Source organism: Schistocerca gregaria, chromosome 6, assembly GCF_023897955.1.
Source record: "Schistocerca gregaria isolate iqSchGreg1 chromosome 6, iqSchGreg1.2, whole genome shotgun sequence".
Lineage (NCBI taxonomy): Eukaryota > Metazoa > Arthropoda > Insecta > Orthoptera > Acrididae > Schistocerca > Schistocerca gregaria.
In genome coordinates, this window is record NC_064925.1 from 414,127,132 (window position 1) to 414,199,220 (window position 72,089).

A 72,089-nucleotide genomic window follows, 5' to 3' on the forward strand; every position below is an offset into this window, starting at 1 on the left:
GCCTTCACTTCGCATCATTCACTACTCAGTTACCAACTTCACAGAGCTACCTACACTGTGAATGTACTTTTGTACCAAAGTGTGCAGATAATGTAGATACACAGACAGACAATGTAAAGGAGAACGCATGCTCATCCACTTGATCGGAATCTGTGCGACCCCTCAGAGTACCATCCACTGTGGAATGTATAATGAAGTAAAATTTTTAATGGTGTTCACCGCTGACAGATTGGAAACTAGGCATATGCCTTTTGGCGGCAAGGCCCTTTTTAGCTAAATAAATGCCACGCTCTCTTTCTGCAACGAAGTGCCTGTAAGTGTATGAGAGAGAGAGAGAGAGAGATGGGGGGGAGGGGGGGGGGAGAGATACAGACGGACAAATAGAGAGCCAGAAAGCGACGTAATAAAACCGTGGTCAAATGTGGCGGTTTAGCCGGTAGCGCTTCAGTTTGCAGACTAACGAAGAGGGAAGAGTTTGATCAAATACCAGACAACTACATTCCCTCACGTGTGTGCCATCTACACACCATCACCACCCTGCTACAGAGTACTGAATAGGACAATTTTCCTAACAAATTTAATGTAGCTTACTGATTACAGAAATACATTTTTGCTTGAAGCAACTCATTTCTATTTATTTAAGATAAATAAAAAATTCATCTTGAACCCAAATCCCTCTCTTCCCCACCACATCCCATCCCATCTCCCTTTAATACGCTGTAGCGCACATCTCGCCCATCTGGACTTTTAAGTATAATATTCATATCAGTCCCTGCTACCACCTAGCACAAATTTTCAACAATATCAATTTTCACCTCGCTTTTTTTGTCCTCGTCGACTATGAACAATATAAAGAGCCTTGGCAATCTCTAGAACATGTAGGACATAAAAAGCGATACATTATGGTAATATGACGCAGAAGTAGCCGACACGTAGCCCCTAAACACTCTTGATGATGTACATATACACCTTTCAGAATTTGAAGGATATAGAGAGTTCAGCAGGTTACATGAGCTACCGAAATCGTGCCCACGATTTTGCAACACTGCTCTCATAGGCTAAAGCTCAAGTCGGATCACTGGCAACTTCTTTTTCCATTTTTCGTTACAATGTAGCTGGTGTGATTAAACATCCAAATAAAATCAACTACAAGGGATTTCATGTGTGTGCAAAGCGCTCAGCAGCAGTAATTTAGAGTGATATTAACGGCAAAAGATATTAGTCTTGATAAGAGATGAAGAAGAGAAGATATCGATGGTCACTTACGGTTCCGTACTGCGTCACACCCAACGCTGGGTTTGGAAGTTCTTCTGTTGGAAGACTTTTCACGAAAAGCACTTCAGATATTCAGTTAATGAGCTTATCTCACCAAGAAGACGCTCTAGAACAAAACGAATAGCACAACGAAAATCACGCAAGCACAGACAATGTGTTTACGCAATACGATTCGGAATCGCAATGTTGCTACGCAACTGCTCGCCTGATGACCTAGGATACTTCATTGTTGACAAATTCCGCTGGTACCCAAGCTAAAGCGCGACGACCTGTTCTGACAGTACAATAGTATCGTACTAACTACACAAAATAAGTTACTGCAATGTTCATTCTCAGTATTATTGTTTTCCTCTTGAGTAAAATTTATTAATCATCTCTCTTTGAAAATCTAGAAGTGAAGATGATGATGTGATATAAGCTGTTATAAACGAGAACAGCTGCAACCATATTTGCGAAGAATTGGGGTAATAAGTTTTTCTTAATGCCACGTAGGCCGCCCGCGTTGGCCTAGCGCTTCTAGGCGCTTCAGCCCGGAACCGCGCAACTGCTACGGTCGCAATCCTGTCTCGGGCATGGATGTGTGTGATGTCCTTAGGTTTGTTAGGTCTATGTAGTTCTACGTTCTAGAGGACTTATGGCCTTAGATGTTAAGTCCCATAGTGCTAGAGCGTTTTAAACCATTTGCACCAATGGCACGTAGTCCACTATCGCTATAGTTTGATCTGGCACTGTAGATCCCAATGATGACAGTTTCAGGACGATGGAGAAGTTTCTAAGAACAAATTCAAGTAGCCTGTGTAGTTCCGGTTCAAATCAGTTTTAAAATTCTTATGCGGTAGTAAATACTGGGTCCCGAATGCGAATTACCCTCCATAGTAAAGACCATATATACACACACACGATTGAAGGTTTAGAAAGTGAAACATTATGTAGTGGTATGATGTGAGAGCATATGGCGCTGCTGTCGCCACCGTATGGCGGCTGTGTACGTTAACCACTGCTGCCATGTTGGTGGTATTAGGAAGGAGTAGGCTCTGCACCAGTGCTGAGTAGCACTTGCTCATCTCCATACAGTACCAAAAGGACACTTATTTATGTGTTTTTAGTGATTTATCTCGTGTTTTCTCTCGTATTTTACCTAAATACAACAGTGAACCAGATGTTTCACATGTATTGACATGAACATTGCGCGTAATATTTTAACATAATTGCAGATGTGTTAGTGTAACTAATCATTGTCTTATGTAGGTTGGAATAATCTACATTAAATATCTGCATAAAATATTAATTGAAAGTCTGTATGAAATATGAAATTCAGTAAATAGTAAGTTTGAAAATCAAATCTGTTTTCTAACCTTTAGCTTAAAAGCTAACTATTTGTAGTATCGTTCCCAGAACCGATCGCGGTCCGCTGGTTTGGAGCCGAGTGGAAGGCTTAAACCAGAGGCTGAGACGATTCTGCGGAGAGCTGAGGTGCAAATTTCTCGACCTCCGCTATCGGGTGGAGAAATGTAGGGTCCCCCTGAATAGGTCAGGCGTGCACTACACGCCGGAAGCGGCTACGAGGGTAGCAGAGTACGTGTGGAGTGCACATGGGTTTTTTTTAGGTTAGAGAATTCCCTCCCTAGGCCCGACAAGACGCCTCCTGAGACGCGGCAAGGCAGGAGTAGGCAAAATGCAACAAGGAATAACAATATCAGTGTGCTAATAGTAAACTGCAGGAATGTCTATAGAAAGGTCCCAGAACTGCTCTCATTAATAAACGGTCACAAAGCCCATATAGTACTAGGAACAGAAAGTTGGCTGAAACCAGACGTAAACAGTAATGAAATCCTAAACTCTGATTGGAATGTATACCGCAGAGATAGGCTGGACAGTGAACGGGGAGGCGTGTTTATAGCGATAAGAAGTACAATAGTATCGAAGGAAATTGACGGAGATTCGAATTGTGAAATGATTTGGGTGAAGGTCACGGTTAAAGCAGGCTCAGACATGGTAATTGGATGTCTCTATAGGCCACCGGGCTCAACAGCTGTTGTGGCTCAGCACCTGAAGAAAAATTTGGAAAATATTTCGAGTAGATTTCCCCACCATGTTATAGTTCTGGGTGGAGATTTTAATTTGCCGGATATAGACTGGGAGACTCAAACGTTCATAACGGGTGGCAGGGACAAAGAATCCAGTGAAATATTTATAAGTGCTTTATCTGAAACCTACCTTGAGCAGTTAAACATAAAACCGACTCGTGGCGATAACATATTAGATCTTCTGGTGACAAACAGACCCGAACTATTTGAATCAGTTAGTGCAGAACAGGGAATCAGCGATCATAAAACGGTTACTGCATCGATGATTTCAGCCGTAAATAGAAATATTAAAAAAGGTAGGAAGATTTTTGTGTTTAGCAAAAGTGACAAAAAGCAGATTACAGAGTACCTGACGGCTCCACACAAAAGTTTTGTCTCAAGTGCAGATAGTGTTCAGGATCAGTGGACAAAGTTCAAAACCATGGTACAATATGCGTTAGATGAGTATGTGCCAAGCAAGATCGTAAGAGATGGGAAAGAGCCACCGTGGTACAACATCCGAGTTAGAAAACTGCTGCGGAAGCAAAGGGAACTTCACAGCAAACATAAACATAGCCAAAGCCTTGCAGACAAACAAAAATTACGCGAAGCGAAATGCAGTGTGAGGAGGGCTATGCGAGAGGCTTTCAATGAATTTGAAAGTAAAGTTCTATGTACTGACTTGGCAGAAAATCCTAAGAAATTTGGGTCCTATGTCAAAGTGGTAGGAGGATCAAAACAAAATGTCCAGACACTCTGTGACCAAAATAGTACTGAAACAGAGGATGACAGACTAAAGGCCGAATTACTAAATGTCTTCTTCCAAAGCTGTTTCACAGAGGAAGACTGCACTGTGCTTCCCTCTCTAGATTGTCGCACAGTTGACAAAATGGTAGATATCGAAGTAGACGACAGAGGGATAGAGAAACAATTAAAATCGCTCAAAAGAGGAAAGGCAGCTGGTCCTGATGGAATACCAGTTCGATTTTACACAGAGTACGCGAAGGAACTTGCCCCATTCTTGCAGCGGTGTACCGTAGGTCTCTAGAAGAGCGAAGCGTTCCAAAGGATTGGAAAAGGGCACAGGCCATCCCCGTTTTCAAGAAGGGACGTCGAACAGATGTGCAGAACTATAGACCTATATCTCTAACGTCGATCAGTTGTAGAATTTTGGAACACGTATTATGTTCGAGTATAATGTCTTTTCTGGAGACTAGAAATCTACTCTGTAGGAATCAGTTTGGGTTTCGAAAAAGACGGTTGTGTGAAACCCAGCTCGCGCTATTCGTCCACGAGACTCAGAGGGCCTTAGACACGGGTTCACAGGTAGATGCCGTGTTTCTTGACTTCCGCAAGGCGTTTGACACAGTTCCCCACAGTCGTTTAATGAACAAAGTAAGAGCATACGGACTATCAGATCAATTGTGTGATTGGATTGGAGAGTTCCTAGATAACAGAACGCAGCATGTCATTCTCAATGGAGAGAAGTCTTCCGAAGTAACAGTGATTTCAGGTGTGCCGCAGTGGAGTGTCATAGGACCGTTGCTGTTCACAATATACATAAATGACCTGGTGGATGACATCGGAAGTTCACTGAGGCTTTTTGCAGATGATGCTGTGGTGTATCGAGAGGTTGTAACAATGGAAAATTGCACTGAAATGTGGGAGGATCTGCAGCGAATTTACGCATGGTGCTCGGAATGGCAAATGAATCTCAATGTAGACAAGTGTAATGTGATGCGAATACATAGAAAGATAGGTCCCTTATCATTTAGCTACAAAATAGCAGGTCAGCAACTGGAAGCAGTTAATTCCATAAATTATATGGGAGTACGCATTAGGAGTGATTTAAAATGGAATGATCATATAAAGTTGATCGTCGGTAAAGCAGATGCCAGACTGAGATTCATTGGAAGAATGCTAAGGAAATGCAATCCGACAACAAAGGAAGTAGGTTACAGTACGCTTGTTCGCCCAATGCTTGAATACTGCTTAGCAGTGTGGGATCCGCACCAGGTAGGGTTGATAGAAGAGATAGAAAAGATCCAACGGAGAGCAGCGCGCTTCGTTACAGGATCATTTAGTAATTGCGAAAGCGTTACGGAGATGATAGATAAACTCCAGTGGAAGACTCTGCAGGAGAGACGCTCAGTAGCTCGGTACGGGCTTTTGTTAAAGTTTCGAGAACATACCTTCACCGAAGAGCCAAGCAGTATATTGCTCCCTCCTACGTATATCTCGCGAAGAGACCATGAGGATAAAATCAGAGAGATTAGAGCCCACACAGAAGCATACCGACAATCCTTTCCACGTACAATACGAGACTGGAATAGAAGGGAGAACCGATAGAGGTACTCAGGGTACCCTCCGCCACACACCGTCAGGTGGCTTGCGGTGTATGGATGTAGATGTAGATGTAGAAATAGCTCTAAGCACTATGGAACTTAACATCTGAGGTCATAAATCCCTTGGACTTAGAACTACTTAAACCTAACTAATCTAAGGACATCACACATATCCATGCCTGAGGCAGGATTCAAAACTACGACCGTAGCAGCAGCGTGTTTCCGGACTCAAGAGCCTAGAACCGTTCGGCCACAGCTGCCAGCTACCATTTGGCCATTTGCCAAATATATATTAACCGTATATTAGTTTGGAATCCATAGTTACATGCTACTTGCCTTTTGTACTATGCTGCTTTGAGACATCAAAAATTTTGTAATTTGTGATTTTTGACTGCATTACTATACAACAGTACACTTTGCAGCACTATACTACATTAACACAACACTAGATTAGACTACTCTCACCCGTCGCACAACCAAGCTAGATTTTTCATTTGTCTTGATAGTGACCCCTGGCAGACTGAGGCACAGCTCAGGTTACATAGGGACCCTGCTACTGCCACCCAAGTTGTATAGATTGGGAGGTGACTGCCAGGGAATAATCCCCGAGGCCCATCTCCTCCATCCTTGTGAAAAGTTTCTGTAGTTGGATGTTCTGCTATGGTACAACTCGTCGTCTTCATATGTGGCCTTTTCTTTGTTGTCTCTAGCCAGTGTATGCTTGCAGTTCATATGCTAATACATACATCACAAAAAGTTTTGCATCACTCCGGTTCCCAGAAATCCTGAAGACAGACGTTGACTGTGGATTCCATATGACACATATAGTCACTTTGACTGTTCAGATAGGTCACTAAACGGGCCTAAAGGTGTAAACAGCCATGCATGAGCTGCTCCCATTGGACGAAGTGTGTCCGATAGCAAATCATATACAGTCACTCCGCCAGGAAGGAGGTACACGGCTCATGTAGTCTGTAGTTCCATCGTGCCTAGACGGTCAATACCGCGGTTTGATCGCGTCCGCATTCTTACTTTGTGCCAGGAAGTGCTATCAACAAGGGAAGTGTCCAGGTGTGTCGGAGTGAAACAAAACGATGTTGTTCAGACATGCAGGAGATACAAGGAGACAGGAGCTGTCGATGATATGCCTCGCTCAGGCCGAGAAAGGGCTACTAGCGCAGTGCGCGACCGCGACCTACGGATTATGGCACGGGGGCACCCTGACAGCAATGTCACCATGTTAAATAATGCTTTTCGTGTTGCAACAGGACGTCGTGTTACAACTCAAACTGTGCGTAATAGGCTAGATGATGCACAACTTCTCTCACGACGACCAACGCGAGGTTCATGTTTGCAACCACGATACCATGCAGCGCGGTACACATGGACCTGATAACTTGCCGTATAGTTCGCTCCAGACTGGCATCATGTTCTCTTCACTGTTGTGTGTCGCATAAGCCTTCAAACTGAGAATCGCCGGAGTCATGTTTGGAGGCAACCTGGTCAGGCTGAACTCCTTAGACAAATTGTCCACTGACTACAGGAACGTGGAGGTTCCCTGCTGTTTTGATGTGGATTATGTGGGGCCGACGTTTGGCATTCATGGTCATGGAAGGCGATGTAACGGCTGTACGATACGTGAATGCCTTCCTCCGACTAATAGTGCAACCATAATGGGCAGCATGTTTACAAGGCATTCGTCTTCATGGACTACAAGTAGCGCATCCTTCGTGCACATCTTGTGGATGACATCCTTCAGAATAACGAAATCGCTTGATTAGAGTGGACAGCATGTTCTCCAGACACGAACACTACCAAACATGTATGGGTTATAGACTAACAAGGGATGGATGACGTGATCCATCACCACTCTGAGGGATCGACGGCAAATTGCCGTTGAGGAGTGCGACAACCTGAATAAACAGTGCGCTGATGAACTTATGGATAGTATGCCACGACGATTACAGGCATGCATCAATGCAAGAGGGTGTGCTACTTTGTATTAGCGGTACTGGTGTGTACAAAAGTCTGGACCACCACCACTGAACGTCTCGCTATACAGTAGTACAATGTACTAAGCTTGGGTTTCATGAGAAATGAAAAGGATGGAAATAATGTTTATGTTGCTTTCTATTCCAATTTTCTGTATAGTTTCGGAATTCTGGGAACCAAAATGACGCATTTTTTTTCATGATGTGTGCATTTTCACTGTCAGCAAATGCCACTTGTGCCACACTTCTTCTTTCCTTGTTACGTCATCGACTATTCCATAACCAACTATCGTAGTCTGCAACGTTTTGTGTAGTGGAACATTCTCACACGATGTGGTCAAGTGTGACAACTGCTCCATATTCACAAGGGCCTGTAATGTCTGGTTGTATTTTCTGCATTAAAGAAGGATATGGGCCATGTCCCGTTAGGTAGCGTGTAGGTTCCTTGGTCGGGAAGAATTATGACTTGTGGATCTTTCTTATATGCCCCACGTATTTTGCAGCTGTGACTTATTAAACTGGTAGTTTGGTAACTTTCACATCTGTCAACACCTGTTTTCATTGGGATTGAAGGCTGAGGGTATTTCGCTGTCTCACACATCTTGCTCACCAGATGGAGGGTTTTGTAATGACTGGCTCTAACAAGGTCGTCAGTAGTTCTAATGTAATTTTGTGTACTCTCGGGGCCTTGTTTCGGCATAGGTCTTTCAGTGCTTTGGCAAACTCTTCACACAGTATCGTATCTCCCATTACATCTTCATCTACATCCTCTTCCATTTCCATAATATTGTCCTTAAGTACATCGCCCGTGTATAGAGTCTCTTATGTACTCCTTCCACCTTTCTGCTTTCCCTTCTTTGCTTAGAACTGGGATCCATCTGAGCTCATGAAATTCATATAAGTGATCTCTTTTCTCAAAAGGTCTCGCTAATTTTCCTGTAGGCAGTATCTGTCTTACCCCTAGTGTGATAAGCCTCTACATCCTTATAATTTATCTTCTAGCCATCCCTGCTTAGCCATTTTGCTCTTCCTATCGATCTCATTTTTGAGACGTTTCTATTCCTTTTTGCCCGCTTCATTTTCTGAATTTTTATATTTTCTCCTTTCATCAATTAAATTCAATATTTCCTCTGTTACCCAAGTATTTCTTCTAGCCCTCGTCTTTTTACGTACTTTATCCTCTGCTGCCTTCACCACTTCGTCCCTCAAAGCTACCGATTCTTCTTCTACTGTATTTCTTTCCACCATTCCTGTCAATATTTCAGTTATGCTATCCGCGAAACTCTGTACAATTTCTGGTGTAGTCAATTTATCAAGGTCCCATCCACTTAAATTCCCACCTTTTTGCAGTTTCTTCAGTTTTAATCTACAGTTCATAACCGGTAGATTGTTGTCAGAGTCCACATGTGCTCCTGGAAATGTCTTACAATTTAATACCTGGTTCCTAAATCTCTGTCTCACCATTACATAATCTATCTGAAACCTTCTAGTATCTCCAGGATTCTTCCATATATACAACCTTCTTTTATGATTCTTGAACCAAGTGGTAGCAATGATTAAGTTATGCTCTGTGCAAAATTCTACCAGATGGCTTCCTCTTTCATTACTTACCCCCAATCCATATTCACCTACTATGTGATGGGAAAGAAGATAGTAATTCCTTTAGATCAATTACTGTTTTGCCCTATGTGAGTGCTCTCTCCTCGAAGATACGTCATATTCTTGAGAAAAACTGTGTTAAGGCTATCTCAAGAAGATTGCAACTTTACTCGATGTAGATTAGCTAATAATTTAATAAACGGAGATAGTGGTTTCTGTTTGGACAAAGCATAGAACCCTGCTCTTGGGGTAACTAAACTGCAGAGAAGTTGTCATGGTTTCATCTACGCCGAACATATATCAATAAGCGAATCGAATTTCTGTACGCTTTCTTCACAGGCGGCGCTGATATAAGCGCATCTTACTGCTGCTGACCAGCGTCTGTGACCCGCATACGAAACACCGCCGCTGTGGAGCATGTAAGGACGCGCATAGCACATTGTCGTCAGCCTTACCGCACGTTCTCTGGATGGCCGGACAATATTCACCAGAACTATCGGCGGAAGAAATTTTATTTGCGCGGCCGCATATCCGAAAATTAGAGGGCTAACATAAAATCTCTTTTGTATGGTGATTTCGGTTAACTGTTTTCTGTGCACCAATTACTTAGTCTTTCAAGAACTTCACTAAAATCCTCTACTCATTTAGCGCTTGTGCTGCCAGATACTGTAATTAGGAGATCATCTCCGTAGGCTACGCAGCCTCTAGTGTCTGCTGTACTATGAAGCTGGTTTATTAATGACTCTATGCCAACATCTCAGAACTGTGGACGCAAAGAGCATCCTACAAGCAGGCCTTTGGTGATATCTGTCACGATTTTGGTTCCAATGTTTCAAATGGCTCTGAGCACTATGGGACTTAACATGTGAGGTCATCAGTCCCCTAGACCTTAGAACTACTTAAAGCTAACTAACCTAAGGACATCACACACATCCATGCCCGAGGCTGTATTCGAACCTGCGATCGAAGCGGTCGCGCAGTTCCAGACTGTAGAGCCTAGAACCGCTCGGCCACTCCGGCCGGCTGTCCCGATTTCGTTTCAAGTACATTCCAGTTGCATCTGAATGCCTGTGCAAAAATCTCGTAGTCTGTTATAGAGACATATGAGGCAGTCCATCTGCTTCATTCATTTTAACAAGGCCCGCCACCATAAATTACCAGAAGCCATAGCTATACCAGTCATTGTGCCTATAACGTACTTGTCCACTGAGGTGGTCACAACATATGCTGGTTGATTTACCGATCATGGGTGGTTTTCCATTTCCTGACACCATCCTGCAGGGGATTAACGCCTATTATATTTCTGTGATCCTTCAGGTGGCAGCACAGAAGCTCTTCTTCTATTTTGTCTAGAACACACCATATTTTTCCCCTCACCTTACTTTCATTGCGGGGCGGAGCTGAAACTACTCTGATTCCATGGTTACAATTTCTCCCTCTACTAATTTTGAGGCTAATTATACGCTGCATTACCTCCTTCCCTCTCGGTGTGACGTATTGCCTCTCGTCGCATATAAACTTTCCATGCAACGTCCTCATTTATGGTGGCGCTCTTCTAAACTCCCTTCGCACTACAGTTGTCCCGTTCCCTGTTCATACGTGCGAAAGCCACCTCCGAAGTTGCCTTTACTGTTGTGACCCGTACCGCTACCTCGGGAATCTCTCTTCGCACAGCTGCCTCGTTCTTCTCACTGTCCGTCATTAAACTTTTCGGCGGGAGAACGTTATCGCGCCTCTGAGGCTTTGGCCGTTCACAAACTGTTTTTGTGATTTCTCTAGTTCAGACCCCTGTTCTACTCATTAATATCGAGACCCTCCTGTTGTGCTCTCTTTCCAACATCATCATCATCTTCTTCTACTCCTTATTAGCGTAGTCCCATTGGACCTTGGTCTGCTTTTTTGGACAATGTACACCTTTTCGTACGTTCTAACACTAGCTGTGGGTTTATGTTCCTTGATTTTAGATATACGTTTATAGTACCTATCCGATGCGGTTAAGGTCTTCCGCGTTGGTTGTGGTCTTCAACAGTGAGACAATAGGTTAGGCTGATGACTAAAGTAGATGCTATATAATGTGTCCATACCACCGAACGCTCCATTTTTGGATCTTTTCGTTGATTGGAGCCACTCCAGTTAGTTGTCATATCGTTGTCTTGTTACTATGGCCAAGCGGGAAATGGCTAATGGTCTTCTCAGCATCCGAATTTTCATAATGTAGTGAAACCTGAAAACTCGTTGGTGTGAGCTTACGCTCAGTATCACATAATGCAACTGTCTTCACCGTTGTGCCTTATATCTTTTATTTTATGTGGATGTGCATCTTGTTCTCACAAATAATATCAGTGATGTGTCTGAATCGATTCAGATCACTGTGATTCCTGCTTGTTCATCCTCTTACCTGTAGTCGAGAACCTAGATATAGAAATATGTCCATCTTGCTAAGTGTTTCAATAGCCTTCGTTGTATCCACCACGTGCATCATATCTTCACCATATTAGATTTTCATCTATACTATTTTCTATATGGGGCTTGTTATGGTAAACATAACAGTAAAAAGAGCAAGTATGTAGCTGAATTATTTAAGTATCTGAATCACACATGATCACTAAATTCACAAAGGGGATATTGGCTACAGGTATGCTACAGATAGCGCAGACAACACATGCTCCAAAATAACTCACGAAAATTAAATAAATGACCGAAGGAGCGTAAATGAGTAACCATAAAATTTAACTGATACACAGTGTTAACTCTTTCGCGGGCACATTTTTTGTAGCACCTCAGCGAACATAATATTTTGCTATTGTTTTATGAATGTGGTAAACGTACTGTACTTATTTTTAATAACTTTATTTATGAGATAGAGGACCAAAAACTAAGTTCGTACATATATGACCACCCCGTCTTTGTGAGGTATTTAATTTGGTTGTAAATGGATTTACCACTTCCGTTTTGAGTGCTGTTATGTGTCGCCACTCCACGCAAATAAAATCATAAACAGTGTTTTCTGTTTTTATTTTGTTCTGAAAATAATTGTTACTGATATTAATGTTAACTTACCACAACGTGAAAACAATCTTTGAAACTTTGTCACTGGATAAAGCTACGAGCTGATAAGGGATGCAATAAAGGATATTGCAGGAGGGAAGCAATGTAATCTGACAACAGTATTAATACCACGACATGCAGAAACTAATTGTTGTAGTAGTTTTAGTACACCTTGTGCAGTGTACTACCACAACATGTCTGGAATAGACAGAGGTGGTAAGAAATGTTCCTAAATGTTTTAGGATACCCCTTTGTTTGTGCTAAGTACGCTTACCAAGGACCACAAATGACAGATTAATTTTACAGGAAGTATACTTTCCAAGCCACTTCCAGATACTATATTGGTGGTTACCATCATTCAGAATAACCTATTAATACACCGCTTTTTGTCGGGATATATACTTCTCGCAATCCTGAAGGCTGTATTTCACAACAAACTAAAACTACAGCTGGTGCAGCGAACTTCCACTAGATGCCAGGAGGGTTCACAAGCGATAACACAAATTCCCTTACGCACTGTAAATACATACTACAGTGAGAAGTACACAGTAAAAGGTTAAAACAATCGAATAATACATATACATCACATAGGCTCTACACTAAGTGTGAACCTGTACCGAATTTTTAGAAATCACAGAAAGATAAAGTTTCTCTGCACATATTCCAGCAGTGCATTAAGTAACTTGAAATGCAAGCGACGATAATAAAACGGAGTGCATAAGACATTAGACAGAACAATTTAAATACTTTCCTGTAGTCATGTTGCAACATACGAAAAATAATCGATCTCTGAGGCTCTTCAATACCATGTCACTCAAAGCTAGACAGTGCCGGAATTAATCACCACTGCAGGACAGAAAACGAAAACAATTTAAATATGTAAACACCACAATATGTAAGTATCCAACGCATTGTGTATTTCTATGCACTGCAAACAACTGTAGCCGTCTCACCAAATCCCTAACTGAAATTTCATTCTGTGATCAGTTCTGTAATGTGTTCTGAAAAGATTCATTTCGGGATGTTATGAACTCATGCAAAACAAGAGAAAAATATCCTTTATACTCACATAAGGAAAGGAAGCCACTTAACAATGAATATTAAGTTTGTGTGATAATACTGAAGTTAGGTTTTATTAATGCTAACTTCATGGTGAAGACTGCATGCTTGACATTATAGAAATCTAATTCATGAGTACCAATTTTTTAGTTCCACAATAACAATAAAGTCACATATACAACATTGCAACTCAAACAATTATTCGAAAGTAAATATATAAATAGATTTTATTTAATCGTTGCATACAGAAGTGCTAAAAGGTATATTATTAGAATGTAGATACTAAACTTTACGTTAAAAGACTTATTAACTCCCGTAATACCAACACATTTTACATAATGTGCATTACCATGAGGATGGGGGGCGACACATTGAACACTTTGAAAAAGTTTTTTAAAAAATTCGTTAATTGTTGTTGAACTATATTAACAACATGCTTTTTAAAAGCCAACTGATATGCGATCATGGACCAGATATGGAAATACCTTTAGCACAGTCTTAGCAATTACTACACACTTTCGATAAGGTGTAATGCTGGTTTTATGAACACCACAAAAAATATAAAAAAACCATTTCGGTAATTGTTTTTGACGTTTTCTCTCAATATACTTTTTAAAGAGATGCAGATGTGTAACTAAGGCCCTCAACTTGGAAATACTGGAAACGTCCTTCATTGTGAAAGTGACATCTACTACTGAGACTTAAATTTTTCAGTTGAGATTACATGAAAAATATGACATATCCTCGGTATATTAGGAAAGTAATGTGACTGATTTTTGGTCTACCAAGGTTTTTTTTCGAGAATTGGTTCCTACATAGTAGTTTCTTTCGGCAAATTTACGTCGGTATAATCATTATTCACAGGCTTGGCAGCAGCGCCGAAAGGCTTTGAGTCCTACGGCCTTCAGTATGTTTCCAGAGTCCCAAAACGACGTCCTTTGAAGAAATTCTTAGTTTCGCCAACAGAAAATGCATGACAGGGACACAGATCAGGTGACTAGGATTCCTGTGGGACAACAGGAATGCCTTTTAAGGTGACAAGATCGGTGATGGAAATGGTTGTGTTAAATGGAACGGTATCACGATTCAGCGTCCATTCGTCTGCATGTACAGTCGGTGTCACTCGATTTAATCTTCTCCTGAGAGTTTTACGGATATCCTTGCATAACACAAGGTTGATAGTTTGTCCTGAAGGAACAAATTCATTGTGCATGATGTCTCTGCAGTCAAAAAAGTAAATACAAGCTTTTTTTATATTTGATTTTCTCATTCGAGCTTCTTTTGGTGGAGAAGGTGTCTCAGTGTGCCACTGCTCACTTTGCCCCATTTTCTGAGGATCATACTCAATAATCCTCAATTCAACACCGATGATCACACTAATGAAACATTCCCAGTTAATAGCAGTCTTCTCATGAACACCAACACACGTGTTTCGTCAATTGTTGTTCTTCTGAATTGTGAGATTTCTCAGCACGATTTTGGCACAAACCTTCCACATGTGCAAATCTTCAGTCAGATTTTTGATTTAAAGTGAAAGTTGTCAAGTTTGACAGTTCACCCATTATCTTTATTGTTAAATGTCCGTCTGGTCTCGAAAGACCATGCACATGTTCGACGTTCTCGTCGGTTTTTGATTTTGAAGGCCTCCGTGAGCAAGATTCATCTTCATCGGGCTATCAGCCTTCCAAAAATGATTTGTGCCAGCGAAAAATATGTGCTCTTAACAAGGATTTTTTCCTATAGGTCTGTTTCAACTTTTGAATGATCGCACTCATTGATTCCCCAAGTTTAACAATAAACGTGACTGAATAACGTCGTTCTAAATTCCGCTGTTCCATTACTGTAAACACAAAACAAAAACTCAACTTCACTGATGGGGGCTACCAAAAATCACGTGATTCATTAAAGAACTGAAAACTCAGACTGTCAGAAAGCGACGATCACGCCAGTGTACATAGCACTGCTAGATCGTTCAAATGCTGTCTGCGACATTACTTTTCTCACACCACACATATACGGAATCTGGTAGCATAATTCCTTAAAACCAATAATATAGTTTGAAGGTGTCAGCTTGCGAACCTTTCAAAGAAACAGCATTGATATGGGCTTGTGGGGGCGAAGGCCAACTCCTGTACCCTGATGACTGCACTATACAATACTTTACACTCTGACTAGACCAATCAGGACATCATTGGACTGTTGATCACTGGAAAAATTATGCCTGGTCGTCATCAGAGGACTGTTAAAGCTGGTGGAAGCTTGTGTAATGGTGTGGGATGTGTGCATTTACAGTGATATGGAACCTCTTATACGACTCTGACAGATGACAAGTGCATAAGCATTCTGTCTGATCACTTGAATCCATTCATGCCCATTGTGCATTCCGATGGACTTGGGCAATTCCATCAGGACAGTGTGGTACCCCACACGTCTAGATTTGCTACATAGTGCCTTCAGTAGCACTCTTCTGCGTTTAAACACTTCTTTGACCACCAAACTCCCCACGCATGAACATTACTCAACATACTCCATACCACATCGTGTTGCAGCAGTTCTGCGTGCTCGCGGGGCCCTACGCTATATTCCACAGTTGTACTAATTTCTTTGGCTCTTCAGCGCATAATCCACATGTAATCCATTCACATTAAAGTATTTATGAATGGTCTCACAGTGAACATCACCTCAGATGATCAATAAACTTATAGTGTCAACATGTACATCACATAAAAATTTCATCGAAAATTCTGTGCTAGACTTGTGGCTCATAGTAAAATCCTTTTATCAACACTAAGTAGAAAAAGACATCTAGGGGCACCGCAAAAATTAATCGAAAACATGATAACAACCAGGGAAATCATGTCCATAATGCAACAACACACACAAAAGAATTTTGTGTCCCTGGATGCACTGAAAATATTGAAGAATTATGTCACAGTACACTAAATAAATTGCCTTTCAGTAATTTGCCTACCACTTCGGCACAATCACTCCAACTCAATATTTATTGTGAAGTTCAACGACCGCATTGGCAAATGATGAAATAAGACTGCTTGAACACCATACTCAGTCACTACAGGCAACTCTTCCCTCATGCTTTAACATACCATAATTATACTTAAAACTCACTACAACACAGCCAAAGGCCATCACTTCTTGGTATTTCAACAAGAAATCAGCCCCTAAAATCGTATCACTAGCCAAATTCCACACAGTTACTAAATTCGAATGAAGCTATAACCTTGACAAAGAAAATCAATACTGACTTGTGCCTTCATCCCTGCTCCTTTTCTGTTAATCATCCCTTTCACTTGAGTCCACGGTAAAGAAGGAATAATCCATAAAGCTACAACTTCAGATCTGTGAAATGCTGACTCGCTCACCCCAGATGACTGGCTTCGAACACCTTAAACACAAAGTGAAATATATTTGAAACGTTGGACTCTTCAGAGAAATGAGATTTTCCTGTCTATCACTTATCAATATGTAACTCAAACACACAATAGTCAACATATTCAATTTCCCACAGGCATTTTTCAATCTGCTTTCAGCACTCAAATCAGCCACGCACATCAGTTTTCAATTATGTGGCTATGGGGCTATGGGCTACCCACTTGAATATTTTTCTGTGGATGAAATAAGCGTAATTCTACAAAATAGGGACTTGTCAATGTCAGTGACTACCATTCTCTTCAGCATCTTGATTTGACGTAACAGTCTTCTAATCTAATCACTATTACCACTCCTAAAATTGTTGCTTTCATTGCAATCACATAATTCCTCCGATTCCTCCAGTTTCCGTTCCCATATCTATCACAATATGTATCACATTGCTGCTGATCATTATTCCAATTGCTCTGTGGCCTCCGATTAGGATAAATAACTTACTGTTGCTTGTACCACATCCATTCTCTTCGGCATTGTCATATTCTAATTCTTGGAGCAAATTTCAAAACCCACTAACTACCCATTTACCTGACCAGGAATAATAATATGGCTCAACTTGGGAGGAATTTTACCACGTCAATTATAATTCAGTTCAGTAGGATTGTAAGTATTGTTAAAAATTTAATTTTCCACACCATTCATTCAAAGAATGAAGCAGGATTTATAAAATGAGTATTATTAATATTTTTCATAACCAAATATGCCAAAGATTATGTCTTGCGCTGCTCAGACCATTCTTCTAACAGGAATATCTGATAAAACTCGTCATATGGTACACAGTTTCATGTACTAAGGTCACCCACGAAACAGCCACATACAAAATCAGTTCTGTGATCGGCTAGCAATGTGGAAGGAAATACAAAATCAAACTAGTCTAATCAAGCATGAGGATAAGTACTATTTAATGTAATTATGAAAACTTGAAATTTTAGAACAGGCAACAAATGGTTATATTGAAAACCATGCTTCATATCATAGTTTCCAGCATCATGATTAAAATGACCATGTTGGTGAAGAATTCTCCTCCTTTCATAACGAGCTTCAGGATCTCATTCATCTTCTTGAACAGAATATAAATCACTATTATCTGGCACACGACCTTTGCTGTAACAATGACCTCAACATTTTTTTCACTTTTAGAAACTCTCTCATTCAAGTACTGTCATAATTCTTTATTCTCCTGTTACACTCCATTTTACTTTCTCCAAATCTCCAAACGTCTGGAGAGTTTCTAGGACTATAGATTGATTCCAAACGAAATTGGCAACTTCACATTAATCATGCCTTAGAAAGATATTAAAGCCGTCCTACCTCATACAGAGATTAGTTGATCCAGGTGGAAATAAATATATTTGCACAGCTTAATTTGGCTTTTTTAGCTTCACACACACATGGGCTGTTGTTATGTGGTCACTCATGTCATGTCTGTGATGTAGTACTGATTCTGAAATAGCTGCTACAAATAATTATGAAGTTAGCCCAAGGGTAAAAATAGTGATGATGATAAAACTTTATCTCTTTTTGTCATTTATATTCACTGAAAACAGCACAGAAGATTTTGACACCACAGAGAACATACTCTATCATGATGCCAGAAACACAAACGATATTGACATTGTTGTTGTTGTTGTGGTCGTCAGTGCTGAGACTGGTTTGATGCAGCGCTTCATGCTATACTATCCTGTGCAAGCTTCTTCATCGCCCAGTACCTACTGCAACTACATCGTTCTGAATCTGTTTAGTGTATTCATCTCTTGGTCTCTCTCTACGATTTTTGCCCTCCACGCTGCCATCCAATTATAAACTGGTGATCCCTTGATGCCTCAGAACATGTCCTACCAACCGATCCCTTCTTCTAGTCAAGCTGTGCCACAACCTTCTCTTCTCTCAGCATTCATCTGTAGCACCACTTTTCGAAAGCTTCTATTCTCTTCTTGTCCAAACTAGTTTTAGTCCATTTTTCACTTCCATACATGGCTACGCTCCATATGAATACTTTCAGAAACGACTTCCTGACACTTAAGTCTATACTCGATGTTAACAAATTTCTCTTCTTCAGAAATGCTTTCCTTGCCATTGTCAGTCTACATTTTATTTGTTCTCTAATTCGACCATCATCAGTTATTTTGCTCCCCAGATTGGAAAACTCCTTTACTACTTTAAGTGTCTCATTTCCTAATCTAATTCCCTCAGCATCACCCGACCTAATTCGACTACATTCCATTATCCTCGAATTGCTTTTGTTGATGTTCATCTTATTCCCTCCTTTCATCACAGTGTCCATTCCGTTCAACTGCTCTTCCAAATCCTTTGCTGTCTCTGACAGAATTACAATGTCATCGGCAAACCTCAAAGTTTCCATTACATCTCCATGGATATTAATACCTACTCAGAATTTTTCATTTGTTTCTTTCACCGCTTGCTCAATATACAGATTGAATAACATCTTGGATAGGCTACAATCCTGTCTCACTCCCTTCCCAACCACTGCTTCCGTTTCATGCCCCATGGCTCTTATAACTGCCATCTGGTTTCTGTACAAATTGTGAATAGCTTTTCGCTCCCTGTATTTTACCCCCGCCAACATCAGAATTTGAACGAGAGTATTCCAGTCAAGATTGTTAAAAGCTTTCTCTAAGTCACAAATGCTACAATCATAGGTTTGCCTTTCCTTAATTTTCTTCTAAGATAAGGTGTAGGGTCAGTATTGCTTCACGTATTCCAATATTTTTTACGGAATCCAAACTGATCTTCCCTGAAGTCGGCTTCTACCAGTTTTTACATTCGTCTGTAAAGAATTCGCGGTAGTATTTAGCAGCTGTGACTTATTAAACTGATTGTTCGCTAATTTCACATCTGTCAACACCTGCTCTCTTTGGTATTGGAATTATTACATTCTTCTTTATGTCCGAGGGTATTTCGCCTGTCTCATACATCTTGCTCACCAGATGGCCGTCAGTAGTTCTAGTGGAATGTTGTCTACTCCCGCTGCCTTGTTTCGACTCGGATCTTTCAGTGCTCCATCAAACTCTTCACGTAGTATCATCTCCATCCTCTTCCATTTCCGTAATATTTTCCTCAAGTACATTTCGCTTGTGTAGACCCTCTATATACTCATTCCACCTTTATGCTTTCCCTTCTTTGCTTAGAACTGGGTTAGCATCTGAGCTCTTAAGATTCATAATAGTGGTTTCACTTTTCTCCAAAGGTCTCTTTAATTTTCCTGTAGGCAGTGTCTATCTTACCCCTAGTGAGATAACCCTGTACATCCTTACATTTGACCTCTAGCCATCCCTGCTTAGCCATTTAGCACTTCCTGTCGTTCTTATTTTTGACACGTTTGTATTCCATTTTGCCTGCTTCATTAACTGCGTTTTTATATTTTCTCCTTTTATCAATTAAATTCAATTTTTCTTCTGTTACCCAAGGATTTCTACTAACCCTCGTCTTTTTACCTACTTCATCCTCTGCTGCATTCACCACTTTATCCCTCAGAGCGACCCATTCTTCTTCTACTGTATTTCTTTCCCCCATTCCTGTCTATTGTTCCCTTATGCTCTCCCTGAAACTCTGTACAACCTCTGGTTTATCAGTTTATCCAGGTCCCATCTCCTTAAATTCCCACCATTTTGCAGTTTCTTCAGGTTTAATTTACAGTTCATAAACAATAGATAGTGGTTGGTGTGCACATCTGCCCCTGGAAATGTCTTATAATTTAAAACCTGCTTGCTAAATCTCTGTCTTACCATTACATAACCTACCTGAAACTTGTCAGTATCTCTAGGCTTCTTCCATGTATACAATCTTCTTTTATGATTCTTGAACCAAGTGTTAGCTATGAGATTCCTAGATTAGACTCAAAAAAATAGGTAACTTTCGCAAAGTAAACTGTTTGAACTTTTTGAATAAACTGACATATTGTCCAATCAATACCGCATTCAGCAATTTTAGGAGTAAGTTGTATAAGTTAGTTCTATAAGTTGTTAATAATCAATCCACTCTACAGTTCAAGAGAGTTCTTCGAGAGTAGTAGAGTAGAAACTCAGTTTTAGGATTATGATTACAGTTCTGTACAACTGGTTTATATATGATAAATAATTTGTATCTGCAAAGTGAACAGTAATTTTGTCATGATAACTACTGGACTCTCATCTACAGAAACCACTCTTATTTTTTTCACAGTAGAGAGCCTCTCTGCAGCTCTTACCTTAACCAAGTGGTAAGTGCACTAAATTTTCTTGAAATTTCTTCCACAGTGAATTCAAACTTCTGCACTAAATTCTGAATTCGACTCTGTAGTAGAATAGGACTGCCTCGTTGTTGACTGGGAACATCTAGCAAGTTACCATTAAACCAATTCGTACTAGTTTGTAATTTCACTCTACGTTCCTTTCCACTAGTTCTAGGGCTAACATTTAATTAGGCCCCTTCACATTAGACTCCAATCCCATAATTCTTGGAACATTAGCATATTATTCATTTTTTAATTGTGTTTTGAAACTTCATTACGTCTCTATAGACCATCAACAGGAGCTATAGTATCATTTTGCAGAATACCACAAGTAGTACTATTATCGCTCCACAAACATTAATTATTCATTGTAAAAACTGCGTTGATGATCACAGAAGCACAATCAGCCCTAGCTGACAGCCTCTTTCCACAATCCACCGCATGACCACTCCAGATTCATACTAATAGTAATGAAACAAATAATTTTAATATAAATTGTTCTATATTCCATTATACTCGACATGCTCTCTCAATGCACAAACGACTCAAGTGTCTAACGTCTTCACAATCTCGCCCTGTTCAAACAAAGGTGAGTGTAGAGGTGGTAGTTAGAAGGAAACTTTAATTTTCAAACACTACTTTATTAACCAAACTCATGTCCTTTTCACACTACAATATCATCATGTTTGTAGGGTACTATTCCTACTCCAGATATGACTCCATGTAATGGCATCTGAACTATTGACTCCTATGTAGGAGGTAGAAAAACCACAACTCTAATCTACATTGCAAATCCAGTTCCCTGCTGAGGTCATCAGTCCATAACTTTACACTCTACTTAAGCTAAATTATCCTAAGGACAAACACATACACCCATGCCCGAGGGAGGACTCTAACCTCAGCCGCGAACAGCCGCACAGCCCAAGACTGCAGCGCCTTACACCACTCAGCTAATCATGCGCCGCCGGTGACCAAAGACGTCTAGGTTTCTAGGAGAGCGCGAGTGAGCATCTCTCGCAGCCAGACTGTACACATCTGGTAGTCCATCGACCAAAGTAGCTCAGGGGGTGGAGATTGGCTGGGCCCAAACTCCCCACATCATCAAACTTCGCGCAAATCCCGCAGCCATCACGCCACAGACATGGTGTGCCTCGTTGCCAGGTTTGCCAGCGGATTTCCATCACCAAGGCTGGGTCATGATTTCTCTGTAACTCAGATGACAGCATTCTCTCCAGTTTAATAAGCAGACAGAATGGAGGCATTACTTCATGCTTTGAGTTCCTACGCTCGATCACTTATAACCATACAACTACGAGTCCGACTTAGTACTATTATAGGGGGACGAGTATGTTTATTTCATGTTACTTGGCTTTCAGCTTTTACTAGCTTGCTGTGCCCCGAGTACGGACTCCTACATCCAGTGAAATTTGCAACGCGTTAGTTTCTCGGTAGTGCGCAAGTGTCTCTTATGAAACATCATCTCACTCTTGGTCATACTATGATTCAGCATTGAAGTTCAACGTGGCTCGCCCGTCCAAGTCCAAAGTCTTACTCTGTTAGCACTTCGGACAGGCTTGCCTCTACTACGTAGCCGCGAGTGGGAATAACACGTTTAAGATAATCTCAACTCGCGCATCTAAATTTTTGGTGTGCAACACACATCCCCTCTTTCGAAAGATTCGTCCAGAATCTTCCAGGACCGAGCCTTCCATTTCTGAGATGTACCACATGGGTCCTTCCTTATCCATTTACAGCATGAGCTGACTCTTAATTGAAGGTCACCAGGACCTTACTACAATACAATCCTGAATGTAAAGTTTATACCACATAATACAGAACTTCTACGACCCATCAATCGTTCCCACGGCCATTGCCTGCTAAAAACTCGTCTGGCAACTGGTGTCTCGGCTGATCTGTAGGTTGTGCCCTTCTGCGATTACTGCATAAAAGGAATATGCGAATACCTAGTAAAGACACGACATCTTGGTTGCTGAAAATCATCTATGTAATCATGATTTGACGATTTTATTGAATGTTGTGGATATAATGTAACATCCGCTCCACTGAAATTTCCACCTGCTGTGAATCGATAAGTATGTGTAATGAATGTGTAAGTACCGGGGTGAGGGTGGCCTCAAGGTGCTCTCAATTCTGGAAGTGTAACACGCTTAATGTCCCCTCCGGCCAATGCAGTGAATTCCGTGTTAGTGTATTGACAGTCACACAAGTGAGTGTACACCTAAGACAAAAACACTTCCCAGGATGAAAGCCAAAGCACCTCACTCTTCATAGCAATACCGCTTTTTCAAAATGACCAAGTACATCATTTAATTTAGGAACTTCTCCTACTCTGCTATCGCGGACAACGTTTTTATTAATTTTTCTCCCGCATTTAACCAAGTTCACTTCCTACAAACACCGAGCCAGGTGGCGCAGTGGTTAGCACACTGGACTCGCATCCGGAAGGACGACGGTTCAATCCCGTCTCCGGCCATCCTGATTTAGGTTTTCCATGATTTCCCTAAATCGCTTCAGGCAAATGCCGGGATGGTTCCTTTGAAGGGGCACGGCCGATTTCCTTCCCCATCCTTCCCTCACCCGAGCTTGCGCTCCGTCTGTAATAACCCCATAGTCGACCGGACGTTAAACACTAATCTCCTACTCCTCCTCCTCTACTTCCTGCAAACAACAGGTTGTGGCCAACATATAGAAGCTGTGATAGGTGTGTTCTTAATTTATTGTGATTATGATACTCTTGAGCACCTCCCTAAAATTCGTTACTTCCCTGTGAATCTGTATATCAATCCGAAACAAAATCTAGCAGTCTCGAAATTTCATTTCTCTGATGTGATGATTTCAATGACCACTGATGTCTCATAAGGAAGGCATCCGACTGCCTTGTGATATATATATCTTAAACAAACATATGAACGACAGCTAAACATTCTGCTCGACTCCCGATGAAGTATGTCAAATCCAGGACCATTCCCATCATCCAGGATGTCATAACAAGTTCGCCAACTGAGGAAAGGAACCATCTATCACTCCTGTCCTCCTTCCGAAACGAGTAACTAACGACAGATAGCAACAAGAACGACATTAACAAGTACCTGACAATGAAACTACAATAATAAAAAACACATGTGGCAAAGACATGAAAACAATAAATACCCTGAAATCAACACAATGCAAAAAATACCCATAACACAAATATGAAGAATAAATCCAACACCAACATAATATTTCAAATATTTATTTATTTTTTATTTATTTATTTATGCATTTATTTTACCTGGCATGATTAGGGCCTTCAGGCCCTCTCTTACACCTAACCAGGCATACTCAGATTGAACGAGTTACAGTTTCTAAATAACATTAAGGACATTTAACGTATTATGCAGTATTGATGTTAAACAAAAAAATTGAGATTATAACAGTAGTACAATGATAATTATAACAATAAAAATAATTATAACAATCAATAATAATAATAATAATAATAATAATAGTGACTATGTATATGAAAGTAAACGTACTTTTCTCTTGTGAATGTCAGTCCCATTGTTAGTTGGGAATTTTCTCGTTATATTCTTGCAGCTTGTGAGTTATTCTCATCGAGCACAGACATAAGACGATAGAATGGGGTGAAAGAGATATATAAGAGGTAGATAGGTTAGAGGAAGAGAAAAAGAATGGTAAAATTCGAAGCTGTGATGGAGAGGAGAAAGAAATAGATGGGAGGGGCACAACAATGGTGGCTATACCGTCCCTAATATGTAAGTTTTGAGTTCCCTCTTGAATGTTGAGTAGTTCTGGATAAGACGCAGATCACAGGGGAGTGCGTTCCATAGTTGTATGGCTGAGATGGAGAATGACACGGAGAAAGATTTTGTGTTATGTAAAGGTACAGCCAAGATGATAGACGTATCCGATCTGGTACTGCGATTGTGGAATGATGATAGGTGTTTAATGTGAGAAGATAAGTATTGGGGGCACCAGTGGCTAAGAAATCGATGAAGTAAGCACATCGTGTGGAGATCGCGTGCCTTATGTGGGCGTATCCAACCTAGCTGGGAGTATGAAGGGCTGATATCATACAACCGAATATTGCACATGTATGTAACGCAAGCATTCATCACTAGCTCGAGACATCTAGAATTTTCACTATTTGTGCCGTGTTGAACTACATCGCAGTAGTAAAGATTAGGCAAGACTAGTGTTTGGACTAATTTTTGTTTAACATGGGTTGGAAATATTTTTCTAAATTTTTGAATTGCATGTAGGGAGGAGAGCGATTTCCGGCAAGCTGTGACTGTTTGTTCTTCCCAGTTTAGGTGTTCATCCAAGAGTGTTCCAAGGTCTTTTACTGTTTTTTGGTATGGTAGTTGGGTACCATTGAGGAGTATTTTAGGGACCGTTTCGCGAAAGTACCGGCTGATTAACTTTGGATGAGATATAAGTGTGACCTGGGATTTCTTGGGGTTTAGTTTCGGACCTAGGTTCTGTGCCCAGCGAGAAACAGAGCAAAGATCTGTGTCCATACTCGCTACTGCGCCAGCCATGTTTTTGGGGCTTACACTTATGTACAGTTGGATGTCGTCAGCATATAGATGGTAGCTGCAGGAGTGAATCACTGAAGAAATATCATTAATGTACAGTGAGAAGAGTAGTGGACCAAGGACAGAGCCTTGGGGAACTCCAGAATACAAGCTTTTCCATGATGACTTTTCCGACCCACAAACGACTTGTTGACTTCTGTTTTTGAGGTAGCTGTCGAACCAGTGTATTGCGCTGATTGAGAAATTCAGCTGTTTCATTTTAATTAGTAATATATCGAAGTCAACTGTGTCAATAACCTTGCTAAATTCAAGCAGTGTTAGGATAGTAGCTTCACGTCTGTCCATAGCAAGTTTAATGTCATCAGTTACTTTGATTAATGCAGTTGCTGTACTATGGTGCTTTCGAAAGTCTGACTGATATTCGTCATGGATGTTATGAGTTTTGAGGTAATCCGTCAGCTGTTCATGGACGATGTATTCTAGGGCTTTAGATATTGCAGGTAGTATGCTGATCGGCCTGTATTCACCTGGTGACATAGAGTTGCCAGTCTTGGGTATAGGCTGGATTAAACTTTGCTTCCACTCAGTAGGATATATACTACTGACAAGAGACAGGTTGACTGGAATAATAGTGTCTACGACGTTTTTAATCATGCCCATGCTCACTCCATCATTTCCTACTGCCTCGGAAGAGATTCTCATAATAGCCTTGTGTACTATGCCGGTAGTGACATGTTTTAGGAAAAACTTGTCTCTCGAGAGATTGATATCTTGGGGCTGGTAATTTGTCGCTGCGTGGCAGATTACAGATGTTGAGAAGAAATCGTTTAATTCTTCTGCAGACGCTTGATAACTATAGTCAGTGATACAATATCTACCAGCTGTGATAACTATGCTCATAATTTGCCGTAGATAAACTGTGACTAACACAGCTCACTTGTAAGTCCCGAAATAACCGTCACTTCCCTGTATCTCTTTAAACAATTCCGAAAGAAAATCTTTCAATCTACCAATTTCATTTCTCATTTCAATATCCGCTGATGCCTCATAAGGAAGACATACGATTGCCTAAAGAACAGCACAAATCATACCAGTTGTTGACCGACAACCAAGCGTTCTGCTCCACTCCCGATAATGTATGACAAACCCAGGACCATTCCATCATTCAGGATGACATCACAAAATCGTCACCTGAGGAAAGAAACAGTCTATCAACGCTCTCCTTCCAAAGGTAGGAACTAACGGCAAGCAGAAAGAAGAAACAATAGTACAAGAACCTGGTATTAATAGTATAGTAACAAAAGAAAAATATGTCTTGCAATGATACGGAAACACTAAATCCACCCGAAGACAAGACAATGCAAAATGTATACACAAGAGAAATATCAAGTATAAATTTAACACTAACATACCACACTAAATAATCCAACAACATTATTAATTACGTGACGTCAAGGAATTAGGCATCCTAGTGCCTCTAATTGTCTAACGGACGAGGTTCCTACATTCTACCTTCTCCAGACTATCCCACCAAGGACACAGGTAACTGTGGCACAGCATCCAAAATACTCTTAAATAGTTTCACCAGCCTGATGTGCACGACATACATTTTGGTAGGAACCTGTACCTTTCCGTTAACCGGCGTGTTCATCCCCACGACCAGATATGGTCTGTGATATTTGATCAAGATTTTCTTCGTCTTTCCTTCTGGCCTATTGGGATTAGCGACCAATACCCACTGCCGTACACGGTACTGTGGTAGTCTGCCCATTAGCCTATTCGGCGGTCCATGGCATTCGTGTTCGCCTTTTGTACGTTTTTCCACACCTCCCGATTTCTTCTCACAAACTTCTTCACTGCTTCGCTGTTGGCGCATAATTTAGGACTTAAAGCGTCAAAGTGGGACGGCATTTTCGGCCCGTATACTGGCTCAGGTAGAGACATAACTGTAATAAGCTTGTCTGTTGTCCGTCGGCAATCAACAACTGATAACAGCTGGTCATGAGCCTGTTGTATCAGTTCCTTTTGAAGAACTCTCGGGACCGCGATACGTGGCCCCAATTTCAGAAGTCTGTAAAACAAATCTTCAAGTATTAAAGCGTACGGCTGTGACTTAAAGGCTTGATAATCGTTATCGTCTGCCTATGCACCCTGCTGTTCCAATAAACTCTTGTCCAATACATTAAACAAGGCTGTTTTGCGACTTAATGTAACATCGTTTGTGTGTCTTATGCCCGACAACCTCGTAATTAAACGTATTAGCTTGAGGGCCCAATGTGGCAAACGAGAAGAGGGATCATTTAGACTAAACAATGAGTTCAATGACGCATGATCAGTCACAACTTTAAATTTTCTACCATTCATAAAACATCAGAAATGTGTAATATCACATATGACCTTTAACATTTCCTTTTCATTTGTTGAGCCATTACTTTACGCCTTATTAAACCGTCACGGTTCATAAACTCCTAGGTGCCCCTGTCCAAAAAGCATCCGACCCAAAATACAGCCGACTGCCTTATTTGAGGAATCATAAGACGGGATGAACTCTTTGTCAAAATCTGGAATAGCAATACTACATCGGAAATCATTCTTTCCCCCAATTCCTCCATTGATACCTGATACTCCTGCGTCCACTGAAACATTACACTCTTTGTGAATTACCTAGTTAAGAAAATTACACATTCTCTAAAACATAAATCTTATCTGGTTTTGATGGTGTTCCCGATAGAGTAATAAATGTTAACTCCCCAAATCTTAGAAGCATTAAATGATAAATAGCACCATTTGGCATTTTCTGCGACCTGCCTGAGGCGTTTGACAGTGTGAATCACAGTACAGTCCTAGATAAATTGCAGATTTATGAGACTGGAGACACAGAAAATCAAACGATAATGTCATATGTAACCAAATCAATAAGAAAAGTTGTACTAAATAAGTCAACCCGTAGAGTCCAAGGACATGATTCCCCAAGGTTCAGTATTAGGCCTATTATTGTTCCCTATATACATGTAAGCTATCTGTGGTCTGATACGCCACAAGCAGAAATAATTCTTTTTGGACATAACAATAGTAGCGTAACCAGTCCAAGCATACGCAAGAAACAGAACAAATGATAAACGATGTTTCTAAAAGTAGCATTGGTTATCTGCGAATGATCTCACACTCAATTTTAAAAAGGCACAATATATTCAGTTCTTCATATCTATGAGTACTACATCAGTGTTAAGGTAACAATTAGTAAGGAAATAGCGAACAGGTTGAAACTTCAAAATTGTCATGTGTCAGTATTGACGAGCATTTACACTGGAATAAGTGCATTTTGGAACTCTTAAAACAACATAGCTCAGACCCTTTTGGAATTAGAAACATTGCAAATCTCGGGGAGAGGCAAATCAGTAACATGCTATATACCCCATATTTTCATTCAGTGACGACAAATGGGATAATGTTCTGGGGCAATTCATCTTTAAAAAAGAAACACTTCATTGTTCAAAAACCTACTGTACGAATGATATGTGGCGGTCACCCATGATCATCTTACAGTCATCTGTTTAAGGAGTTGAGCATTCTGAGCATTGCGACAGTACAGTAAAGTATAATTCAAAAACAATCTGAAAAAGTTTCTTCTTGACACTTCTGTTCAGTAAAAGAATTTATATTTAATGGGTAAAAGTTGATGGACAGGAGCTACTAGCTTAAATCTGTAAATTTTACAGTTATAAATGATTAGCATGTAGCCATCTTTAGAAATTAATTGGCGATGTGTATGTGAAATGGCTGATTACACATCATTACTATTTGTTGTACAGAATTATCTGTGGAACATAAATCTAACTTACTAACTAATGTGTTCAAATGTTCAGTTGTATTCAAGAATCCCTTATGAATTTACGATAGCTCAAAGCGACAAACGACTGCATGTGCTTGTTAGATGTGCAGACTTAACCTACTAAAAGCATCCTCCAATCGTCTCACATGTTCTGGTTTCACCGAAGATTACACTATTAAGTCATTCAAATAGATCATGTACGGGCCTTAGGATTTAACCCTCTTAAAACTCCGTCCAATAACCCCTGAAAAGTAGCAGGAGCGATTTCCAAACCGACTGACATTCGCTTCTATTGATAGCGTCCGCATGATGTGGTAAACACTGTCTTTGGCCTATGCTCAAGTGCTACTTCCAACTGATGACTACTTTTGAGTGACATGCAGTAAAATAACAGCACTCAACACTTATCCAAAATTACAGTAAGGTTAGCGATTGGATAATCATCTACTATCTCAGAAAAAACATCTATTCCTTGGTTCCATCCAATGATTTCTTAGGGATGATTACGACATGTGTACTTCAGAGCCTGCTACTTCATTCTTGATCCAATCTCGTAGTTTCTGTTCCATGAACTTCTCTACTAATGTCTGTAAATGTCTCGCTGTACGAACTGTTTGCTGTAAATTGGTGTAAAATCCCAATTTTATACAGTGCTGAGTTACTAGAGTAGCTGGTAACACCCCATCTGTACAAAACAAGTTGATAAATTTCTATAATACACTTTCCTTATTTGTGCGATCACTGGCCTACAAGTGACACAGCTTCTTGCGTAATGTTTGCTTATGACTCGTGTCCAAACTCAACGTATCGACGTTTTAATATTTAGTAGTGTCATTATACCTTTTGACAGATTAACTCCTCCTCTCCCAAAATTATTTACGCTAACTGAAACCCTTATATTATCCATTAACATTACTCAGTGAGCCACGCTTCTGCATACAAAACAATGTGAAACATCCAACTCTTCATTACACGAGTGAGATTTAACTAGGTTCTGGTCTTTCGGATTTAGTGGAAGATCTGATGTGACCATCAGACTACAATTCTTGGAGTCGCCTGTTCTATTGGGAAAAAGACTGATAGGTGCGGTTACTGCTGGATCAAAAGGAGAAGAATCTACCTCCAACTCTACCTATTTTCCCCCGACAGGCTGTGACTGAACCTCAAAGCTTTCCAAAACCACAAATCTACGAAGAAGGTCCTCATGCTCGTACTTTTGGTAAAACGTATCTTCTGTTAACATCCGCAATTGCTCTGTTATAGCAGCAACAGATTCTGTTGTAATACCAGCACTTGATTTCACCACTACCAGTACCAGAAACACAAGTAACTCACTACTGAAGAAAAACCTTATAAGTTACCTTTTCTCATGTGTCGTCACCCATCTATAGTCTGCACTATGGAGAGCCAAATGATCAACACGTGTACATGTAAAAAATTTGCCTGCTACACCTGTAGTGCATGGCAATTCGTGTCCTGCAAAATTGCAAAACAAACAATGATAACTTCAGGGATTCACATGAATTCGCAAACGTAACCTTACCATATTCCACCCAGTACTCGACGTTGTGGGTCTCTTAACTGAGAAAAAATACTGAATCAAACATAAACAACGTGTGGTTCAACGCACCCCATTGTAATGAGCCAATGCTAGTGAAATGGAGATACGACGAGTACCACTGCTCGGATGTAATTTACTAAATTACCCAGTCTTACTGCCCGACTCCAAGAAACGTTCTTTGGGCTTAAGTGTTACCGAACAATCACCTCTCTCGGCTAACTCTACGGTTTGTATGCTGGAAGAACATTTCCCCAGACAACCCGCGTCGTGAAGCGGAACGACTAATTCATTACACCAACCTGACCGAGCGAGGTGACGCAGTGGTTAGCACACTGGACACGCATTCGGGAGGACGACTGTTCTATCCCGTGTCCATCCATCCTGATTTAGGTTTTCCGTGATTTCCCTAAATCGTTTCTAGCAAATGCCGGGATGGTTCCTTTGAAAGCGCACGGCCGATTTCCTTTCCCATCCTTCCCTAACCCGAGCTTGCGCTCCGTCTCTAATGACCTCGCTGTCGACGGGACGTTAAACCGTAACCACCACCACCGCCTATTCCTGACCTCTGCCCCTCATGATGGGTGAGATGGTGAGGGAGTGGACAGATTACCGCGGGGTCATATACTCAAACGATTGTAGTATTGACAGATCTTTATGAAAGCTGCCTTATACTGCATTCCAGCTGCCTTCACGGACGCGCTTTGTGCTTGAAAACACGGCCGATCGAGTAATACGTCGACGCCCATTCCCGTTGGTGACGTCTGTTGACCTGAGTCATGAGTGGCAGCTACCGTGATGCTGAGTTGCCCACGAGAAGTGAAGAACGAGGGTATGAGTCAGTCATTGGGCAGCTAGTCAACAGATCTTCATCAAGAAGCGTGTATTGTGGTTACTCTGAAATTCAAAAGCACATCATTCTGTTTGGTTCAAACTCAGGCAGAACGGCGGCACTACTCAATGCTTTGAGCAACGAAGTTCGATTATTTACAAGCTTATAGCTATGCTTCTGATGTAGACTTATCGGAGCGTCATGAGTAGGTTTTCTTTATATTACTTGTTCCGTTAGCTTTTTCTAGCTGGCTCTCTACTGAGCACGGGTTGCTATACCCAGTTAAATTTGCGAAGTATGAGTTTCTTGATAGCACGTACGTTCCTGAGTAATAAAATATTACTTCACTCTTGGTCACACTGTTCCATGCACTCGGCCGTTGACAGGTGGTGTTAACGCCACTCTGCCTGGACTGTTTTATCATAGTGGTAACAATACCGTCGAGTGGCTTACTTAGTTATCACATAGACTGGGCAGGCCTCTACTGCCTGCAGGCGGTAAGAATAAAATTCTAACAGTTCACTTATCCCAAGCCGAACATTTAAGGAGCGCAACAGCACAAAGTGTACTACACATTTTCAAAAAAATGGGGCAGAAAAGAGAATGTAAGTGTCGGACCCAAGAAAACTGATGTAGCACCATTTATGAAGAAGAAAATTCATCACACAGATCGTATACTTGAATGTCAAGGTTAATGAAGAAACTCTACGAGTAGAGGGGTGCGAAACTATCATGGGTCCCTCACGTAAAGAATCAACATTTTTGGGCAAAATGCACTCTTTGCAGCACTAAAATGGTCAGTTGTAAAAACTAGCTTCTAACTGATGGGGCTACAGTATGGAGGAATAAAGTAGAGGGTGGTTGTTAGGGAGCTTAGTAATGTATAGACATTGGACTGGTTATCTGTAAAAGTAGGAATCAGCAGCACAGCTTAGTAATGTACAGACATTGGACTGGTTGTCTGTAAAAGGAGGAATCAGCAGCACACCCACTACCTGGTATGGAGACCATGGTGGACATGCCACCTTTGCATCTTTTGATTACAATGGAGGCAGCTGCATGGACATACAGTTAAAAAACTAGAAATAACTTGATTCCTTTAGCATAAGGAGAACTTAGAATCAGTATAACGAGTGTGATAAATATAGGAATTGTCTATGAAATGCCGACTTACCATACAATAACATTTTGCTATTTCATAAACGTTTCGCTCTAACAACTGCAAGAAGGGAGCAGTCGAACAATGAACCACAATACCTTGCAGGAGACATAATCTGGTCTGGTAGAAGGTCGAAAGCAAATAAACCTTCTGGGGCCAGAATTTACGGGGCACAGCGTAGAACTGAGAGAGCAGTAACTCGAGGGAAGATAGCCACAGGCGAAATTCCCCGTTTTCTGGGTTTACAAGGAGGAGCATTTCCGTTGGTGCTACAAAGATCGTAGCACCTATTTTTGTAAGGTGGTCATGTCGTTTTCATTTTTGTACACGCACTTTAGAGAGAGAGCAATTTACGTTACACAGTGTTTGGTATTGTCGAGGCAAAGTATCTGCCTCTGCGCGCTCTGCTACGTTATTTGAAGTAGGGTAGGTGACGGACGTATTTCGTAGTGCTGTGTGAACCGTGTCTTTTGGCACGGTTCCTGTTTTTCCCTTGGTTTACTCCTGTTAGGAGTTTCTCGTAGAGGACGTTGCAGAGCCTCCGCGAGGGCGCTGCTAGCGCACCCTCTGGGAGGAGCCGCGGTGTGGCGTGCCGAGGGCGGAGGAGGCAGTTGAGATGAGTGTTCAGCCTTGGACGACCGTTCTGTAGTCGGGCGCTCGGTCCCTCTAGGTCCCTCTACGCTAAGTCTGGATGAGCCCAAAAACCAGGGCTGTGAGGAGACAAGAGGCTGTAAATCTGTGGACAACGTTTGGTTTCCGTTCATGGGCTGGGGAAGCTATGAAGTCCGTCTGCGACTGCTAATAACCTCCAGAAAGTTGTGTCGTCACTGAAAGTAAGATTTTTCATCTAGTTAGTGCAACGGTCGTCGTCTGGCGGGGCCAAACTCCAGTGTTGTGGGAGCTATTAATAACTGTGTGGAACGTTTCTCTGCTTTGAGTTTGTGATCGGAAATTGCGTTGCGTGAGTGTTACTGCCCCGTGCATGATCGTGTATTTGAACGCCATGCTGACTTAAAGGGCGCGTAGAAATAAACAAAAAAAAGGAAATTTTTTTTGGCTGTGGCCATTCTGCAAGCTGTTATTTTACCATGGACGGCGTAGGTCACTGTTTGGATAAGCACGTTGTAAGATATTAAATAACCGTGTATTGTCTGGCAGAGATACAGAGAGGATTGTAGCCAATTAATTTTATGGATGTCTGAATTGCGAGATTATGTTAATGTTCGCCAATATTTGTTGTGTTTTAGTACGTAGGTATATTTAACTTTAGTCTTTGTTATTGTGTGTATATTCTTGTGTTATGGAGTTTATTCCCCGTGGCATTTAAGTGCTCTATGTAATTACATTTATGGTAGTGCCAGAGTTTCTATTTGGTAATCCGCCTAGCCACGACTGATGTCGGTTGCTCGATCTGTCTGAAATGTTACGCCTATTGGGTGGAGACCGTTGTTGGCTTGCTCTCCTTAGCTCCGAAGTCCCGTATTGATACTGCGGCGGTAGGTCTGCTGGAATCTCATTTGCAGAAGTTACCAGTTCTTGTGAGCACAAATAAAGATACCTTTTCCTCTGTAATTTTCGTCCTCTGGCCAGCAAGCTTTGATTAATGATTAAAATTCGCCGTCTGGTCTTCGTCCAACCTAGTGGCTCGTGTTAGACGAGTTCCCTTTCCAGTTCGGGTAAATGTTTCCTCCTCCTGATGGAGCCATCCTCTTTCCCGAGCCACGCTGGATAAGAGTTGCCCGAGTGTCTATTGCCGCTCAATGTTCTAGGAGCATGAAATAAGAGGTTATTTATCTACTCCACCGTTTTGCCCAAGAAAGGCGAATTATGGTATTTCTGGATAACCTAAGTATTTTACACTATTAAGATGGTTCTGGCTTTGGAGAAATTGTTGTTTTGTAGGCTTTAGCCTTCTGTGTCGGTAATCCGGCGTATTCCACAATCCAACAGTGTTATAGAACTGAAAGATTTGATTTTCATACATTTGATGAGACGTGACTTAGTTATTTGCTATTGATGTTAATTGCTTTAAATGGATTTTCTTTAATTTGTGTTTATAAGTCTTAATGAGTGATCATTCTTATTGGTTTAACATTTAATGTAAGTCCTATTATCCCCTATGTCACGTACTGACTTCATTTAGAGACTGAAAAAGTGATCCTTGCTCAAGTTTATTGGACTTTCTTAACCGTTGCTCTTTATCGTTTATGGTCTTAAAAACATGTTTGTTAGATAGGAATAATCTTAGATTCCTATTGCTTATTAAATAATTCTTAAGTTATATAGCAAATATTACGAGTTCAAATATTCTCTCATTGTTACTTTGCTTGTTCTGTTGTTTACACTGAAGGGTGTGACAATAAATGCAAACTCTAAAGAGAAGCGTTGGGGCGAATTAATCCTTTCCCTTATCATTACCTTTAAAGATAACTGTTTGTCACTTGTTATTGAAATTGGTTGGGAAAATAGTTTATTGATTGCCCCGTAGAAACAGTACATCACTGTGTTGACTGGGGGTTGTATATTTTAGATGAAGAAAGATGCAATGTAAACGACAACAAAGATGAGTATGATGTATATGATGAAAATTGAAAGGAATATAAATTTTGGATACGATTTTTTTGTTTTAAAAGTGAAGGAGTCTCAGATACGACTGCAGCACTGCGCAACTAATTTGTAGAAATGATTATTGCCATATAGTTAAAGTCGTGCATTTGCCCAGAGCTGAGAGAAAGACCACCCCACTTCCCTGATCATGAATTAAAATTTTAACTGATTAAGTTATTTCATTTTTATAAGAATTCTCTGTAAATTTTGTACTCTTTTGTACGTTGTTCACATTGCACCAAGAGGTAGGCAACAGTTTGAATATAATTTGATAATTTCATTTTGAAATAGGAATCTACCTCTGATGCTGTCTGCTTGCCGTTGGCTGTTGTACTTTGGAGAAATCTGCAAAAGTGTTGTCACAAGACGTGAGGTAAGTGGAAATTTTGATTACAGGCATGCCACTTATTTACTTCAGTTGCACATTTAATATAAAGAGAGGTTGTATTCAGCGCAGTTACATTTCAGATCAAATTAGGTTATACTTTGTTAAAAGTTATCATACGAACTCAAGGTGGATAACAGTTTGTAAAGAAATAGTCTTGGTAACAAGTATTTTTTTAAGAGTGGAAATTAAAGTAGGGCTAAGTTTCCCGCAGAAACGGAAATACAGCGGGATTGTTACTCATGTATTCAGACTGCTAACCAGCTATGAAATATCTTTCACCCCCTGGAACGATATCAAAGATCATCGCGGAAAGCAATGAAGCCCTTCGGAGACTAGGGGAAAGAACAGGGGAAAATTACTGGGGTCCCTGATCACTCAGGAGCTGATGGCAATGAACAAGCTAATAGAAAGACCTGGACAGGCGCGATGTGTCGATTTATTGGACCGGAACCTGTCGTAACCTAAGGCGATGGTACAATCAAAACTACATTGTTGAATCAGAAGGGGGTGCGTAGAATATTGATCTAAGACTCAAAATCATAAATATGGCATAACAATATTGCCGAATCCATATTTCAAGAGATGTTCTATAATGTCGAACTTGAACAGGAAACAGATCAAACTCGTGGTAGAACTCATGACTGGACGGGGAACTTCATAAAACATCAACACACGATGGATACGGAAGGAAAGGCTCTCTAAGAGTGGACTAAGTGGTGAGGAGGATGAAACTGCACCACATATAAGCTTTAGCGGGCCAAAGTCACACAACATTCGACTCGATAGAGCCTGAGGAAATCGCCTGTAATAAGGATCTAGTGAAGAGTCTTCTATCACTTCTCAATGGTACTTGTTTGATTTACTAGAACCACAGGGGGTGAAACAGCACAATGAATTGTTTCCGTGGGCTTAGCAGTGGGCTAAGACCATTACTGTTTTTATCTACATGCATTAAACATATCAAATTGTAGGGTCTCTACATGAGCCTCTTCGTCATTTTACTGAACATTTAACTTAATGTACGTACATCTGGCACCTGAAATGTGGGCGCAAACTGTAAACTAAATAAAAAAGACTGAGCCGCTAAGTTCGTCTTTAGTGGCTACAAGCTATATAATCTTAATTTCACTTCACATTTTACTAACGTTTGGTAACTGTCCGAGCACAATTACGCATATTCAATACATCTATGTGCAGTATGTAGGAATATACATCCTTTCCTCATCTAACCTGATGAATGAAAAGCGTGAATGAGAGTGTAAAAGACAAATTACATATCTAACTCTGTGAGAGTAAAAGTAATCTGCTAGTGTGGCTTAAGAGCCAGTCCCATACAGCACATATCAGTTAGCAAAGAGGTTGTCCGCAGCTCGTGGTTTAGTGGTAGTTCACTTTCAGCTGCGATAGCGAGTGGACGCTGTTTTCTTTGCAGCTCTGCAATTCCGTGTTTACATCGCTGTACTTGAGCTTCGTTGAGTGTTATCCGTCAGTTCATCTCCGCGTTGGCTCATATTCCTTGTAATCTGTTTGCTCCTTCTGGTCGTGCTGATGTTAATTGGAATTTTGGGTGTTTAACCGAAATTTCGTCCCTGTATTTAGCCTAGCTACAAATCTCAGGAAGAATACTTTGGTATTTTCTTTTGACAACGTGTCACGTCCTGTCCAGCCGACATCCCTGGAAATAGATGACTGGATTACACAGGTAATTGGCGGCCGGTGTGAACTAGCGATTCTGCAGCCGCGCGAGGTTTTTCTTTCCTATACACTGAAGGGCAAAAGAAACTGGTACACCTGCTTAATATCCTGCAGGCCCCTTGGGAGCACTCTGAACTGCCGCAACATGACGCGACATGGGCTCGACTAATGTCTGAAGTAGCGCTGGAGGGAGCTGACACCATGAATCCTGCAAGGCTTCCCAAAAATCAGTAACAGTAAGAGGGGATGGAGATCTCTTCTGAACAGTACGTTGCGAGACGTCCCAGGTATGCTCAATAATGTTCGTGTCTGGGGTGGTTGGTGCCAGCGTATGTGTTTAAACTCAGAAGAGTATTCCTATAGCTACTCTGTAGCAATTCTGGACGTGTGGGGTGTCACATTGTCCTGCTGGAATTGCCCAAGTTTGTCGGGATTCACAATGAACATGGAGGGATGCATGTTATCAGACAGGATGCTTACGTACGTGTCATCTGTCAGACTTGTATCTAGACTTACCAGGGGTCCAACATCATTCCAACTGTTGACGGACAAGGCGAGGCTTTGCATTAATATTTTACCGGATTCCTAATATTCACGGTACACTCGTGAAATGGTCGTAAGGGAAATTCTCCATTTCATCGTTACCTCAGAGATGCTGTGTCCCATCGCCTGTGAGCCTACTGTAATACAAAGTCCAAACTCTCTAAGGATGGCCTACCTCCGATCGACCATGACATGTTACATGTTAAACTTTTTCTCGGAGGGTGGAGACCTGATCAGTACGAGGGTGGGTAATTTGGTCGTAACAACGTCCTTGCACAGATCAGGTGTGCATCCTTTGCAACTCAGTGCAGTTCGTTTATTTGTAGGCTTACAGCTATGCTTCAGATGTACACCTGTAGGAGGATGACGAGTAGCTTTTTCATATTACTTTTCCCGATAGCTTTTCGTAGCTCGTTCTCTAGTGATAAATGGTTGCTAGACCCAGTTAAATATGTAAAGTGTGAGGTTTTTTGGTATCACGTACGTTCTCGAGGAATAAAATGTAATAAAATATTACTTCACTCTTGTTCACACTTCGTTTCATGCGCTCGGCCGTTGATCGGTGTCGCAAATGCCTCTCTGCCTGCACTGTTTTGTCATAATGTCAACAATACCGTCCAGTGCCTTACTTAATTGCCGCATCGGCTGGGCTGGCCTCTACCACCTGGACGCGGTACGAATAAAATTGCGAAAATTTACAAATTCCGCGACAAAGTTTTCCAAGTCGCAACAGCAGAAAGTTTTCAACAGACTTCGGAAAACTGGTGCAAAAAACAGGATCTAGGTGTCATGTCCAAGAAAACTGATGTAGCACCATTTATGAGGAACCAAATCCATTACGTACATCGTATACTGGAATGTCAAGTATCTCGATGAAGCTCTAGAAGTAGAGGGATGCGAAACTGTGTAAATAATAAAGGTTACGAGGCAAAAAGAGCTCTTATGAGCACTAAAAGTGTCTGTGGAAAGAATTAATCTGAATCCCTAGGAAATATGTTCTGGATATTCACTAATGTAATTAGATATATGAGAATAGATGGGGTTACATTATGACGGAATGAAGTGGAAGGTGGTTGCTGGGGAGCTCGGTAAGGTACAGAGATTGGACCGATTAGCTGCAACAGGAGGACAGCTATAATGAATATGATGTATTCATTGAAAAGTGAAAGAAATACAAATTTTTCATAATAGTTTTTTGTAACACAATAAGTTTGACTCATACGTCAAGATTTCAATTGATTAAGTTGATATATTTTTATATAAATTGTCTCTCATCATTGTACACTTTGTAAATCATTAGCCACATTCCACCATGAGATAAGCAACAGTTTGAATATTGTTTGGAAATTTCATTTTGAAACTGAAATCTAGATTAGCTGCTGCCTGCTTGCCGTTTGCTGTTGTGCTTTCGAGAAATCTGCGCCAGTGTTGTCACAAGACGCGAGGTGAGTGGAAATTTTGATTAGGAGCGTGCTGTTTTACTAGTTAAAGGCTACCTAGACACTGACCTTCGTCTGTGCGATTGCGCACAGGTTGCCCAAACTCTTACGGGAATCGCCAAAGCGGGCGCGAGTAACCAGTGAATGGGCAAATGTCTATAAGGTACATTACGTATGTAGAATTGTGGACAGTTGGGAATAAGTCTCTCACGGGAAGCGTGTACGGGATACGTCGCAGCAGTCTAACTATTCATATGTGTCCACGGTGGCTCAGATGGATAGAGCGTCTGCCATGTAAGCAAGAGATTCCGGGTTCGAGTCCCGGTCGAGGAAAACATTGTCAGCTGTCTATATCGAGGTATATCAACAACACCTGGCGGCAGCAGAGGATTTCAGTTAGTCATCATTTAATCACCCATTTGTTAATCGTTTAGTTTATTAGCTTGTTCCGTTGTGTCTTCAATAAGTGTGATATTTTTACCAGAGCACTTATTCTCTCGCAAAACTTTCATTTCTACGTCCTACTGCTATCCATTACGCAACTATCGTAAATATACAGATCGAGCAACCATTTCATTTAAACATTAAAGGTTTTTCTTTCATGTATATCCAGTTACCGACTCCCGACCCTCCATGATAACAGATACCTCATTATAATGGACACCATCAACAGGAGCACCGATCTTGTTCATGGATGTAGAGATTGAACAGTAGGGCGGAAACTCTACATCCCTGCCTTACACCTTTCTATTCCGACCGCTTTGTTTTTAGTTACCCTCTTATTATTCCCTCTGGGCTTTTGTACATATGAAATATTACCCGTCGCTCTCCATAGCTTATCCCTATTGTTCTCAGAATTTCGAAAAACCTGCACCATATTACATTGTCGAATGCTTTCTCCAACTCGACAAATCCTATGAACATGTCTTGGTTTTTCTTTAGTCTTGCTTCCATTATCAACTGTAATCTCAGATTTGAATCTCTGGTGCTTTTAATTTTCCTAACGCTAAGCAGATAATCATCTGATACATCCCCAAATTTTCTTTTCGTTTGTTCTGTATATTATCCTGTCACCAATTTGGATGCGTGAGGCGTAAAGCTGAATGTGCGATAATTCTGGCATCTCTCAGCTCTTGCAGTCTTCGGAGTTGTATGGATCATATTTTTCCGAAGTCAGGTCGTATGTCGACAGACTCTACTAAACACAACGTGAACAGTATTTTCGTTGCCACTTCCCCCAATGATCATAGAAATTCTAATAGAAAGTTATCTATCCTTCCTGCCTTATTCGATCTTAAGTTTTCCTGAGCCCTTCTGATTCTAGTTCTGCTTCCCCTATCTCTTCTAAATCGACTCCTGTTTCCTCTTCTATTACGTCAGGCAAATCTTCCGAGTCGGTAAGGGCCTTCAATGTACTCTTTCCACCAAACTGCTCTCTCCTCTGCATTTAACAGTGGAGTTCCCGGTGCATACTTAATGTTACCACCATTGCTTTTAATGTCAGCGAAAGTTGTTTTGACTTTCCTGTATGCTGGGTCAGTCCTTCTGACAGTCATTTATTTTCCGATTTCTTCACGTTTTTCATGCAGCAGTTTTGTCTTAGGTTCTCTTCACTTCCTATTTATTTAATTCCTCAGCCATTTGTATCTTTGTATACCCGCCTTTCCCTAAACACTTTTATAGTATCTTCTTTCATCGATCAGCTAAAGTATTTGCTTCTTAGCCATCATTTGTTCTCAGTTACCGGGTTTGTACCTATTTGTTTCCAGTTTTAGAGATGTCCATTCCTCTTCAATTGTACTGCCTATATCACAGTAACAGTCTACGTCCCCTACCTTCCTATTTATACTGAATCCTTCCCCCTTTACACTATTTTTTGCTGTTCTTGATACTACCCTACACTCATATGACCACAAATGCATGACTGCTTTCCAGAACACAACAATGGCCATAACTGAGTGTAGATTAAGCCTTTGCATTTCTCTTTTTAAACTTTCTACCATCCCTACTATGAACAAGCTTCTGACATTCCACGCCATGACTCGAAATCTTTATTCCTTATCTGAGTATTCAATCTTTTTCTCATGGTCCCCTAGTGCTGGCAGCCCCCTCCTGGAGATCGGATAGGGGGGACTGTTCCCGAATCTTTTGCCAACGAAGAGAACATCAAGACACTTGTTCAGTTACAGGCCATGTGTCCTCTGGATAAGCGTTACATGATCTGATGCAATGGTTTCCATTGCCTTTCACATCCACATGCCGTTGGCCACTGCTGATTCTTTCTCCTTTAGGGGTATTTCCCACCCCGAGGACAAGTGGGGTTATAAACCTCTGGCCGCTGCTCCGCCCTCTTCAACAAGGCTGTTGGCATAATGATGGGGACTTCTTACCCCGAAAGTCTTCGGCCGCCAATATTTATTAATAATCAAAATTTAACCCATTGCGGGTTCACACAGGGAGCCGGGAACGTTTTGATTACTACACAAGCGCGCTACACCTAGCCTACAGGGACGCTATTTCCTTGTGTATAAAGTTGGTTCCGTGCAGTCGAATGACTACTGCCTTCACCATACGCCAGTTGTCTAGACTATTCTCCACTTTTTGCCCTCCTTCAGACAATGGTTGGTGACAGTACTGAGCCTTTCTGTCCAGTCAATTTAAGCGATTCTGTTCATCACCCTACCGTACGGCCCTCGGCGTTCTACTGCCGAAACAATGAACTGTAATTTAAAAACTGCACTGATCATGTATGACACAGAATCCCAGCACTAGTGGACTTTCTCTATTCCAAGGTTCAACTCAGCCTTTGATACGGGTCTTCACGAGATTCGTAAGGCAACACCCTTCTGCCTGACGTGGAGATACCCTCTGAATTCTCCACTATCTACTTTACGGTCTTTGAACGATCTTTGCCGGGCAAAGTCACGCCTGAGGTCATACAGCAGCAATGGAAAACAAGGAGAAAGAATACTATGCTCACACATTGGAGGTAGGCACAGTGCTATAATAAGGGTCACCATGTATGCAGGGTAAGGGTTGGTGTTCATGTTTTTACTTCTTATTTTGTGGCCAAGGCTAGGGTGAAGTAGCCAAATTTTCTAAGTTGGTCTCTCACTTTGTGGGTCCAAGCTAGAACATCCAGATGCTCAACACTCTCAGCCCCTTGGTACACAATGTCGTCACGGGCAAAGATACCAAGCTGCAAGTTTCTCAAATTAAAAAGAAAAGTGAGTGCGTTCAGTTAAAACATATTAAACTCTATCTTGACGAATGTAGACTTGATCTATACAAGAACGTTGATTTGACCAAAATACCACTCTCGGGTTGATAAAGTTCAATATGTCAGGACTGAAAGGCCTTCAGCCGCTGTTTCCGCCTTCCCTATCAATCAGCAATTGCCTCACCAAATGCTTGTCAAAAGGCCTGGCACAGAAAACCGTCGAAGATTCCGCGTGACTATCGCGATTGAGAGATCTATCCGAGTCTGCGTAACTCAGACATGTTTTTGAAGGGTATGTGTAAGTGATGGGTGTTTAGTAGAGTCTGGTGTCATACGAACTGATTTTCGGAAAAATATGATCCACACAACTCCGAAGAGTGCAAGAGCAGAAAGGAACCAGAATTATCTCACAGTCAGCTTTACAGATCACGCACCCAAGTTGGTGAAAAGACTTATATATACAGAAGAAATGAAAAGAAAATTGTGGGATGTATTATATGACGATCAGTTTAGCTTTAGAAAAGGTAAAACCACCAGTGAGGCAATTCTGAGACTGCAGTTGATAATGGAAGCAAGACTATAGGAAACCCAAGACCTGTTCTTAGGATTTGTCGAGTTGGAGAAAGCCTTCGACAATATAATATGGTGCAGGTTGTTTTAAATTCTGAGAACAATAGGGGTAAGCTATAGAGAGAGACGGGTAATATTTTATATGTACAAAAGCCCATAGGGGATAATAAGAGTGGGTGATTAAGAGCGAAGCAAACGGAATAAAAAGGGTGTAAGGTAGGGACGTAGACTTTCCGCCCTACTGTTCAATCTGTACATCGAAGAAGCAATGATGGTAATAAAGGAAAGCTTCAGGAGTGGAGTTAAAATTCTGTGATACGATTCGTTTATGACATTGCTATCCTGATTGAAACTAAAGAAGGATTACATGATATGCTAAACGGTATGAACTATCTATTGAATACAGGATCTGAGCAGAGAGTATATCCAAGAAAGACGAAAGCGATGAGAGGTAGCAGAAATGATAACAGCGAGAAACATAACATCAACGCTGATGCTCACGAAGTAGATGAAGCTAAGAAATTCTGCTATCTAGGCAGAAAAATAACCAATGATGAACGGAGCAAGGACGTCAAAAACAGACTAGCAATGGAAAAAATGGCATTCCTGGCCAAGAGAAGTCTACTAGTGTCAAACATAGGACTTAGTTTGATGTAGAAATTTCTGAAACTGTACGTATGGAGCACAGAATTGTATGGCATTGATACATGGACTACGGAAAATCACAGCAGAATAGAATCGAAGCATCTGAGATGTGGTGGTACAGACGAATGTTGATAATTATATGAATTTCTGAGGTAAGGAATGAGAAGGTTCTACGCAGAATCGGTGAGGAACAAAATACGTGGAAAACATTGACAAGGGGAAGAGACGGGATGATAGGGCATCTGTTAAGATATCAAAGAAATGCTTCCATAGTACTAGAGGGAGTTGTAGGGGAAGACAGAGATTATAATACTTCCAGCAAATAACGGAACACTTAGGCTGGATATACTACTCTGAGATGAAGAGGTTAGCACAGGAGTGGAATTCGTTGCGGGCCGCACCAAACCCTTTGCCTTGTGACTGGTGCGACATCATCAATCAACATTTTGTCCATGGGATCAATTCCCCATGTGGACTTAAGTAAGCCTTCTGTAGAACTATATTTGGGCTTGACGCATTTGCAATCTTCACACTTACCCACTAATTTACGTACATCTTTATTCGTTGTGGACCAGACAGATAATGTTTAGCTTTCATAACCGTTTTATTCACTTCCAAATGACGGGAAATAAGGGGGTTGTCAAAATACTAAAAAATGGCCAACACTAGTTACTCTGGTGAACAGATCTTAAAGGATCTATCGCTCTGAGCCGGGGTAAAAATTGCTGTTTTGAAGAGCGCGCTGCAGCGCGTAGCGTGAAACAGTCGCCCTCCGTTTCTGGTGGCGGTGGCGCCGCTGTGACAATCGCAGCTTTGGTGTCTCCCTCTGGTGGGAAAGGGGAAAGGTTGCCTCTTCACGTGAAATTAAGGGGCGCTATGAGCCCGCCATTCGGTCAGTCTGGGTCAGTCTCTCGTCTCCAGCTTGCTCCTGTGTCTCTCGTCCGGGTTTGTTAGGCAGTAAGAGAACTCAGCGAGTGGTCGTCCGGTCGGGGCTTCTTCGCTGCATCTGAGTCTGCGCGTTAGGCCGCCATTCTGCTCGAGTTTTCTCAGCCAATGGTCATTGGCGGTTGGAATGATTGGTTGGTCGGTCGCACACTGAGACACAAGACGACTCGTCGGTCTGGAGCGTTGGCGCATGTGAAGTCGCCACGTGAGCCCAATGGGCCGCGGCTTATAGCGCGGTGTAGTGACTTCGCGGTCGACACGAGAGCAACAGGAGTCAACCCACGACATGAGTCTGGTCGGTGTGAGCTGCGACGGCGTGAGACGGGAGATCGGCGCGCCTTCCTGCGTCCGTTGAAGCGACTTGCAGGGGACGGTTCGGAAGAGCGATTTGGGGGTGCTGCGCCAGGTCTTCTCGAGGAATCGCCGTTTATTAAAAGTCAAGTGATTGGTGACATGTTGTTTGATTTACTCTTGTTACATTCTACATGTTTTCTTTGTGAATTCACCAGTCGTTTGCTTTGGGGGCGGTACTCTCCCAGTCAATCTACCGTACGTTAGCAACTACCTCCGTCATGTTTGTCGGATTTGGTGTGTTAACGAATTTATTGGTTGGAGTGTAACGGTCTAATATCTGAAATATGTTTCGATCTTTGGAAACTTTGATATTATTGCCTATGATCTTAAGAGGCGGTATCTGTGTACTGTAGAGAATCTTAACTATGGTCTGGCCAAACTTGTAGAATTTTATATAAGATTGCATATCATGGGCTCTTATTTAAATGATCATTTTAGTATATAAAGTCGCCACCCTTTCACCTTACAAGTTAAAATCGAACTACTTAAACCTAACTAACCTAAGGAGAGCACAAAACACCCAGCCATCACGGGGCAGAGAAAATCCCTGACCCAGCCGGGAATACAAACGCGGGAACCCGTGGCGTGGGAAGCGAGAACGCTACCGCACGAACACGAGATGCGGGTGCTAATGTTCTTGATGAATCGCTAGTAAATAAAATAAATACTTAAGAATATTCTTTGAAAATAAATCACGGTAAACGCTCTTAGACTTAAAACATATACTTCTTCTCTCAGTTCATTACCTGACACCTTTCCCAGTATCAGGATTTTTTCTCATCCCCTGATTCTATGGTTCCTGCCTCTAATTTGTCCAGCAACTTCCCAAAGAGCTCTTGTACATCAGAGAACACGATTGAAACCCATTTGGAGTCCAGTGAATCATGTTACAGCTGTTATTCCGTTGCATGCTCCTGGAACATACGGCTAAATGAATCTGTTACCAGATTATTTGCTCCCTGGATGTGCCTGACAAGGAAACGAAAGGTGTAAACATACACAGCCCACCTCGAACCCACCTCGCGATTGGTCCTGTCTTTCTGGATCTCGCGACCACCCAAATCAAAGCCTGACGGTCTGTTCCGAGGACAAATGGCAAAGCTCAAAGTGGAACTTGAACTTTTGGAAGGCCAAAACCAAGAAGACTTCCCACTCACACGGAGTACTTCAGTTACGTGTGGGACATGGCTCTGGAACCATAAGCTAAACGGTCGCACTCCATCGTTTTTTTGTGGAACGACAGCAACGACGCTAGAATTAGAAGCACACGTTTGGACAATGAAGGATCGTTCAAAATCCGTAACATCCAAAACATGCAGAACACTCAAAGATACTATAATTGTCTCAAAGACCGCGTGCTGGGTTTCCCCCATCTGGAGACTCAACCCTTTCTTCCTCAAGCCGTTTACTGTGGCTGCAAATTGGACAAAATTCTAAACAAAGGTTACAAAAAAATGTGAGATACGGATAAAGAGAGGTATTTCCTTCTTCTCTAAAGATCTAGTCTCTTTCTCTGATATATTTTACCAACACTAGGTGAGAACCAAGGTCCTAAAAAGGGAAGCTCCCTTAGTTCCAGATTTACCATGGATGCTTTAACGGTCAAACCCACTTCCTGCAGGCTAATAAGGACTTTGCTGCACACTGATTTGAATCACGCGTCCCCCAAAACAGAGTCTAAGAGAAATGATAGTACTGCCGCTTCGGTGTATAAACTGAAACGAACACTACCGAACTGGTACAGCTTCCAAACGGTGTCAAACCCTGTCGCACGTTTACAGTCCTCAGTGAGAGAAATCTTCTGGTACACCTTGTTCAAATTGAGGACGGTAGTATACTGTGCCCCCTGCAAAGGAAATAGAACAGTTACGGAAGTCCGGGAGCGATACAGATTTTAAGACGGCTTTTGGTTAGGAATTGTATAATCAACTACCGATCGCTAACTACCGGCTTGACCCTTCGGTGCCTGAAACATGGGCGACGCATACGGAGAGGTGAAAACCCGTATCACACCGACTCGATGCCTCTCATTAATCAGCTGTCACAAAATTTTCATTTTGAGTGGCGCAACCGTTATGGACGTTAGCAAACCAGAATATCGTCCATCAAACCGATGTTATACTGAATCCTGGTGGTGACACCGAGTTTATTAGTCATCACGTCAGAACACCGCCAGTTCGGCCCAAACTCGTGACCATTAACTTTATCACAAAACCTGCCTCTCTAAGTCATCCAACATTAACGGAATCTCTACCACATCAGCCACACTCTTACAGAACAAACCAATAGTCAACAAATACGTCAACTGAAGTATCACTGTTGTGGAACGTTAATGCATTCGCAAATTCCTCACAATGTTCCAACACTCACAAAACTTCTCCCACTTGAGGTAATTCATCTACCGCCTTTCAGCCCTGACGTATTAAACTCTTTATCGGCGGCTAGGGTCCTGTTGTGTACAAGGACGTCGTTTTGGCCACTTTTGGGGTGATAGTAAACTCCATAAATTTGCCTAATCCAAGTTTGATGACACCTTCTGTGCCCTTCCCTATTAATTCATGATGTATTTCAGTGAGCTTGTTAAGTTAAACTTCGTGCTTTTCTCCCTAGCATCGTGGTAGTACAGCCAGGTTCCCCTCAACTGTATCGCTGTACTTGTTGCCTGTCGCGGTTCATTCCAAAATAACTGATGCTCATTTCATTGGTGAAGATTTTTTAATAGGTCCTGCTTTTTTCATTTAATTTGTTATCACCAACTACTGATGAAAAACTTCTGGAGATTGAAATTCTGTCGTGTCTCCTATTTAAGAGCAGTGCAGTTTATATTTAGGATAACTACCCTTTTCATTGAAGTTATTCCGGATCAGATGTAGTACATCTTTTTTTGGGCATTTAATGTTTATTTTGTCTCCCAATAAAAATATGGAGATTCATTTTTAAAAAAGCTACTATTTTCAAGGCCGTCATTATTCATATGGTAAAATAATTTTGGAGCGTTGATAACTTGTCTTCTCGCCTTTTACTGTAATTCTGGTTTTACTGTAATTTTGGTGTTGCAGACGACTGTATAACCCATTGCAATTCTGAGTTGCGCCTGCAGATAGTTTGCTTATACTCGTGTGTAGTCGTTGAGCATATGGTTTTATCAATTTATGTTGCCTTACAATTTGTTATGTACCAGAATTTGTCCTTACTTTGCTGTAAATGGAGTGCACTGTTATAAGTTCTGAAGATTAGTTTTGCGTCTGTTGTAGTTGACATTGTATGGGATCTGCCCACCTACCAGTACGGTCGTGGATGGCAGCGCTGCACCACCGATGCTGTCTGTTCCATTATCACCGCATAACCGAGGTCTCAATTATATTCATATAGCTTCGTTTTGTTCTAAACATACGTCACCGACGGGCGTAACACATTTGTTGTGTGTTTACTTCTAGCTTACGGCGAATTTTAGCAGCTTTAACGAATTTTTAAGTATACAAAAAAGGTTATTTTCGGTCACTGCAAAAGTATTATAAACAAAAGACGGGTTTAGCTAATATGGGAAACTTTTTCTTGTTAAGAATTTGGTAAAAATTTAGTTTTTTCGTAAGAGTAAGGGGAGAAGAATTTGTGTTAATGTTCTACTGAATAAAATGGCGTTGGTGTTGTCACCGGCGAATGCTCTTCATTGTTGTCTGGCCCACTCGCAACATTTATATTCATGCTTTGCAAACACTAAAGTTGAGCAGTTGAGTATAATGATAAGGCCGGTGACCTTGGGATATTCCCAACACATTAATATTTTTTCTGTACATAATTAGCTTATACTTTGTGTGTATTCATTAATTCATCTACTTACACTCATTAAATTTCGCCACGTAGTGCAGTGATGTTACTTATGTGTCTGTAGGATCGTTTCTGTGTACGTCAACTCTTTTCGTGTTCAGAATATGGTGTGTGTGAATATTGTCCTTATTAAATGTTCAGTAGTCTTGAGTAACACTGGAATTTGCGCTCGACACTTCCAAACCAGAAACTACATTTACTGATGATTGATTAAAAACTGTGACTCCTGTAACCCTTAGGCACCCTGTAATATCAGAAACTATCTTAGATACTTGCATGGAATAAAAATTTTATTGATGTGTAGAATGAAATCCCTGTAGTTGAGAGGAGAGCAATGGAGTTTTAAGAAAATCGTTGTTCGCTTTAGTTCCTCGCAACTTTCAATCGATGTTCAGTTTAATCGTCCTCTGTTTTCACTTCTTTTCTGTCGTAGACATTCAAGCGAATGGCGCGCTCTCACTCACAGCTATGTTATACTGTTGTATGGCTGTTTCATTTCCGTTAGGTCAGAAACAAAGGCATTTATGTAAAAATACAACTGCACTATGCATCAGTGCAGACAGGTAAAATGGACTACGTGTGTAACTTGTTTGTTAGTTGGTCGTAAGCCAAATGAACTCACTATTATGTGCCATTTGTAATGATGAAGAAGGATATCCTCTGTACTGAAAGTTACGGCAGTCTGTGTATAATATTTCTGTGGGTGATGGGCATCAAAAAAGATAACATTCTAAAATATTTGTCTAAATGCAGTCATACGTGTAAAGAGAGAGAAATAATCGTACATCTTTGTTAGATATTACTAATTTTATTTCAATACTTGTTTAAATGGAGTTCAATGATATTAAAGCTTCATTAACATTCTTTTACATGGATGCTTTTAAAGTTTCATTTTATCAATTCATTTAATAATTCATTCACTTTAAATATCTGTGAGTCGGTGTCCCCATTCACTTTTCAGACAAACAATAGTTTTAGTCTTGATTTTCTCTGCCCAAACCACCAGCTCTGTCACTGATGACATGGCATCAGTGGGATGTCCTTCTGAGCCAATGTACTTGGTTCCACATGAATATGTTCACTGGATAGTGAGCCGGTATCCCAATTCAATTTGCAGACATGCAAGAGTCCCAGTCATGACATTATCCATCTAGCAGCACGAACACCCTGTCCAATAATGAGGCATCGGTGATATGCCCTCCTCATACACTGTTCTAAGTTCCTCATGAATATGTTCCCTGGCTTGTAGAAAAGCTGTTGTCACCATCCAATTTGCAGTTGCCCAAGACTTTTAGCCGTGACATTCTCTGGCCAGCATCTCTAACACATCCCCAACGTTGAGGCATTGTTGGGATACCCACTGTAATCAGTTCCTCACGAACATGACTATTGGTTAGTGAGTAATTATCCCTGTCCCTGTCCCTGACTTTTCTTCACCAAGCACCTCCAACACCCACACTGACGACGAGGAACTGGTGGGATGTCCTCGTCATGAATACGTTTAATGGGTAGTGAGGCGGTGTGCCCGGCCCCCAGGTGGGCGCACAACGGTCTTCTCCCCGACTCTCTCCGCCCAGACCCTCCGACACCCTCTCCGGCGGCGAGGGATCGGCGGGATGTCCTCGTCACACTCCACCACAGCCGGCTCATGGATGTCGGCAGTCGTCACAACCATCCAGCCATCGTTCACCTGCACACAAAAGCAATTCTTCCCTTTAAAATTCATAAGACTTCCTTCACGCAACTACAGTACCAATAATTGTATAGTGTGACTCGTATGGACAAAGTGTACATTAAGAGAGAACTTCTGTCTATTATTGTGTGTGATCGAAAGAAAGGGAAGGCTCTTCAGGGGAAATCATTAACGGTGACAAGGATCATAATTATTATCTTCCAGTATTAACAATACTTGTGCCACTTTATATTGGCCTGAGAAAAGGGTATGTTGTATGTAATCTAACTTAACCCTTAGCAGCGAGTTATAATTGAAGTTGTGTGTTTAGTGCCGCCTTACCTTCCCGATGACTTTGCCGCAGGCTACATCAATGGCAGCAGGCGGTGGCCGGGACTTCTCCGCTTGCGCTGCCAGCAGAACCAACTCGTCCTCGTCTGAGCGCAGCCGCCAACGCGCGGCGCTCATCCTCTGTGGGAGATTTGTTTCCACGGTCACAATTCATCCATTTGTTGATTACCAGTTTTATTTTCTATCTTTTATGTAACATCTAATATTTTGTGGGCGTCTACTCGCACCATAAGTTAAATTAATCTTCTGTTAGTGTATTAAATTCAGCAGCCTTGCAACATTTATCAGTTAGACAGAAAGGTCTTAGCTTTGGTAGCACATACTTGGATTGTTTTCCAGACGGTCATAAGGTAACAATACGACAGTATTATACCTTGAGTCTGGATCGTTAATGTGTTGTACTTAGAATGGGTTTGAAGCAAACTGCTTTTAAATTATCTTCGCTTAAATCATCCGGGCTGATAATCTCTGGTCAGTGTACAAAACTCTCTAATGGCATTTCGTCTCCGACTGCGACAGATATTCTCCGAGGATGTCTCTAGGAGTGAGAGATGAAACGTCAGGGGAGAGTTTTATAAATCGGCCACGGCCTACCAGACCAGTGGTTTCAAGTGAAGACATTACCGGCCGTGAAAGCTTACATTTTATGCATATAAATTAGTTTAACAAGCTAAAACGATGTGATCCAACCTCTCTACTACGTGACTAAAACGTGGGTCGCCACGTTTAAGTCGTTGAACATGGCCCCTCCTGAAACCCTCCTGTGACGGCGACACATAGTGAAAAAGTCACTCAGAAATAGTCTCTAGAAAATCCAATTAGTTTCAGAACTTCTATCGTCAGACCACAAGAACCAGCCAAGTACGAGCAGTACAAAAAGTCACATAAACTACCTCCAATTGGTACCTAACATCTCACACTCATAACATCCTCCATAAGCAAAACAGAAGAAGCTAATGGATCCACTCACTGCTTTGAGACCTCTAAATATCGAGCACGTGTACGCACATTCAGTTACAACGGACGACTTGAAAACCTGCAAGTGGCTAAGCCGGACCTAAAATCATCGCCTACTCATTTGGTCCCAGTATCAGCTAACGAATCATCATCATGCATAAGTGAGATCAGATACAGTTCTTGCATTAAATTTATCAGATTTTATAGAGAATGTTCAGTAGTGGTAAATGCTGTACTTGCAGTAGTTGCACGTAATGTACACTACGTTGGTACCGATTTTGGAACCAACAGCAACCAGTTTATGAAGACATTTCTCCACATTCCGTAAATTCTTGTGCAGCTCTTGTGATTTCGAATAGGTCCAACTAATATTAAAACTCAGAAACGTAAGTGATTTCTGACTCTTAATGTCCTGCGTAACCTCCTTTTTTATTTAAAGTACATTCTTCTTGTACAAAGTACAATTTTGAGCAGGCCTGTGGCTGCAGAGTTCCTACGAAACGGATATACTCGCATAGAAAGCCGAAGGATATTTCGTTTTATTAGCGCTACAAGCACGTTTAACAAAGGCACAAAGGAATAGTTGTTATTCTAAGATGACCTATTTATAACTACGAGTAGCTAAGATAGATTTACTAAATCCAGAAGGCCTTACATTAATCTGAGGTCTCAAGTAATTATCTTTGTAAACGTGGGTGCACCTAAGAGTCATTACTGTTTTTCCAATAAATCTCGGTGGTCCTCACCTCTGGCTTTCCAATTAAATCGACGTCTATCAGGTCTCCGTAAAAGTCTTCCTCTGCCTCCCGCCGAGACCGGAGGCAGAACACGCCCAAAAGCCTTCGGAACATCTGCGAAGAAGAAAATAGATATAACGTCACGTACTGATCATACGGAATTACAGCGTGTCCATTATGGACTGTTGGACGCTCAGAAAGATTGGAATGAGAACAGGGAGAGGTCCCTACGAAGATATTTTACTACTCAGTATTCTAGTAGATGGAACCTACAGAAACGTCGAAATGTCTGATAATGGAGTGTTTTTAGGAAATTTAAATATTAGCTCATGAATGATTTACAAATTCTGACCAAAGTAACGGTTTCAGTTAGTACAATAATACATGTAGACCGAACATGTTCTAAGAACCAAATCGATGATTGAAGCCTTGTCGGGTTGTGGGGACTTACAGTGCCAATTAAAACAGGTACACAGTTTTCCAACAAGTATTATGATACGTGATGTAAAGCGTGGGGGGTTTCGCATTGCATTTTAGAACAATGTACGAACAGTACGCATGATTTCATGGGACAGAACACAGCTTTATAGTTGCCAACGCTGTACGTTTTCCTTTTTCTTTTCCGTTTCTTTCTCTGTTCTTCACGTCAACTGATAACACAAGGACAAACAACGGTTCCCACTAGTTACTGTTTCCCTACTTATTTGGCTCTCTGTACAAATTTCCACAAATTCTTTGCCCTGTCATTTTAAACCCACTTCCACATAAGAAGAGTCTACCACCAATTTGCCCATAAATTGCGCCAAAAGAGTACAAGGTACTTGTGGCAAACGGACGAATCTTAAGCATGTATCGGATAGCTTGATCTATCGACTAGAAGGAATAGTTGCGTGAGGTAGCATTGAGTTATTTGCGCTCTATATGGCTTTAAAAGAGTTAAAATTACCCGTTCAGCCAAGTCCAGAGATTTTCATAAGTTGTTCTAAAGTCACATGCTGAAGAGAAAAGTGAAATAATTCTTCTGACACGAAAATGTCGACTTTCTGCCACGTCGTTGCCCAGTTCGCCCCTGACGAAATTGTATGCTCAGTTTCCCTCTCTGTTGTCCAGTACGTAAACAAGTAGACTTGAGTTGCCACAAACGCACATGGTAATTTTTTAAGACTGTAAGGGTCGTATGCTCACTAGAAACTGAGTTGCTTAACGTTGCTTCTTTCTGAGGTTAGCAAAAAGACCTCCATTTGGAGGAGGAGCAGCAGAGAGTGCAATAATATTAACGTCCCTTGCAGTCAATGATAGGTGATCCACAGCTACGGCTACGAAAAAGCTCTTAAACGTAACACTCAAGCTCATAGGAACGCACGCGCAGATGCAACCAAATATGCGATGCTGGTGTACACCTAACTCGCAATGGTGCATAAGTGTCGAGCAGATTGAGAACAGAAGAAAGAAACAGAGAGAGAGAGAGAGAGAGAGAGAGAGAGAGAGAGGGAGAGATCGAGTGAGTGAACGATCCACCTTTATTTCCTACAAAACTTAGAAGTAACTACCTCTATTTGGAAAGGACACTCTCAGAGTATAATTTCTAGTCGGACACTAGACCCTTTGTTCTGACTAATAAAACGCAGCACGATATACTGTTTTTAGAATATTCCACAGAAAATATCTTAGCACCCAATATCCGAGGAGAGTGTAATAGGACGTCTAATAATCTCTGTGTACACACATGATTTACCACGAGATACCTAGGGGAATGCAATAAATTAGTTGACACCGAAAATAACCTGGAATATGCCACATGTTATGATCTTACCAATTTTTTAAATCGATTGAGAAATTTAACACATTCACTACAGAAATAAGCAAAAATAATTATTTAAACAAAAGTGATTTTTGAATTTACCACATCATTAAATAGGACTAAAAAGTGTAAAATAATTTCTCACAGTCCCATACAGTTCAAGACTCTACGTCACATTTAAGTTGATTTAGAATCAATTGTGGAACCAGTACCCAAGAGGTTGACAGACAAGGAAGCGATCTAACAGGAACGTGCTTGAAAGTGGTGCTTTTCTGGTGATGTAATGTTAAAGGTAAATCCTAAGAAACCATGAATCGAGCTCAACGCAACATACAGATACTCAGTAAGCTGATAAACGCGTCTCAACTCAAGTATAGGAGTCTAAAAACTAAACTCCATCCGAACAAGCCAGGAAGCACCAAGTTACCGACCGGCCGCCGTGTCATACTCAGCCGACAGGCGTCGCTAGAAGCGGATATGGAGGGGCATGTGGTCAGCACACCGCTCTCCCGGACGTATGACAATTTACTAGACCGGAGTCGCTGCTTTGTTCAAGTGGCACTGAGCACTATGGGACTTAACTTCTGAGGTTATCAGTCCCCTGGAACTTAGAACTACTTAAACCTAACTAAACTAAGGACACACACACAGCCATGCCCGAGGCAGGAATTGAACTTGTGACCGTGGCGGTCTTGCGCTTCCAGACTCTAACGCCTAGAACCACTCGACCACTCTGGCCGGCGAGCCGCTGCTTCTCAATCAAGTATCTCCTCAGCTTGCCTCACAAGGGCTGAGGGCACCCCGTTTGCGAACTGCGCTCTGCATACCGGGTGGCCACCCATCCAAGTGTTAGACCAGCTCGACAGCAGTAAACTTCGGGGATCTGACAGGAACCACTGCGATAAGGCCGTTGGCAAGTACGTTGTTGTTGTTGACTTCAGTCCTGAGACTGGTTTGATGCAGCTCTCCATGCAACTCTGTCCTGTGCAAGCTTCCTCATCTCCCAGTACCTACTGCAACCTACATCCTTCTGAATCTGCTTAGTGTATTCATCTCTCGGTCTCCCTCTACGATTTTTACCCTCCGCGCTGCCCTCCAATGCTAAATTTGTGATCCATTGATGCCTCAGGACATGTCCTACCAACCGATCCCCTCTTCTAGTCAAGTTGTGCCACAAACGTATCTCCTCCCCAATCCTATTCAATACCTCCTCATTAGTTACGTGATCTATCCACCTTATCTTTAGCATTCTTCTGTAGCACCACATTTCGAAAGGTTCTATTCTCTTCTTGTCCAAACTAGTTGTAGTCCTTGTTTCACTTCCATACATGGCTCCACTCCATACAAATACTTTTAGAAACGACTTCCTGACACTTAAATTTATATTCGATGTTAACAAATTTCTCTTCTTCAGAAACGCTTTCCTTGCCGTTGCCAGTCTACATTTTATATCCTCTCTACTTCGACCATCATCAGTTATTTTGCTCCCCAAATAGCAAAGCTTCTTTACTACTTTAAGTGTGCCATTTCCTAATGTAATACCCTCAGCATCTCTGCCCCACAAAGCCCAAGCTGAGATTACTAATCAGTGCTTGACAGTCGACTTCAGCATCACTGGAAACTGGATTGCTGTCAACTTACTGCAGCAGGCTAAGATAAACAGTACTCAAACATATCTCCGCCATCTTTTGCTGTTAAGGTCTGTTTTTTTACACACTAAATCAACTTCTAATTTATTCTTAATCTCTACATTTATATGGCACTATTTCCAGATTCACGCTATAACACTACGGAAAAATCTCATTTAGCCTGCTCAAATCATTTTGCGTTTAATTTTGGACCGTAGTTTTTAATTTCATTACTGAACTCTCGTCATTTGAGCATCTGCTTATAGCAGAGTGTTAAAACATTTCTCCCTGTGGATCTTTATGCCGTAGCTGATACTGCCTTTCCAAGCATTGACTAGGTCACCCACTTAGTAGTTGAAAAGAGCTGGAGACAGGTTACATACTTGTCTAATTCTCTGTTTTATTGTTAGTTATTTACACAAGTTCTTTAATCTTCATCATAATTTTTGGCCCTTTGTAACAGCTTCAAAGGAGTTGATTAGACGAACCGAGTAACCTTTTTCTGCAGGATGTAACGTATCACTCGTCTATTGTATTTCTCAAAAGCATTTTCATAATCTACGAACATTATAGCATCTCTAAATTCTTTCATCTTCTTTAACCGTTGCCTTACCCTAAAACATACTGTCAAAACAGGATAGTTCTTTTCTAAAGCAAAAAAGCGCATACAACTGTACTCGCTGTTAAATAAAATGCTAAATAGCTACTAGCGCACCTCCCATGTCGTATGTCGAGGCACGTGAAACTCTTTTGTTCCTGACGTATCTTCCAAATTGTGTTGGACATCTATTGAGGGGTTCGTGGTGAATTTTCGCGACTGACCACTTGTGTCTGCTCGCCTCAGCGGAATCGGGAGCATCAATGATGTTCAACGCTGCCTGTGGACGGAGAGCTAGGACAAATAAGTCTCATGGACCGCGATCATACTAGCTGTAAGATTCACCAACAGCTAAACCGACTGGACGAGGAAGTAACCATTTCATGAACAAAATTCTTGTTTCTTCGTTTGCTGCTTATACACAACAATCAAATATCATTTATTTACACTACAGAGCAGATGTGTATGTAGAACGTCGGCAAAAATAGGGTCATGGGGACGGGATGTACGCAACTCATAGTAGTTTGTGGCATAACACACTTCACAATTCATGCCACTCACTACACAGCACCCAATAACTGTGATGCATTTCTTCAAACTTATTCTGACTTTTTTTTCTGTCTCGCTGGCGATACAGGGTATCAATTTCTTCATAGGGAGGCAAAGCTGCCACATCTTCCTTTCGCTGGATACACCCATGTTCCAGACCAGCAAAAATTAATTATGTACATATATTTGCTGCTAGTGAATCACGATGAACAAAATAAAGAACCTTTATGGTCTACACTATATACAGTACGTAACATGATACAATATTCTAATATGTCCTAGAACAACGTCGCCAGCGAGCCACTAAATTCACTTGATAATGGAAACAAAAAACTATTGGCATTCACCGAATGCAAAAAATTCAGGCGGTACATCAGTTACCGAAACCATGTCCGACAATACTGTAAAACTACTTTCGAAGAATGAACATCAAATCTGTTTACCGGAAAGGATCGTTTCCTTCGGTAAAACACATCTGGGCTAGGTGGTTACGAACGATTTCAAATTTGAGATCACAGCGATGAGCAGCATTAGTTTACACTCGACGTCAACAGCAAATGATGATATTGTGGATAAGAGATGACGGAAACAAGATGTTGGCTCTTCACTTACTGTTTCGTATAGTGTCCCACCAAACGCTATGTTATTACGTTTTCCTATCTAAAGACGGTCCTCAAAAAACAGTTCAAATATTCAGTCAATGATCTTTTCTCACCAAAAAGAAGCACTACAGCACGAAAAATAGCACTACGAAAATCACACAATCACAGACAATATGTTTATGCCACACGATACGCCATCGCAATGTTGCCTCTCATCTGCCCCCTCGTGTTGTGCGATACTTCATTGTTGAAAAAATCGTCTAAGACCCACACTAAAAAACTTAGATAGCTCCTCACTGTACCGCAGCGCTTTTCTAGCCATAGGTAATACGTGCCTTATCTGTTTTTGTAACCTTCATCAATGATAATGTTAGTATCAATTTAAACATTTCTAAAACAGATTCATTATTTCCCTACTAAGAAAGATAAAAGAATAAAGTGTATTTGAAAACGTCCCAAATCGAAGCTAATGTGCTGATAGACGTCTTTTTAATTGAGTGCAGCCGCACACAGTACCCGCAGGTGCCTACAGAATTGTGTAATAAATTTGCTTTCAAAGCAAGACGTCGACCTACACGACTACAACATATATTTTTGACAGACCGACACCTTAGATAATTTTTTTCAATATGCGGTGAAATGCGAGTGGTAACTACTTGTGAATATGAACAGATACGAATCAGTCACGTCTTGTGAAGTTTCAGTAACACTGAACTAATAGTTGTACGAAATACGATTGCATCAGACATTTCCCAAGAACTTCTGAGATTTATGAACCGACGCACTGAGTTGGTCTGTTGGTCGTCAGGATATGCAAATACGTCCCTTTAGACCTTGAATAAAATTACGACGAAATGGAGTAAGCGTCGAAAGAAACTAAGAAACGAAAGCGATGGTGTTAAGGGGCCACCATAATTTGTTACTTTCTGTAACAAATTATCCACAGTTTCCTCCAAACCTAAAAGATCTCAGGTAAATCCTGATATCTTGAAAATGGGCAAAACTTCTATAACAGCAACACGTTACTTATACACGATTTCCACTGGAACAGAACGTGATGTGCGCTAGCTGACAATGAACATTATTTTACTTGCATGTAATTTGGTAGCAGTTGGGACTTTTTGAACCTCTCCTGCCCTTAGTTGCATTGTGAAGGTTGCAGTGTTTTTCGTTTTTGTTTCCGTTGCTCTTTATCACTTGGCTACTGACGTCCGACAGATGTTTGGTCGTCTTCGCTTTGCTCCATTGACCACTCAGTTACCAACTTCACAACGCCACCTATGAGCTCGGTACACTGTAACTGTAACTGTAGAGAGAGATACAGATAGACAGCCAGCAAGTGACCTAATACAACCATCGTTAAAAATGGCGGCTTTTCGTGTAATGACTCGTGACACAGTAAGGTAGAGAGAGAATGGAGAAACGGCTGGCCGCGCTTCAGTTTGCAGACTAACGTAGAGGGAAGAGTTAGACGACATGACAGCGGCCTCCGTTCCATCACGTGTGTACCATCCGCCCACACTCCTCCACCCTGTTACAGCACCAGAACATAATTTATCCCTTAACAACGTTATATTGCACTTTGACGAGCGACATCCATTTAATAAGTTCCTTTATCCCCTACGTTTAACAATAAACATTAATTTTACAATGCCAATTATTATTTTCAATAATCTACGATTTTTTTAACCGCTGCAACACTAAGAATATTTCTTCTCCAGAGAATTGAACAGGACAATTTTCTTACGAAATTATAATGCAGCTGAACTGAACATTGGGATTGCACTTCTTCTCAAAGCAGTCCGCCTGTCTAGACCATTAGTATAATATACATGTCAGTCCCTAGTCGTACTAAGGTTAAATTATCAACTATAACAATTTCTTTCTTGATTCGACCTATCAGTTTTTCGTTGGCTGGGCTGTGACCAATATACACAATCTTGATAGTAAATACAAGATGTAAGACATACCATGATTCAGTATGCTAATACGATGCAGAATAAAGTCGGCACAAAGTCAATAAATCATCTCGAAAATGAAAATAAAAAATTCCGGAATTTAAAGAATGTAAAGAACTCAGCAAGCTACATGAGTTACCGAAATCATGCCCACGATTTAGTGAAAGTACTCTCATAATTGAATCTCAAGTCGCATTGGAAAGGATGTCTTTTGTCTTTCTCGTTAGAATGTAGCTGGTGTGATTAAACATCCAAAGTAAAACCAAATAAAAGTGATCTGAGGCGTGATTTACAGCGTTCAGCAGCAGTAGATCACAGGAGCATCAACAGCAAAGAAGGTTAGCGTGGATAAGAGATGTCCGAGAGAAGTGTTGACTGATCACATACGGTTCCGTATTGCGTCAATCCAACGCTGGCTTTGTAAGTTTTTTTGTCGGAAGACCTTCCTCGACAAGCTCAATTAATGAACTTGTCTCACCGAAAAGAAGCTCTAGAGCACAAAGAACAGCACTACGAAAATCACGTAAGCACAGTCAATATGTTTACGCAACACGATTCGAAATCGCAATGTTGCTATGCAACTGTCCACCTAATGTTGTTTGACATTTCATTGTTCATAAATTCCTCTGGGACCTACGTCAAATAGCGACGATTACTTCCGACTGCATCCAGACAGTTTACTGACCATACGTATAATACGTGTCTGATCTGCCAAGCCCACAAATTCCCAAATCAACTGCAGTTCAGAAGTGCATATCTTATAAGCTATAAAATTTGTCACTTTCCTTGATGACCACGTTAGTTTCAGCTTTAAACTTACACCCTCAAATTTTTCGTTGCCTATTAAGCGAGGTAAAGGAATAGCATTTACTGAAAATATTGATTTCTAATTAACAACAAACTACATTGCAATGTTTACCTGGATTTACCTAGACTTTAGTTGGAATAACACAACCTTCTTCATAATAAAAGGAACTACGAATTGTCCATAATGGACAACGTCAAGAACTAAAAACTATAAATAGTAATACATCGTTATAGTACGGGAACAACGGATAAGTTATTGCAATATGACGATGTATTACTATATTATAGTTTTTAGTTTTCGACGTTGTCCATTACGGACGAATCGTAGTTCCTTTTATTCTGAAGAAGATTGGGTTATCCTAACTGAAACCAAGGTAAATCTAGGTAAACATTGCATCTGAGGTTGTTGTTAATTTAACATAAATGTTTATACAGATGCTGACAGGGCCGAGAAATGTTGAGAATGTTGAAAATATCCCAAAATGAGCCTAATATGCTGGCAGAAGCCGATAATTTTTCGATCAGTTACCCGTTTTTGCCTGGAGAACTGTGTAATAAGTTTGGTTTAAAAACAAGCAGCTGACTTGCACATATCACATAATTATTTCCTCGATGATTACAACGTGTCTCTTTAGCCACAGGAGTACCTGAAATCATACTTTAATGTACTGTGAAATGATAGTGGCAACTACTTATGAATGCGAACATATCCGAATATTCACTTCTTTTCAAGTTTGAATAACGTTGGGAAAGCAGCTCAGCCAAATATGTTTGCGTCAGACACTTAACACGAAATTTTGACATTTATAAACCGACGCCCTGAGTTCGTCTATGGTACGCTGCGATGTGCTGATGACCCTTTCTTAAAGCCTGAATAAAATTAAGATGTAGTCAGAATACGATGATCGTCGAAAGAAACTGTGAAATAAGATGCAATGATTTCAAGAGGCAACTATAATACTAAAAGACGACACATTTATTACAATGACAGACGTGCAGAAGGTTCAGCTGCGTTTCGAAACAAAATCGTAATGCGTGTGGGGCAGTAAATATTGCGTCACCTGAGAGCATTAAGGTCCTTATTAAAGAACATGTACACAAGTTTGTATGTTTAGAACGTGTAATATTGTGTGATGATACGAATTTCTCGGAGACGTGAGGTTTCCACACTATTCGTAGGTCAGTTACGTATATCAAATATTCGGAAACGAGGGACAAAGATGAGTAATTTTATTAATAACGGCAGCCAAATATTTGAGCCATATTAATGGAAATTTCGAATATTATTCGTGCATTCAGAGGTCAGACATAATCAGTCAATAGAGAATACTTTTGAACATAAGGTCAAAAAACGTAAAAATCTGTGACACGTAATCACAGATATTAACTATACAGTAGTGAACAATTAATGTAACTAACAACATTCAAAATCGAAACATACTTATTTAGAGGTTAGAAGCAATAAACGGTAACTCATTTCCACTGCCACACAACATATGAATAGTGGAGTCCTTAATTCCCTTACGTATGTGCACCATTTCCTTGTAATAAAACTTCAGGAACACACATCAACGTCACCGATGCGCTTCCTAAAACACATTCTAAACAAATTATCCTTACAATATTTTCCATAGCTTCCTGCAAACATAAAAGATTTCACGAAAGCCCTGATTGCTTCAAAATTGTCAAAACATTTACAGCCGAAACACGTTTCTTGTGCTTGGATTCTACTGGAACAAAACGTGATGTGCGCGAACAGACACAGAATGTTATATTCCTTAGTAGCAGATGGATTTCATTTTACTCTGTCCAGCCCCCATGTTGCATTCTGAAGTTTGCAATCTGTTTCGCATTTCATTTCGTTGCTCGTACGTGGTCAGCTGCCGACGTCCAACCCATTTTTGGTCGCCTTCACTTCGCATCATTCACTACTCAGTTACCAACTTCACAGAGCTACCTACACTGTGAATGTACTTTTGTACCAAAGTGGGCAGATAATGTAGATACACAGACAGACAATGTAAAGGAGAACGCATGCTCATCCACTTGATCGGAATCTGTGCGACCCCTCAGAGTACCATCCACTGTGGAATGTATAATGAAGTAAAATTTTTAATGGTGTTCACCGCTGACAGATTGGAAACTAGGCATATGCCTTTTGGCGGCAAGGCCCTTTTTAGCTAAATAAATGCCACGCTCTCTTTCTGCAACGAAGTGCCTGTAAGTGTATGAGAGAGAGAGAGAGAGTGATGGGGGGGAGGGGGGGGGGGGGGAGAGATACAGACGGACAAATAGAGAGCCAGAAAGCGACGTAATAAAACCGTGGTCAAATGTGGCGGTTTAGCCGGTAGCGCTTCAGTTTGCAGACTAACGAAGAGGGAAGAGTTTGATCAAATACCAGACAACTACATTCCCTCACGTGTGTGCCATCTACACACCATCACCACCCTGCTACAGAGTACTGAATAGGACAATTTTCCTAACAAATTTAATGTAGCTTACTGATTACAGAAATACATTTTTGCTTGAAGCAACTCATTTCTATTTATTTAAGATAAATAAAAAATTCATCTAGAACCCAAACCCCTCTCTTCCCCACCACATCCCATCCCATCTCCCTTCCATACGCTGTAGCGCACATCTCGCCCATCTTGACTTTTAAGTATAATATTCATATCAGTCCCTGCTACCACCTAGCACAAATTTTCAACAATATCAATTTTCACCTCGCTTTTTTGGTCCTCGTCAACTATGAACAATATAAAGAGCCTTGGCAATCTCTAGAACATGTAGGACATAAAAACCGATACATTATGGTTATATGACGCAGAATATAGCCGACACGTAGCCCCTAAACACTCTTGATGATGTACATATACAACTTTCAGAATTTTAAGGATATAGAGAGTTTAGCAGGTTACATCAGCTACCGAAATCATGCCCACGATTTTGCAAAACTGCTCTCATAGGCTAAAGCTCAAGTCGGATCACTGGAAACTTTTTTTCCCATTTTTCGTTACAATGTAGCTGGTGTCATTAAACATCCAAATATCATCAACTACAAGCGTTTTCATGTGTGTGCTAAAGCGCACAGCAGCAGTAATTTAGAGTGACATTAACAGCAAAGGATATTAGTCATGATGAGAGATGAAGAAGAAAAGATGTCGATGTTCACTTACGGTTCCGTACTGCGTCACACCCAACGCTGGCTTTGGAAGTTCTTCTGTTGGAAGACTTTTCACGAAAAGCACTTCAGATATTCAGTTAATGAGCTTTTCTCACCAAGAAGACGCTCTAGAACAAAACGAATATCACAACGAAAATCACGCAAGCACAGACAATGTGTTTACGCAATACGATTCAGAATCGCAATGTTGCTACGCAACTGCTCGCCTGATGACCTAGGATATTTCATTGTTGACAAATTCCGCTGTTACCCAAGCTAAAGAGCGACGACCTTTCTGACAGTACAATAGTATCGTACTAACTATACAAAATAAGTTACTGCAATGTTCATTCTCAGTATTATTGTTTTCCTCTTGAGTAAAATCTATTAATCATCTCTCTTTGAAAATCTAGAAGTGAAGATGATGATGTGATATAAGCTGTTATAAACGAGAACAGCTGCAACCATATTTGCGAAGAATTGGGGTAATAAGTTTTTCTTAATGCCACGTAGGCCGCCCGCGGTGGCCTAGCGCTTCTAGGCGCTTCAGCCCGGAACCGCGCAACTGCTACGGTCGCAATCCTGTCTCGGGCATGGATGTGTGTGATGTCCTTAGGTTTGTTAGGTTTATGTAGTTCTACGTTCTAGAGGACTTATGGCCTTAGATGTTAAGTCCCATAGTGCTTAGAGCGTTTTAAACTATTTGAACCAATAGCATGTAGTCTACTATCGCTATAGTTTGATGTGGCACTATAGTTCCCAATGATGACAGTTTCAGGACGATGGAGAAGTTTCTAAGAACAAATTCTAGTAGCCTGTGTAGTTCCGGTTCAAATCAGTTTTAAAATTCGTATGCGATAGTAAATACTGGGTCCCGAATGCGAATTACCCTCCATAGTAAAGACCATATATACACACACACGATTGAAGGTTTAGAAAGTGAAACATTATGTAGTGGTACGATGTGAGAGCATATGGCGCTGCTGTCGCCACCGTATGGCGGCTGTGTACGTTAACCACTGCTGCCATGTTGGTGGTATTAGGAAGGAGTAGGCTCTGCGCCAGTGCTGAGTACCACTTGCTCATCTCCATACAGTACAAAAAGGACACTTATTTATGTGTTTTTTAGTGATTTATCTCGTGTTTTCTCTCGTATTTTACCTAAATGCAACAGTGTACCAGATGTTTCACATGTATTGACATGAACATTGCGCGTAATATTTTAACATAATTGCAGATGTGTTAGTGTAACTAATCATTGTCTTATGTAGGTTGGAATAATCTACATTAAATATCTGCATAAAATATTAATTGAAAGTCTGTATGAAATATGAAATTCAGTAAATAATAAGTTTGAAAATCAAATCTGTTTTCTAACCTTTAGCTTAAAAGATGGTTCAAATGGCTCTAAGCACTATGGAACTTAACATCTGAGGTCATAAATCCCCTAGACTTAGAACTACTTAAACCTAACTAATCTAAGGACATCACACACGTCCATGCCTGAGGCAGGATTCAAAACTACGACCGTAGCAGCAGCGTGGTTCCGGACTCAAGAGCCTAGAACCGCTCGGCCACAGCTGCCGGCTACCATTTGGCCATTTGCCACATAGATATTAACCGTATATTAGTTTGGAATCCATAGTCACATGCTACTTGCCTTTTGTACTATGCTGCTTTGAGACATCAAAAATTTTGTAATTTGTGATTTTTGACTGCATTACTATACAACAGCACACTTTGCAGCACTATACTACATTAACACAACACTAGATTAGATTACTCTCACCCGTCGCACAACCAAGCTAGATTTTTCATTTGTCTTGATAGTGACCCCTGGCAGACTGAGGCACAGCTCAAGTTACCTAGGGACCCTGCTACTGCCACCCAAGTTGTATAGATTGGGAGGTGACTGCCAGGGAATAATCCCCGAGGCTCATCTCCTCCCTCCTTGTGAAAAGTTACTGTAGTTGGATGTTCTGCTATTGTACAACTCGTCGTCTTCATGTGTGGCCTTTTCCTTGTTGTCTCTAGCCAATGTATGCTTGCAGTTCATATGCTAATACATACATCAAAAAAAGTTTTGCATCACTCCGGTTCCCAGAAATCCTGAAGACAGACGTTGACTGTGGATTCCGTATGACACATATAGTCACTTTGACTGTTCAGATAGGTCACTAAACGTGCCTAAAGGTTAAAACAGCCATGCATGAGCTGCTCCCATTGGACGAGTGTGTCCGATAGCAAATCATATACAGTCACTCCACCAGGAAGGAGGTACACGGCTCATGTAGTCTGTAGTTCCATCGTGCCTAGACGGTCAATACCGCGGTTTGATCGCGTCCGCATTCTTACTTTGTGCCAGGAAGTGCTATCAACAAGGGAAGTGTCCAGGTGTGTTGGAGTGAAGCAAAACGATGTTGTTCAGACATGCAGGAGATACAAAGAGACAGGAGCTGTCGATGATATGCCTCGCTCAGGCCGAGAAAGGGCTACTAGCGCAGTGCGCGACCGCGACCTACGGATTATGGCTCAGGGGCACCCTGACAGCAATGCCACCATGTTAAATAATGCTTTTCGTGTTGCAACAGGACGTCGTGTTACAACTCAAACTGTGCGTAATAGGCTACATGATGTACAACTTCACTCACGACGAACAACGCGAGGTTCATGTTTCCAACCACGATACCATGCAGCGCGGTACACATGGACCTGATAACTTGCCGAATAGTTCGCTCCAGACTGGCATCATGTTCTCTTCACTGTTGTGTGTCGCATAAGCCTTCAAACTGAGAATCGCCGGAGTCATGTTTGGAGACAACCTGGTCAGGCTGAACTCCTTAGACACATTGTCCACTGACTACAGGAACGTGGAGGTTCCCTGCTGTTTTGAGGTGGATTATGTGGGGCCGACGTATGGCATTCATGGTCATGGAAGGCGATGTAACGGCTGTACGATACGTGAATGCCTTCCTCCGACTAATAGTGCAATCATAATGGGCAGCATGTTTACAAGGCAGTCGTCTTCATGGACTACAAGTAGCGCATCCTTCGTGCACATCATGTGAATAACATCCTTCAGAATAACGAAATCGCTTGATTAGAGTGGACAGCATGTTCTCCAGACATGAACACTACCAAACATGTATGGGATATAGACTAACAAGGGATGGATGACGTGATCCATCACCACTCTGAGGGATCTACGGCAAATTGCCGTTGAGGAGTGCGACAACCTGAATAAACAGTGCGCTGATGAACTTGTGGATAGTATGCCACGACGAATACAGGCATGCATCAATGCAACAGGGTGTGCTACTTTGTATTAGAGGTACCGGTGTGTACAAAAGTCTGGACCACCACCACTGAACGTCTCGCTATACAGTAGTACAATATACTAAGCTTGGGTTTCATGAGAAATAAAAATGATGGAAATAATGTTTATTTGATTCCTATTCCAATTTTCTGTATAGGTTCGGAATTCTGGGAACCAAAATGACGCATTTTTTTTCATGATGTGTGCATTTTCACTGTCAGCAAATGCCACTTGTGCCACACTTCTTCTTTCCTTGTTATGTCATCGACTATTCCATAACCAACTATCGTAGTCTGCAACGTTTTGTGTAGTGGCACATTCTCACACGATGTGTTCAAGTGTGACAACTGCTCCATATTCACAAGGGCCTGTAATGTCTGGTTGTATTTTCTGCATTAAGAAGGATATGGGCCATGTCCCGTCAGGTGGTGTGTAGGTTCCTTGCTCGGGAAGAATTATGACTTGTGGATCTTTCTTATATGCCCCACGTATTTTGCAGCTGTGACTTATTAAACTAATAGTTCGGTAATTTTCACATCTGTCAACACCTGCTTTCATTGGGATTGAAGACTGAGGGTATTTCGCTGTCTCACACATCTTGGTCACCAGATGGTAGGGATTTGTAAGGACTGGCTCTAACAAGGTCGTCAGTAGTTCTAATGTAATTTTGTGTACTCCCGGGGCCTTGTTTCGGCATAGGTCTTTCAGTGCTTTGGCAAACTCTTCACACAGTATCGTATCTCCCATTACATCTTCATCTACATCCTCTTCCATTTCCATAATATTGACCTCACGTACTTCGCCCGTGTATAGAGTCTCTATGTACTCCTTCCACCTTTCTGCTTTCCCTTCTTTGCTTAGAACTGGGATCCATCTGAGCTCATGAAATTCATATAAATGGTTCTCTTTTCTCCAAAGGTCTCGCTAATTTTCCTGTAGGCAGTATCTATCTTACCCCAAGTGAGAAAAGCCTCTACATCCTTCCATTTGTCCTCTAGCCATCCCTGCTTAGCCATTTTGCACTTCCTGTCGATCTCATTTTTGAGACGTTTCTATTCCTTTTTGCCCGCTTCATTTACTGCATTTTTATATTTTCTCCTTTCATCAATTAAATTCAATATTTCCTCTGTTACCCAAGGATTTCTTCTAGCCCTCGTCTTTTTACGTACTTTATCCTCTGCTGCCTTCACCACTTCGTCCCTCAAAGCTACCGATTCTTCTTCTACTGTATTTCTTTCCTCCATTCATGTCAATATTTCACTTATGCTATCCGCGAAACTCTGTACAGCCTCTGGTGTAGTCAATTTATCAAGGTCCCATCCACTTAAATTCCCACCTTTTTGCAGTTTCTTCAGTTTTAATCTACAGTTCATAACCAGTAGATTTTGGTCAGAGTCCACATGTGCTCCTGGAAATGTCTTACAATTTAATACCTGGTTGCTAAATCTCTTTCTCACCCTTACATAATCTATCTGATACCTTCTAATATCTCCATGATTCTTCCATATATATAACCTTTTTTATGATTCTTAAACCAAGTGGTAGCAATGATTAAGTTATGCTCTGTGCAAAATTCTACCAGATGGCTTCCTCTTTCATTACTTACCCCCAATCCATATTCACCTACTATGTGATGGGAAAGAAGATAGTAATTCCTTTAGATCAATTACTGTTTTGCCCTATGTGGGTGCTCTCTCCTCGAAGATCCGTCATATTCTTGAGAAAAACTGTGTTAAGGCTATCTCACGAAGATTGCAACTTTACTCGATGTAGATTAGCTAACAATTTAATAAACGGAGATAGTGGTTTCTGTTTGGACAAATCATAGAACCCCGCTCTAGGAGTAACTAAACTGCAGAGAAATTGTCATGGTTTCATCTACGCCGAACATATATCAATAAGCAAATCGAATTTCTGTTCGCTTTCTTCACAGTCGGCGCTTATACACTCCTGGAAATGGAAAAAAGAACACATTGACACCTGTGTGTCAGACCCACCATACTTGCTCCGGACACTGCGAGAGGGCTGTACAAGCAATGATCACACGCACGGCACAGCGGATACACCAGGAACCGCGGTGTTGGCCGTCGAATGGCGCTAGGTGCGCAGCATTTGTGCACCGCCGCCGTCAGTGTCAGCCAGTTTGCCGTGGCATACGGAGCTCCATCGCAGTCTTTAACACTGGTAGCATGCCGCGACAGCGTGGACGTGAACCTTATGTGCAGTTGACGGACTTTGAGCGAGGGCGTATAGTGGGCATGCGGGAGGCCGGGTGGACGTACCGCCGAATTGCTCAACACGTGGGGCGTGAGGTCTCCACAGTACATCGATGTTGTCGCCAGTGGCCGGCGGAAGGTGCACGTGCCCGTCGACCTGGGACCGGACCGCAGCGACGCACGGACGCACGCCAAGACCGTAGGATCCTACGCAGTGCCGTAGGGGACCGCACCGCCACTTTCCTGCAAATTAGGGACACTGTTGCTCCTGGGGTATCGGCGAGGACCATTCGCAACCGTCTCCATGAAGCTGGGCTACGGTCCCGCACACCGTTAGTCCGTCTTCCGCTCACGCCCCAACATCGTGCAGCCCGCCTCCAGTGGTGTCGCGACAGGCGTGAATGGAGGGACGAATGGAGACGTGTCGTCTTCAGCGATGAGAGTCGCTTCTGCCTTGGTGCCAATGATGGTCGTATGCGTGTTTGGCGCCGTGCAGGTGAGAGCCACAATCAGGACTGCATACGACCGAGGTGCACATGGTCAACACCCGGCATCATGGTGTGGGGAGCGATGTCCTACACTGGCCGTACACCTCTGGTGATCGTCGAGAGGACACTGAATAGTGCACGGTACATCCAAACCGTCATCGAACCCATCGTTCTACCATTCCTGGACCGGCAAGGGAACTTGCTGTTCCAACAGGACAATGCACGTCCGCATGTATCCCGTGCTACCCAACGTGCTCTAGAATGTGTAAGTCAACTACCATGGCCAGCAAGATCTCCGGATCTGTCCCCCATTGAGCATGTTTGGGACTGGATGGAGCGTCGTCTCACTCGGTCTGCACGTCCAGCACGAACGCTGGTCCAACTGAGGCGCCAGGTGGAAATGGTATGCCAAGCCGTTCCACAGGACTACATCCAGCATCTCTACGATCATCTCCATGGGCGAATAGCAGCCTGCATTGCTGCGAAAGGTGGATATACACTGTACTAGTGCCGACATTGTGCATGCTCTGTTGCCTGTGTCTATGTGCCAGTGGTTCTGTCAGTGTGATCATGTGATGTATCTGACCCCAGGAATGTGTCAATGAAGTTTCCCCTTCCTGGGACAATGAATTCACGGTGTTCTTATTTCAATTTCCAGGAGTGTATAAGCGTATCTTAATGCTGCTGACCAGCGTCTGTGACCCGCATACGAAACACCGCCGCTGTGGAGCATGTAAGGACGCGCATAGCACATTGTCGTCAGACTTACCGCACGTTCTATGGACGGCCGGACAATATTCACCCGATCTATCGGCGGAAGAAATTTTATTTGCGCGTCCGCATGTCCGAAAATTAGAGGGCTAACATAAAATCTCTTTTGTATGGTGATTTCGGTTAACTGTTTTCTGTGCACCAACTACTTAGTCTTTCAAGAACTTCACTAAAATCCTCTACTCATTTAGCGCTTGTGCTGCCAGATACTGTAATTAGGAGATCATCTCCGTAGGCTACACAGCCTCTAGTGTCTGCTGTACTATGAAGCTGGTTTATTAATGACTCTATGCCAACATCTCAGAACTGTGGACGCAAAGAGCATCCTACAAGCAGGCCTTTGGTGATATCTGTCACGATTTTGGTTCCAATGTTTCAAATGGCTCTGAGCACTATGGGACTTAACATGTGAGGTCATCAGTCCCCTAGACCTTAGAACTACTTAAAGCTAACTAACCTAAGGACATCACACACATCCATTCCCGAGGCAGTATTCGAACCTGCGACCAAAGCGGTCGCGCAGTTCCAGACTGTAGAGCCTAGAACCGCTCGGACACTCCAGGCGGCTGTCCCGATTTTGTTTCAAGTACATTCCAGTTGCATCTGAATGTCTGTGCAAAAATTTCGTAGTCTGTTATAGAGACATATGAGGCAGTCCATCTGCTTCATTCATTTTAACAGGGCCCGCCACCATAAATTACCAGAAGCCATAGCTATACCAGTCATTGTGCCTATAACGTACTTGTCCACTGAGGTGGTCACAACATATGCTGGTTGATTTACCGATCATGGGTGGTTTCCCATTTCCTGACACCATCCTGCGTGGGATTAACGCCTATTATATTTCTGTGATCCTTCAGGTGGCAGCACAGAAGCTCTTCTTGTATTTTGTCTAGAACACACCATATTTTCCCCCTCACCTTACTTTCATTGCGGGGGCGGAGCTGAAACTACTCTGATTCCTTGGTTACAATTTCTCCCTCTACTAATTTCGAGGCTAATTATACGCTGCATTACCTCCTTCCCTCTCGGTGTGACGTATTGCCTCTCGTCGCATATAAACTATCCAAGCAGCGTCCTCATTTCTGGTGGCGCTCTTCTAAACTCCCTTCGCACTACAGTTGTCCCGTCCCCTGTTCATACGTGGAAAGTCACCTCCGAAGTTGCCCTTACTATTGTGACCCGTACCGCTACCTCGGGAATCTCTCTTCGCACAGCTGCCTCGTTCTTCTCACTGTCC